The sequence below is a fragment of the Phoca vitulina genome, unplaced genomic scaffold (assembly GCF_004348235.1).
Source record: "Phoca vitulina isolate PV1807 unplaced genomic scaffold, GSC_HSeal_1.0 scaffold6, whole genome shotgun sequence".
Classification (NCBI taxonomy): Eukaryota; Metazoa; Chordata; class Mammalia; order Carnivora; family Phocidae; genus Phoca; species Phoca vitulina.
The window spans coordinates 52,949,264-53,021,352 of record NW_022589709.1 but is presented as its reverse complement, the minus strand read 5'-3'; the positions used below and the strand labels follow the sequence as shown (position 1 = coordinate 53,021,352).

General features: G+C 44.9%; 2 long non-coding RNA genes across 2 annotated transcripts; one reads left to right on the top strand and one right to left on the bottom strand.

Annotated features, from left to right (window-relative positions):
- Nucleotides 1-29,922: 29,922 nt before the first annotated feature.
- Nucleotides 29,923-71,785, bottom strand: LOC116632328. Its single transcript, XR_004299397.1, has 2 exons — nt 70,487-71,785; nt 29,923-30,882 (listed from the first exon to the last, which is right to left on the bottom strand). It is a non-coding gene; the product is annotated as an uncharacterized LOC116632328 (long non-coding RNA).
- Nucleotides 36,411-45,743, top strand: LOC116632327. Its single transcript, XR_004299396.1, has 3 exons — nt 36,411-37,127; nt 38,776-38,909; nt 43,138-45,743. It is a non-coding gene; the product is annotated as an uncharacterized LOC116632327 (long non-coding RNA).
- Nucleotides 71,786-72,089: the final 304 nt, after the last annotated feature.

Here is a 72,089-nt window from a genome sequence, read left to right as displayed (position 1 = left end):
AAAAAAAAATTCATGGAACTGTATACTGCAATACATGCAAGAGATAGTCTCACCAAGGGGTATGTGGGTGGCTCAGTCGGTTATGCACCTGCCTTCGGCACAGGTCATGATCTCAGTGGTCCTGGGATCGAGTCCCATGTCAGGCTCCCTGCTCAGCGGGGAGTCTGCTTCTCCCTCTCCTCTCCCTCTGTGCTCTCCCTCTCTCTCTCTATCAAATAAATAAAATCTTTAAAAAAAAAAGAGAGAGAGATAGTCTCACTTCATTCCAAATTTTCATCTCATCCTTCATCTTGCAGGGATATATGGTGATTTACCCATTTCTTGGTAGAAACAGTTTTAAAAGTTGTTTCGATTCATCAAAATGTCTTTTGTATCAATAAGCTGTGACACATTGGTTATATTGAAGTGGCTTGTTTCTTCCCAGCCCTGTCCAAGATAAGGCAGTGTCGTCTGATGCCAGACATCCAAATGCAGACTAAAAATTTCAGTCGATCCTCCAGATAGTTAGAACAACATAAGCGGTTGGGACCTGATATGTTGGCCACTTGAGCATTTGATCGAGTTTTTCATTTTTCATCTGGGTGCTCAGATGCAAAACAGACATGACAGTTCTGAGGTGGGTGAGTAGACATTGTGGAGGCCTGGGCATCTGGGAACATAGTAGGCAACTGCATGACCTAAAGATGTGAATTCAGGAGAGAACAATGCCGTGGACACATGAGAGAGACTGGTGCGAGGACTTCTGCTCGGGAGTTGAGGATGGTGACAGCAAAGCTGCTGATAGCAACAGCATGCGGCTTCTCTTGGTCCAGTGTCTCCTCAGTACCAGGCTCTGTGCTAGGCCATCGACTTGCACTATTTCATTTACTCACCACGGTCCCATGAGTCGGTGCTGTCGATGGTCCCATTTCATTAAGACAAAGAGAGAAGCTTAAAAAGTATGAGAGTCTGCCCCAACTTTGTACAGCTAGTAAATGGTGGACACAGGGCTTTTGAGAGAGACCCAGAGTGCAAGGAAACTTAGAGCCCCAAAGAAGCTTGCCACAAGCAGCTGATGAGAGAGAGGGGGTTGACATGCCAGGCCAGTGGTCAGGAGGAAGATGAGGAGAAGAGTACTATGAGAGAACCAAAGGAGTTCTAGAGCCATGCCCAAAAGACACTGCAGCTTTGACTAGTCTGTGATTAAGAGGCTGCATTTTAACTCACAAATGGTCTAAAGGGAAAATCAATCCAGTCTCCCCTTACCTTACTACAAACTTGAAAAGGATGGTTTTCTTCTTCTTAACTTCGGCCAAAACCTCTTCTCATCCTCGGGTGTCTTCCGCCCCTAAAAATGCAGATCTGTGGCAGGACGAAGTCCTCCATTGTCCCAGAGCTTCATGCAGAGAGTGGCGCCTCTGAGATATCAATGCTGTAAAATGACAATTCAATTTTAGAAACATGACCCGGAGGTTTGTATGGATCGAAACACTCTAATTAAATCCTGGTCAGTTGTTTCAAGTATTCAAAAGCCTGTGAAGTGCTGCATCCTGACAACCTAAAATACCCTTATTCTTTTATTAGAAGAATGGTTCTTGTAGCAAAGTGAGAGCTCATGTTCATGGAGCATTCATCATGTGCCACATACCCTGCCCAGCACTTCACGTGCCTCATCATGTTTGAGTCCCATGACAACCCTGTGAGATGGATGCTATTATGTTCCAGTATTACACACAGGGTAAAGAGAAGACAGAAGCCAGTGACTGTCTGACACCCTCACTCTTCACCTCTACTCCTTCCTGCCCTTCTCCTTGGAAGGTCTCCTTGGACCCTAGACTGGTGAGAGACCAAGGACTGAATGCCCAGGTGTCTGCCCTGCCTGTATTTATTTCCTTGTGGGTAGAAACCTGGACCACACAGAAGTTGGCTGTGCATCTGCTGATGGGGGACTTTGGGAAGCTCAGAAGCAAAAGTCCTCGGTTTGGGTGGTCATCATACATCAGCTCAGCCCACCGAGTCTCCTCCTCTCCTGTCAAGCATGGAGGATTCAATAACTCCAGCATGTTCTATGGAGTGCTGCAAAGCATCAGGAATATGTTCTTTACCATCAGGTAGGGCAGTCTTCTCCAAAGAGTTGCCTGGGAGGTAGTCACAAATAGAAAGGCAGCCACTAAGGTGAAACTCCACCATGGATTCAGGAAGAGATCATAGTGATGCTCTTCACCAATGCCTGTTGCTTGCTACCTGGTCACTTCCCACACTGCTGGGATTGTTGGCTTATTTTTTAGAGGAGGGGAGGGGAAGGGAACACTGCTGGTGACACATGCTGCCAGGAGTGAGGAGAGCAGTTACCCTGGGTGGGGAGTGACTGGGCAGAAGGCACGAGGACACTCCTGGGTGCAGGTGATGTGCTCCCTCCTGAGCTGCGTGCTAGTGACGCAGGTGTGTTCAGTTTGGAAATTCATCCACACTTTTCTTCATGTTTGTTATGCTTCCATAAAAGGTAAAAGAAAAGAGACATTGAAAATGAAAATGACCAATTAATAAATTTATCCTCTTTCTGGAGCACAAATGCTGGCAAGAAGTACAAATTAAAACTGACTTGTGACGCTGGCCCAGGTCTTGGCCACTCTGCGAAAAACTGCACAGTAACCACAGTCATGGGTTCCTGATGATGACCTCCTTGTGAGCGGATCTCTCTCTCTTTATGGCTTTGGGTACCTCCGATGGAGAAAGAGAAAAGGACGAGCAGAGGTCAATTAACTCTGACTCCTCCTTCCTACAGAGACCAGAGCTATTCGTTCCTGCCCATTTTCCACACTTCAGTTCTGATTTGAGTGACTGTCAGCATGAAGACGCCTGTCCCACATTCATGCCAGAGCTAATGGAGAAGGCTGGACGGCTGTCTGCCCTCAGCAGAGGGGCTCCCAAGAGGCAGCTCATACCACACACGTACAACATCTTAAGCTCAGGGACATCCTGAACTGAAGCTGGGGAAGGCCCCAGAATAGGATATGTCAACCAATTTATTTTGCTGTAGTTATAAATAAGTAGTCTAAAAATTCCAAAGGGAGATAATGGTTTTTTTCTTCCTCAAATCTCACCTTCATCATTTTCACCCCAAATTTATGTTAAACAACATGCTCTGTGCTAGAAAGAAAAGGGTTGACCCTCAGTGGGATCTAAGAGAAGGCAGCCAGCACACTCCCCCATCCAAGAAAATAAACGGCCAGGGGAATAGAAGTGGTGGGGCAAGTGAAACAAGATTGCCCAGATACGATAATTGTTGAGACCGGATGGTAAGTATTATTTCAAACCTCTCCTCTGTGCAGATGACTCCTGAAGCTCCAGCCAAAACTTGGCTGGCCATCAACACAGTGAGGTGCTGGACATTGTACTTGGTCACTGGGGCCTTCACCTAAGCCTCCACGTCTAGGCCTAAGTTTCTCCCCTGAGCCCGGAATGGTATTCTCTTCAGATTCCTCCATTATTTCAATCTCTTAGGACTGAAATCTTAATTGTATGTATCCTCCCTCCTCTACAGAAAGTATCTAGTTAGTGACCACATCTTGCTTTTATTTCACAATACTGAAACAGTCAGTTCTACCACCAACACACTAAATTGGACCCTTTGACCTTTCCTACTATTATTGAAAATCTTCCCTTCCTGGTCTCCTCAGCTCTGGTTTCTGTTAACCTCCATTTTATCCCCCACCTCTATGTCAAATTATTTGTCCCCAAAACAGTTTGGTCGGACCAGTGACACTGTCACTCAGAAGCCTTCCGTGACTCCTCATTGCTTGCTGGATTACACCTCAAACCTACAGCTAGGCCTCCACAATTGGTCCCAATATATTTTTACAACCTCCCCTCCATTCTGCTCCTCTACACAAAACATCAACCCTAGACACGTTTATTCGCTCATTCTCTTCCAAATATAGTTTGCCCCTTCCATTTGTCTTGCTTTTTCATAGGTTGCTTTCCCCACCAGGACTGTCTTCCTAACCCGATTCTGATTCCGGAGACTAAGGTCAGTTCCCTCTTCCTTAATGAGGTTCCTCATTCTCTAGCTTGAACTAGTCACTCCATCCTAAAAATTTCCCATAATTATTCATATAATTCCTTTGGTAATTAATCACTCACTGCCAACGACATGTCTTCAATTACTGTTTATTTTTAAATGTTTTATTGTTATTTAAGATTTCATATTTGTAAATTTTATGTCTTCAATTTTACTTGCCTCTTCTTTGGAAAGAGACAAGCTTATCCTCTTTATAGCTCACCAAGCCTTTAAGAATAACTTGCACATGGTAACAGCTCAGTAAATGTTTGTTGATTTGATTTGTTGTCTAGATGAGTTAAAAAGTGCTTACCTTTAACATTTAAGACATGTTTAAAGTCATCACTTCATATTCTTTCAGTTAACATGCTTTCATAGTTGTCCTCAGAGCTTTGAGAAAGCCTGCCCCTCCAGAGTGTTTATGCATCCAGTCATGAGTTCGTACAGTGTATCCAGTGTATTCTTCCTGGCTTCATGTATCACTCTATCGCAGATTTAGCCTTTTACTCACCCATTAAACTAACTGAATGTGATTTCTAAATATTGAGAGTAGAGAGCTAGATGAATTCTGCTGTAGTTATGTGAAATGAGAACTTCCCCCCCACACACACGCATACACAGATGTCACTCAACGAAACTGTAAAAAAAAAAAAAAAGGCTTAGTTATACACTGTTATTTTCATATAGTATTATTTATTTTTTTATTTTTTTTTAAAGATTTTGTTTATTTGACAGACAGAGACACAGCGAGAGAGGGAACACAAGCAGGGGGAGTGGGAGAGAGAGAAGCAGGCTTCCCGCTGAGCAGGGAGCCCGATGTGGGGCTCGATCCCAGGACCCTGAGATCATGACCTGAGCCGAAGGCAGACGCTTAACGACTGAGCCACCCAGGCGCCCCGCATGTAGTATTATTTAAAATGCTTTAAAAAGGAATGAGTATGATTTGAAGGAAGCTAGATATCTGCTAACCTTGAAATACAGTCAAGTTGCTATTACCCTCACACAGCTTTAGGGTTTTCCAGACAACTAGCAACTGGTGATCAATTGCTGACCGGCTGTATTCTACTGCCGCTGCCACCCAGCCCGCTTTACCCAACCACACTGAAAGTGAACGTTCATTTGGTCCAAGTCACTGAATATCAATCTAAGGTTGCAAATAAATATCTTCTCAGGTGCCAGCGTCTGCTGATTTGTAACGGCTGCCTGGAGCTCAGTGAGCAAGGAATTCTAAAACCACATCCAGGCTCGACAGGAAGGCCCATTAGTGATGTCTGCCATGGGCACAAGAGGCAGAAGTGTTGGCACCTGAACCATGAATTTGCTATTTCTGGCCTAAACAAAATTTAAGGTGCCGTGTTCCTCAGTGGCAAAGATTCTGCTTTCTTCACCTTGACATCTCTCCGCCTCTTCTTTCCCTTTCACGCAGACTTAGTCCAGCGTCTGCCGTGAAGTTGGCCCCACTTGAGCATGGCTACTTAGACGTACCTGCACCTACAGTGGACCTCTGTGTTCTTCATCACACTGGGTTTTCACTTTTCCTTCGTGTGGAAACAGTCCCCATTGCCATTTGGAAACCTACTCATCTCCTACCTTCAGTCCATGGGGCTCTGGGGGAGGTGATTCTATCCCAAGCTCGTTGTGACATGTGATGTAGGCCATCCAGATGGGCCATTGCATTTCTCAGTAATTGGCTTAGGAAGAGCACATGATCCTAAGGGTCCATGAGATATCTTGAGATTTTTGCTGAGGTGTTTGTCAGAGGGACTGTCATTCTTCTTGCTTGCTGGATTTGAACCTAACTCCATGCAGTCACATGGAATGGAGAGTTTTAAGCTAACAAAAAGAAAAGACTAAGTCAAAACATGATGATGACAATAGCAGTCATGATTACCTCAGAGTCTGTCATTCCTGTTCAGGAATCTGACTACATCTCATCCATAAATTCTCTTCCCTGCTTAAGCCTTTTTGAGCTTTTTATTACTTGTAACTGACATAGTGCCCCTGAGATAAACCTTTTTAAGGGCCTTCTTTGACTTTGCCATCTGCAAAAATGGTAATAATATCTAGCAAAAACTATGAGAAAGGGCTGCTTGGGCAGGATTTATGCTGATGTTAAGAAAGATCATACCCTGCCAGTTGAAAACAATTCAAAAGCAAAAGTTTTGGAATTTGACTGGTTGGGCGTGTCTTTTTTTTATGGCACTGCTTTCTTCTGTGGGTGTTGATCATTGAGAATGGGCTATTTACTTTACAGATGCTTTAACAGCAGTTCAAATGGGCCAGGAAGGGAAGATTGGTTGCTGAGTCACTGTCAGAGCCCTGTCGGGGGGCACTCTCCAAAGCAAGAAGAGAGGCCTTCTCTATAAGCAGGAGGACTGGGCCAGGCCACTGTGGGAAAAGCTGACAGCCGTAGGAGTCCCAAGGCTTGGAGCAGAGCCTCCCAGGCTCACACACCTTTAACACTTTCCACAGGGGATGGGGAGGTAGCAGGATGGGGCTGTGGCCTACTACTTCAAGAAGGTAGTTCTCCAAAGGAAGGTTCTTCATAGAAGTGTCTACCCTCGCTGGAATTTGCCGGCTTTGTTACATTACTTGAGTACCTAATCATGTCCGAAAATTGCCCAGAGGGCTATGCCCATTGTGTAACGAGTATCTTTTTAACCTTGAGTAACCTGAAGAAACAGTAGAATCTTGGCCATGACCCGATTCTCTTCATCTTATGTTGATATTTTTCCCAGCTAAAAATAGTAGCTTCCTGCTTCCCTGAGATCAGGCTCCAAGGGAGCCTTGAACATCAATGTTGAAATGCTTATTTCAGCTGCAGGAAAATGAGCCTGTTGTGTTTCAACAGAATTGCTGTCTGAGGCAAAACTATCTTTGGCTGCAACGCCCCCACCAAAGCCTTCAGGAAAGGGTCACAAAAGCATCCACAAAGAGAAAAATCAACAAAAATTTCCTTTCTTCTCTCTTTTTTTCTCCCTTTTAGCTCTGAACTATGAACATGCTTAAAAGTCCAAGTGGTGAGGCCAATTCTGAATGGTCCTTCTTCTTCAGGGCAAGTTCAAAGATACTGAAAGTCAGTCTCTGGGGCTGACTGGGAAATGATGCTTTATACTTAGCCGCCAAAAGACTTTAAAGTCTGAGGCTTCATAGAAATTCAAAGGTGAGAACTGAGAGGGAAGTTGAAGACCGTTCCCTGACGTTGGAAGATAGGGCTTTTTTTTTTTTTTTTTTTCCCCTGCAGGCAAATCAAACTCACACAGCTGTGCCTTTAGAACAATTAGACACACGTAGATCAGACTGGGATGCCAAGAAAATGTCCCCAGGAGAGAAACAGTAAACATTCTGACATCGTATGCACTGATTGACTTTTTAAATTCTGAGGTCTTTTCACATAGATTTTGCTCAGATAAAAATGCAAGCGTCTGAACCATATGCCTAAGTGTTTTCTCCCTGCTGCCGGCCTGAGCAGATAGCAGAACATGATCCAGAACAGGTGAACCATCCTGACAAAAGCATTTCAGGGGGATCTGCGGGACAGGGTCTGGAAGATGTCTGCATTTTAAAAAGGTACTAATTGCTCAAAGGATGAAACAATTCCTCTGAAATCTAACCCAATACCTTAATAGAACCCAGAATGACACCGAGAGAGTCTCTGAGGGAAAACCTGCTTGCTTTCTAACTCCTTCAGATGAGGAAGAAAAGCGTCCCCGCTAAGCACAGGGTGACGTGGAAGAAGGCACTGACTGGAGCTTTGCAGGCACTGAGGAGCCCTTCAAGAGCTTTAACAAAAACCTGACTTGAGCAATCGAGCAAGAAACAAAGGAGCAAAAACCTATTACCAAGGAATGGCTGGAGAGGAGGTTATTGGTTCCTGTGCAAACTTCGATATCTGTCAGTTCGGTCCTTCCAACGGCTGATGCAGCGGGAAGGGACTTGTGCCCACCCTGCACGAATGGTTGGCCCATCTACATACGAAGTACCTCTGACCCTCCAGGGAGAACATGAACCTCACAGGTGGGGCCTGGGCTACCCCTTTGGCACAGGCAATATGGATTCCATATCAGCAATCAACAGCTGTCTAATATGAATTTATAAAACATATAAACTCCTACATTACTGGGCAGTGAAACCAAGTAAGGATTTAAATGGCCAGATGCCATCTGGACCAGTCAGGGCCTGGGGACTTGGGTGCCCACTGCCATGTTTTATATGGCCACAGTGTCTCCACATCAGGTGATCTCAAAGGTTTCAGGCTCTCCAATGATCATTTCTCATCCCTATTTTTTATCTGAAAAAGTTAAAACTTAAAGATGAGTAAACATTTCAAAGTCTCACCCACAAAAATCTGTTCAGGTAGGATCCTCAGCTCTCGGTCCCCATTGTCAATGGCATTTGTGACAAGAACAAATGAACCAAATCAAATAAAGAATGATCGTTTCAGGGAAAAAAAAAAAAAAAAAGAATGATAGTTTCAGGATAGCTATTCTATGCCCCTGGTAACAATTACTATAGTACTGCTGCCTGCAAAAATATGATCTAAGCAAATAACAACATAAAAAATTCCCAAGCTTATTCAGCATGCACACATCAGTCTCTGGTGATGTCACCAGGAATTAATTGAGTATAAAATATTGTGCAGAAATGGAGGTATTCTCATGGTAATGAAGACTAACAATTTTACAAAATACAGCAGCGAGCCCAGTGTCCCATCACCCTCCCCTCCGTGCCCTTCTTCTCCGCCTCTTCCTTCCGCTGAGGCAGCAGTGCACAACCGAGGGAGTTGCCGAGATTACTAAACAGAAGACGAATCGTGGCCCTGTGGCCTATAGCTCTGCCTGAGCTCGGAAGAGTCACAGATGGTAATGGCCTCATTAGTGATGATACAGAGGCATCAGCCTGTCTTCTCTAAAAGGGAAACTGGTATTAGCCAACGTCATAGGGTAAGTTAAATTCCTTTGGGCTTATTTACCAGCTTGAAGATGGACATATTCTTTGTGAGCAGAAGCTTTAGAGTGAGATGACGCTCGTGCCTGATCCTCGTGTCTCGTTGGTACAGCACAAGAGGGGTGACCAGTCACATGGTGCCTGTGTAGATGATGCTCTCTCTGGTCTTCAGAATATGCTGGAATCCAAACTTCTGCGCGGCTGCATTTCTGAGTTGTGGGGGGTTTTGTATGCTCGTTTGGAGAGGGAGAAAATAATGTTACCACCTTTGCAGCTACCTACTACGGAGGTCTTAGTGCTTCTCATTCACCTACTATGTGCCAGGCTCCGTGCTTAGTCCATAACACGCACATGATCTCATTTAAATACAATCATTGTCACTTGAAGTAGATATCATAGCTTACCATTATACAAAACTGATACTCCAAGAAATGAAGTTTCTTGCTCAAAGTCAAAAGCAGTAGTAAATGATTGAAAAATTGGAAGCTCGATATGTGTCCTTTCTCTGTCTGAGAGCTACTTCCCCGGGACTGTAGCTCGGCCCAGTGCATAAGGACTGGGAAGAGGCTGCCACTGCGCATTTGATGTGTAGCTGCAGAAACCTGTCTGCGGCATCCACCTGTACGAAAAATAAGGATGTGTCCACATTGGCCCAGCTTGTCAAGTGCCTGCCACTCCTCCCAGCCGATGAGAACTGAAGGACAGCAGGGGCATTCTTTTCTTCCTCTGCAGGTGAGAATCTACAACTATACCTCGATGTATAACTGGCTGATATGGGTGGCCAGAAGAAGTATCTAGAGCTTATTAAAATAAGAAACATTCAAGGGATATGTGAACCACCCAGTGTTACCAGCTCCCTGGGTACCCAGTGCAAACCTTCCTGCTTGGACTCTTGAGAAAAAGATAAAGATCAAAGTAATCAATTTTACCATATGCTAGACAGTTCTCGGTGTTGTATGGTTGCATGCAGGCACAAAATAATCATAAACTGACACATTTTTGGAATATAAATTTTTTTCACATTTGTGAATTTATATGCTCCGCTTAGTGGGGAAAATTTAAATCTGGAGAGAACCATGTTGAAGAACACTGGTTCTCAGCGTACAGGCAAGCTGACCTCATCACCATTTCTGGGCCATCTGTCCTTCTTTTATTACATCAAAGCAACACTGACCACCATAGGGGGAATAACTATGATTACATAACCATGTATCAGAAATTTTATCAGATTAGAATCTCATCAGCATTTTCTCCAAATCCCTGTCTCCCAGTTTTGCTGGGCATGGGGTCCACAAGAAATCATTGCTCTTCCAAGAATAGCCATAGAGACAGTCAAGGTCAACAGTCACCAAATCACAAAAACACTTCTCACACTTCCACCCAAATCTCCCAAAGACAAAGTCAGCCCATCACCTTGCGGTTAGTCCAAGGCTAATATCTTATATTACTTATATATTTAGAACTAAAGCTTCAAAAAGATGCATCCTATGTGTCCGGTATTTCAAGTGCCACCTTGCATTCTGAGGGTACAAATACAAATCTAATGTCCTTGGTTCTTTAAAATCAGGGCAGAATTAAATTTATTGTATAGTGGTAACAAGAACAAACCCCAGCACACCCTCTTTTACACAAGATGGTGCAAATGTGCATGAGCTGTGTGTCCCAGTTGGGCTGGCAACACCACCACCACTACACAGAAGGGAACAATTGTCCTATCACTACTGAAGGGCTTATTTCCCAGGCAGGGCTCCCGGTTTGCAACCAGAAAGCGACTCACCAGAATGCTTCTGCACTGACCCAGCCTGGAAATCCCCAGAGAACCCTCCTGGTACCTCATTCCTTTCTCAGCAGGAAGCTGGGGGGGGGGGGGGGGCAAGGGGGGGGGGTGGTGAGTGTCCCGCTGTTGTGTTGTCAGGGACCATGTCTCAACTGCCCCAAGCTCAACCAAACAGGTCTTCTTCCGGATTCAGGTTCCCATGTAGAATGGGCACCAGGGTGTGCAAGGTATGGCCTCCATCTGGTGAGGTCCGGTCACGGCAGCGCAGGCTGTTGTCACCAGGCCTTATCTGGCCATCTGGGTCTATTTGTGAGGACGGTTACCAGGCACCAGGCCTGTGGGCGGTGACTGAGGTAGTGCCAGCGAGTAGGGCTCCTCGCAGGACTGATATTCGTGTGGGGCACATAGAGTGGTGGGACTTCCAAGAAGTCCTGGGAGGTGCTGAGAGGGAAGTCAGAGCCTGAAGGACCCCGGAAGCTGGGGAAAGGGAGGCAGTGCAAGGAGGAGCAGAGAATGTTCTGGAGGTTCTGGAAGGTTATATCGGAGGTAGTGCCATTCCCTAAAGCCCCCTTCAGAAAGAGTCATCAGTCTCCTTCTCTTGCCAGACCTTCTTGGGCCGCCATGGTTGCCTTTGGCTCTCAGACTGGGCCAACTCTATATAAGGATGTGTGCGTCTCTGCGTAGTGCCCTAATTATAAAGCAGCCACTTTTTCCTCTCCTTTCCTAGAGACAAAAACAACAACAAGAAAACAAAACAAAACCACCAAAACAAAACAAAAAAAACCCAGCAGATTTAACAAAAATAAAGCTAAATTAATTTCTCCAGTTTTCAAGTAAAGGAAAGCATACATACTAGAATTAAACTTCTGTTTCCTCCAGACCCCTGGGACATAGAGGGGTGAGGAAGGTTGTAACATCTTCTGGTGTGAAGATAAATCAAAAAAAGAAGGGAGAGGAAAAGAAAAGTGGAAAATAAATAAAAAGGAAAGAGGAGAATAACTCAAGAGTAGGTAAAGTCCATTTCATAGTCAGGCCGTCAGTATTTTGAGGGCTTGAAGAGCAAATAAACCTTCACACTTCACCTCGATGGAATACGAAGAGATTAAAAATGTGAATTACGTAGAGCTCACAGGGCTGGATTTTGTACTTTCCCCTGTACAAGCTGAGCAAGAGGAAGTGGAACGGAGGGCCCAGGAGGGCAATAGCTAATGCTTACATGGCACATACTATATGCAGATGCTCTTGTGAGTGCTTCTCATGATTCAGTGCTCACAGCAACCCTGGGGGTAGGGAGGAAAGGGGCAGGGACAGTATCACTGTCCTTCTTTTATAGATGTGAAGCCTGTGGCCCAGAGGGTTCACATGGTTTGCCCAAGGTCACACAGCTTGTTAGTGGGACACCCAGGATTTGAGCACAGGTGGTCTGACCCAGAACCCACCCTCCTAACCACTACCCACTTCTCCAGGATAGTAGTTCTTGAGTGTGTGTTCACTGTTACTCTCAGGAAGCATTTCCTAAAAGCAAAGTTACACATTTAAAAAGAGAAAAAATGGGTAGAGAGAAATGTCAGGCAGGTCTTGGAAAATAATCTGAACAAAGAGCTGAGTGTGGGAGGGCCAGTGAGTCCGCCTCTCCTAGGAAACCCGTCTGCATAGTTGGATGGTTAGCGATGCTCCACGCACAGTAGCGTGGGACAGGCTGAGCACAGAATCCTGGACTTCCCTCTGTTCTTTAGCTGGTTCTGAGTATTGGGTAAGTAGAGGAAGGGTTTCCCAGGAGTATCATTATCTCACAGCCCTATCTCCTGCCTTAAAATGCTCAGCCTTGAGTTTCCAGTATCCTTGAGTCTTTGTTGAAAAGTCAAACTACAGCTGAAGACAAAAATAAAAAACAAACAAAAAAAATGTGTTCTGCCTTAGTTACCTAAGGGCTCGTTGACTGTAGATAAAGCAGTCAGGTAGAGCAATATTGGAAATCATTCAGAGACAGAATACACTGGAGTATTCTTGTTGGCCTTTCTGGCATCATCCTACCTACATACTTTGTCTTCTTCCCCTTGGCCTTGAGGACAAATTGCTGGGAGAAAGTTGTCACCAGATGCCCCGGCCAAACGCCTGTCTTTTTGCTATTCCATTTTTTTTTCTTTTTGCTGCATCTAGCATTTGGCATCCTCAGCTTTTCATGGTCTTTGCAGGGCCTGAAGAGCCACTGTGCATTTGGAATACTATTTAAGTGGTCTACAGCACTCTTCAGATGTAAATCCCTTGCTGAAAAAAAAGCTCATAAATTTCCATTCAACTAAACAAAGGCTGTCTGAGTAAATAAAACCTCAGAAAAAATTTAAAACTCTTTTTTATCATTATAACTTTTCCTCTCTGGATGCGACTGCATGACCAAGTTGGACAGATAGAAATCACTCTCAAAAATATAATCACTAAATATTGACATGAGAGGAGTGATAGATGCTCTGGCTTGGGTTCCAAACCTTGGACTTCAGAGTTTCTGTAGGTGAAGAGGGACATTGTTTCTAATAAGCGTCTCTGATTAAACCACTCGGGAGGAAATAAAATCTTGTTACATCATGGGCTTCCTGTTGTCCTTTTGCTTTTACCCTCCCTTTTTGTAGCATCCATCTAGGGGAGAATGTGTTGTTTTCATTGGGTGTGTGACAAGAATCCATTGTGAATTAAAAACTCAGTTCAGTGAGGAGTGACTCTCAATGGTGATGCCCTGACTGACTGCTCCATCTCAATAACTCATGAGGAATATCATAAATAAGTTGTTACTTATAAGAGAATCCCCAAGTGCGGGAATGAGTTCCTTTACAAAAGACAAATTAGAGCCGACTCAATGTTCTCAGCCATTCGAAGTCACTCAAAAGCCCACGTATTCTACTGCGCCTTCGTAAATGGCAAAGAAAGACAATTACAGCTCGTGAGAGAAGTTGCACCTGCTCAGTATACAGCCAGGGGCCACTCATGCTCATTAGGATGGCTAGCACAAACAAACAGAAAAGAAGTGTTGACAAGGAGGTACAGAAATTGGAAGCTTTGTGCCCTGTTGGTGGGAATTTAATGCTACAGCTGCTATGGAAAACAGTATGGAGGTTCCTCAAAACTTGACAATGAGATTACCACATGATCCAACAATTCTCCTTCTGGGTATAGATCCAAAAGGATTGAAAGCAGGGTCTTGAAGAGGTATTCATACACCATGTCCATAGCAGCATTATTCACAAGAGCAAAAAAGGAGAAGTAACCCAAGTTCCCGTCAGTGGGTGAATGGATAAACAAAATATGGCATATACATACAACGGAATATTATATTCAGCCTAAAAAGGAAGGGAATTCTGATACACACTACAACATGGATGAACCTTGAGGATGTTATGCTAAGCGAAATACACCAGTCACAAAACAAACACTGTATGAAAACGGTCAAATTCATAGAGACAGAAGGTAGAAAGCTGGTGTCCAGGGACTGGTGAGGGAGGAAAATGGGGAGTTGCTGTTTAGTGGCTCGAGAGTTTCCGTTTTGCAAAATGAAAAGAGTTCTGGAGATCAGGTACTCCACCGTGTGAATGAACTTTACTGAACTGTACGCTCAAAGACAGTTAAGATGGTAAATTTTATGTTATGTGTATTTTCCCACAATTTTTTAAAGATTTTTTTTTTTTTTTAAATATGACTATGGGTCTATGAGTTGCACATGAACTGTCACCCAGCAGGTACATAAGGTGGGAAAACCACTTTGGAAGATAAGTGCTCAGGGGCTACAGGGTGCCGCTGAGGACAGTGTTGGCTCCTTATCCTCCTCCTTTTTCTTCATAATTGTCCTCATCGACTCTATGCATTGGTCATCAAGCCTATTATTTGCAAAATCTTGCTGATTCGCCCTTTCTTTTCTGCCTTTGTAGTCTCCAGCCCCTCCTGCAATCTGCATTCTAAGCCATCTCCCTGACTCTGGCTTACTCCCTTCCTCTGATCCTTTCAGTAGGACACTTCCATTCAAGTATTTCTAAAAGACCTCTTTGCCCATGTCACTGGCCTGCCCAGCAAAATGTACTAATCTCCCCTAATCACTGCCTCGTGTCGAACCTCAATACCCTTTAGCAGTAGCTACCACCCTTCCCAGCAAACTTCTAGCCAGATTAGACTCTCCATCAGTCTCCCCTCTGTGCCACATGAAAATCTCCCCATCTTGAAATACAGTAGTCCTGGTTTCATCTATTCAGGAGCAACCTGGAAGGCCCACGGTCTGTACTTCTCTGTCATCTATTTGAGCCCTGTACCGTGAGATGGAGATGTGAGTCACTCAGCTGGGAGGGAGCCTGCCATCATCTGCATCTCAACATGGCCTCTGCTTATCATTACAGAGGCAAAGCCTCTGTGTTTCACTCTTCACTGTGGTTTATGGGAGAAATGAAGTACCACTGTGGTGTTGATGAAACTGGAAGCTCACAAAATTAAAGGGCCTGTTAGAACTTTCTCTTTTTAATTCAAGCCTCTCCCCTTCAAGAAGTCTTCCCTGGTTATTCCAAAGGTTTGTGTTCTCTGCCTTTTCTTTGTTTTGATGGCAAGAGAACCTCTGACCCATAAACACTTAGCACTGGTTTATATACTGTCTGATGTTTTCCCATAATTCATTTGTCTGAACCTTACCTCTCTAGCCAGACTGTAGAGATTTTTAAAGATTAGGAACTATGTTTTCCGTCTCTTGTTTTCACCATATCACCAAATACAAAGCAGACACATTACAGATGCTCAATAAATACCATGATGGATTATTGATCTAGAAGCAGAACCCTCAAAAGACCATGATGGCCATGGAGAGATGATGCCCTGTGTTGATCCTCCTAGAGAGAAGGTGTCTCCACTGTGATGTGGCCCATTTCAATGAACCACCTCATTTCTACTTTACTGCCATATATTTCCCTAGGATTTCTCTTTTCAACCTTGAGAAATGACTGACGTAGGCTGGGATCATCAACCGTTCTGGAATTCTATATCAAAACCAAATCATGAATGGGGAAATGCCAAGAGATTTAGTTCCTTTTTTCATATCACATTTTCCTCATTTCAAAGTGGTACTAATGGAGGTTCCCTACCAGTCTAGGGCTCTGTAAAGATTAACTCTCCTATAAAATTCCATCACTTTGCAAACACAAAATATGACATTATTGCCGAGTTACTCTGACTTACGGGATGAAAGGGGACTGTTGTGAAAGTCAAATCTCCTGGTGGTCTTCACACTCCATGGACCTTGTAGTAACATTTAGGTACCTCGACCAAGGAAAGAACATCTCAGAAATAGACAACAGGTTTTCTAACACCCTAAGAAAACCTTAATAAATGTTGTCCTTAATTCCTGACAGAAGCAGATGACTAGTCAAAAACCTGTCCAGGGAAGCCCACACCCTGGCAGGGCTTACTTGATGGCTCCCAATCGCTCGGAGGCCTTCCTGAACATTCGGGGCTGGCTTCTATTGAAAACACCGAGCAGGATGACAAACAATCAAAAAACACTCCTTCCAGCCCTAGCACAATAGCCCTTTGTTTTGTATATTTTCTATGCAAGAACATGGCAATTATTTTCTGAGCCAACTTGTTTGAGCAATAAAGTGTTACAGGGTGAAATGTAGAGATATAATTAGAATATAAAGACTAATGAAACAAATAGTTTCAAATTAAGCCCATATACAACTGTGGCAACACAAAACTGCCTTCTCTTCTTTGTTGTCTAGATGTGTCAGGAAAAATTAGTTGTCTATTCTAGGAGTTAAAATGGAAAAATGCCTGGCAGACAGAATATACTTCACAATTTTTAAGTGAGCAGAACAAAGTTTTCATTGCCAGGGTGATCTTTCACCAGTTGGACCCTCATCCCTGAGGTGCAGAGTGAAATCTTGCTGGCACCCTACAGACAAGGAATATCAAGGTCCCCTTTGCTACTCATTCTTTGCCTCTTTCAACCACGCTCTCTCTCCCCTTTGTAACACCTGCATTGCTAGGGAAACCATGGTAACATCGGTGCTTCTGCTGAGCATAGTAACAGCTCAAAAGAGAAGAGTGGGTTCAGCTTATTATTTGAAATCAGAAGCATGATTTGAAGAAATACTCTGAGATATTCCATGATTGAAAGAAATTGCCAGGTGGCTAAAATAATATGCTCAAGGGTTACTGACTGCAGTCAGTGTTGGCTTGATAAAATTCTCACCAAGTCTCTTAAATTCAGGAGCGATATGGGGTCTGGTTGGTGGGTTAAATTCCAGGTGAGAAGAATTGGTCTGTAAGAGTTGGCAGCACCTTTGAATTTGCCAAGTAATCTGACTGGCTCTGGTAGCAGTGCCTAGTGAAGTCCCAGGGATCTTTTCTAACAACTTTTATCGCCTACCATTTTGTACTCATGTTGAACCACCACGCACAGGCTGTTGAGTTCAGCTGTCTGTGGAAAAATTATACCAACCACATGCTTAGGCAGAAGGAATACAATATATTGCTTATTTTGTATCTACAAAGCGAAGCAATGTGGAAAACACCAAGCCTGCTCTGTCACCTTCCATGAGGACAAATGAAAATGCATCACAGTAATCTTATACCAAACACACATCAATCTATTATCAGATGACATTTGAGATAATAAGAGACATTAACTAGAATCTTTGGAGTTGAATGCTACTGAACATGTCATCTTAGTTTTTAATGAGAAGGGAGTTGTTCATTGGAATGGCTTGGGTTTGCCAATCTGAAGTCTTGGTATCACTGACTAGTTTTCTTTCTGAAATTTAGTTGCTTTATTTGTAAAAGCAGACCCCTTCTTTGTAAAGATAAATGCTTTAATAGGGATATCTCCACTTCTCCTTCCCCTTCCCCACTACAGAGTAGTGTACAACTCCAGAATTTGACTGATCTTCCACTACTGTCTACTTCCTGCTCCACATCCCTCTACTCCCTCTGAGAACAGAACTTTCCCAACCTATCTCCTCCTCCTCCTTCTTCTCTTTCCTCTTCTTCTTCTCCTTCTTCTTCTTCTTTGTATTCTTCTGCTATACATAACACAAACACCTGCCCATAGTTGGCACCCAGGAAATATTTTCTGAAGGAACAAATGGATGAATGAAGGACAACTTAGGATGTATCACAAGGCTGCTGAAAGAATGATATAAAATCACTTTGAAAAAGTTAATAGACAATAAACACAAGAAATTTTATTCATGTTATTATTTTATTAATGTCCGAGAGAAATAAATGTGTCCAAAGAACATTTATTTGGTGAACACAATCAAATAACCAGAAATTCAATTGTGGTATCACCTTCCTAGGTATTTAACTGAAGTGCCTGGGTAGTTTAGTTGATCCAGTTGGCCCTTTTGTGGTCAGTGTCCCATTGTGCTTAGTGGTGACCCAGCATTCCTGTCAGGAACTGGAAAGAAAGGAAATGGAAGGCAGGGCTGCAGCAGTGACATGGTGTGGTCAAGAGAATATTGGCTGAGAGCTAGTAGACTTGGTTTCTACAAGATCATAATTAACATCTCCTCTAGAAACAAAGCTCCTTTTTACCAAGCTGGCCTTGGCATGAGACAGGTTGGGAAAGTTCTGTTCTCCTCAGAGGGAGTAGAGGGATGTGGAGCAGGAAGTAGACAGTAGTGGAAGATCAGTCAAATTCTGGAGTTGTACACTACTCTGTGGATGGGTCCCCTCCTCAGCCCTGGGAAGGGGCTTCCTGGCCATTTCTCTGTGATGCTCCATTCCTAGTTGTTGGTCCTCCTTCTCAGGACCATTGGCTGACCAATGTCTCTCAGACTAGCCCGCAGAGGACTATTGGCTGGACTGTTGTCTGCTGTCCCAGACCCCTACCTGTTCTTCCACGCTCTCCTCTCTGTGGCAGGAGACTGGGAGCCAGTCCCCTTGCTACAGGGGAAGCTAGAAGGTATGGGGAAGAAGAGGCTTTTTTGTCTGCTCCTGGTGGTGCCACTAACAGCAATAGTAATGGGACCAGCAACAATGGGGTGCAGAAGCTTCCCATGAATCTGAGCTCTGGCAGGTCAGCCCTGGTCTCACCAGCATCAAAATGTGGCATCCTGGGTGCCTGTTCAGGGGGAACAGCACAGATCCAACAGCAGTATTGGCAGCAACAGCAGCTCAGCAGAGAGTGCGGGCCTATAGGCTCCAACCCCAGTCAAAACCAGCATCCTGATCTCTGGGGAACCTCTCCCTCCTTTTAGTGTTCCCCCCAGCCCTTCCAGTTTCTTTATAGACTTTTTTCTCCATTCATCCCCCTCCATGTAAAGCGTCCAGAGCAGTTTCTGACTTTCTGTCCAGATACTGAGTGATACACCTCCCACAGCCTGCCTCCCTCCCAGAAGAGGCCCCAGGGCAGGGAGCCACAGCCTGCCTCATCGCTACGGTAGATGAGGAAAGGCGAACTGAACAGAGCACCATAACTCATAAAGCTAAACTCCATTTTGAAAATCACAAAATACGACAAGCCATCCTTCAGCCAACTAACCTATTATGACATGCATTCATGGTGGATGCTGTGATGTGCCACCCAGATCCTACATCACAGCACAGCTTGACTTCTCCCTCTTCCCAGTCTGCTTCTTTCTCTTCTCTTCTACTTGAATTTGTCCCAAAAGTACTCCCTTACAAACTCCCTTCATGCCAACCCCTTCCTCAGAGTCTGCTGTCCAAGGGACCTGTATTAGTTTGCTAGGGCTACTGTAACTAAGTACCACAGACTGAATGGCTTAGAAAACAGAAGTGTATTGTCTCACAGTTCTGGAAGCCAGAAGCCCAAGATCAAGGTGTCAACAGGGTCAGTTCCTTCTGAGGGTTGTAGGAAAGGATCCGTTCCAGACCTCTCTCCTTGACTTGTACGTGACTATTTTATGTTCACATGGCATTCTCCCTGTGTGTGAGCATCCCCAAATATCCCCTTTTATAAGATACCAGTCATACTGGATGTGGGCCTACCCTAATGATCCCATTTTAATTTGATTATTTCTGCAAAGAGCCCATCTCCGAAAAAGGTGACATTCCGAGGTGGTGGGGTGAGGACTTAGACATATGAATTTGGAGGTTGGGGACAACTCAACTCACAACAGAACCCAGCCTTCAACCACATTCAAGTATGTCTTCAACCAGGTCAATGGACACGGACCCGACAGCCCTCTCTCAGATGCAAGCCCCATCATATCAAGTTGCCCTTATTAAAGGGTCTGCCCTCTTAGCAAGTTAAGAGACAGAAAGAGCCTCAGCAGGGTTACACATGGGTTCTCCAACACAGGCTGGCAAGATTTAAATCAGGAAGGACAGAGTCTGGTTCCCAGGCTAGAGGGAAACCTGAAATGGGGAGTCTATTGGGAAATCGGCATTTACAAGGAAGCTATTTATTACACATAGCCGGGTGATGAGAAATGTGGCTGATATATTAACCTCTGGAAGGGTGTCTGGGAATTTCACATAATTAGCTTTTTATGTCCTTTGTTCTCAAAATTAATAACAGTATGACGATGAGTTAGAGGTGGGAGGAGAAAGATGCAGGCAGATAGATGATGGATTTTTCACTAGAGAATGATGGATTTTTTTTTTCTTAATTTACTGGTAGAGTTGTAATGGCATCACTGAGGTTTTTCTCCACATGCATATTGCATTAGTTTCAAGCTGGAAATGCAAAGACACATTGTGGTGGAAAGCACTGTTGCAGTAAAACCCCTTAAGCGTCAACATTTTGTTAGTGGGGGCAGGGCAGCAGGAAATGTGAGTTAGAGAGAAATTTATACACAAATGCCTAAAAGCAACTCAAAGCCAGCCCGTACTTGGGAACTCAGGGATATTCTTATTCAAGTTGGTGTTACAGCCCGTATCTGGAGCCATCAAAACCATGTTTGGATGGGGCATTTGAAGGGGCACAAACAGGCAGGGTTACAATCTGGCCTCGGGCCCTAATTCCCAAGAACACTCGCCTCAAAAACATCAGAAAGCAGTGGAGGTCTGAGAATCAAGTGCAAATGTGCTCATGTGCCAAGAAAACCTAAGACGGCTATTTTCACAGCATATTGGGGCTTGGCCAGGTTCCAGAAACCATCAGCAAAGTAGCCTGCCCTGATACTTCAAAGGAAGAACTCTCACTGATAAATCCTGCCCCACACTTTCCACAGCACACACTTAATCTTGAGGCATATAATACCACAACAGTGAGTCACTGCGCTGAGCCTTAGGGCCTGTCCACAGGATAGAGAGAAAGAAAAGAGTCCCACATCTGTTGTGTAGGGCAATTCCCCTCACTCCGCAAAACTGCACCGAAACAGAGCAATAAAAACTGTCATGAGGCAAGTGAGTTACGGCCTGGTTACCTGCACAGAGCCCCTCACTGAATGATAACGAATTCAGCCCACCATTTTTCATTACTCTGTTTTATCACATTTTGATAAAACCCACCAGACGGAGGTAACCAATCTGCTTTCTTCCTCGGGTTGAGCCCAGAGATCCCAGGAGGCCTTTTGGTGATGAGACAGGCAGAGAGCTTTTCTTTCTCACTCACACACACACACACACACACCTTTCTCAGGAGGTCTGAAATTTGGAAAGCCTCAGTCTTCTGAATTGCATTCAATGTAAATTAAAATTCAGCAAATATTCACTGGAATACCTAAGATAAAGAAAATCAAGCCTAAGTGTCATGGAAGAGAAGACAGCAACAAGGGAATGCAAGGGTCAGGAGAGGAGGCCTCCATTTCTTCATGGGGGAAAAAAGAATAATAAGAATAATTCCTTTGCTGTGAATTCCGCACCGTCTGGAATAGTCATGGGCTGCTGGCGGTCAGGCCATAGACTTTTTCCCATCTGGTCACTTAGCAGTGGTCTGTGGAAGGAGTGGAAATAGTCTAAATCTTTTCTTGAGTCATACAAGCGAGCCAACAAACTCAGTGATTACATAATAAGCTGGAAGCTACGTCTTAGGAGCCCCATTTGTTTCAGGTATTTGCGTGCGGCCATGCATGCGTTTGGATGGATTTCTGGGCACATGGACACTTCTCCACCTCATCCCACCCCTATTCTCTTAAGGCTATTAAGATGCATACGTAGCTCCTAAGGGTACACACTTTCCAGATGACCTACACAGAAGTCCTGTTCCAGACTCTTCCTGGTTTCTCTGAATCCTAATTTTCCTTTCACTTAAGTTTTCACTCATCTCTCCTGTGGTACCAAATGCAGTCAAATTAGCCTCCGGCAGGCATCTGAGGACAAGCTCCACTGCCACATCTGTCCGTGAAGAAGAAAACAAAGAGCTGCCAATTGGCCTATTTACAGGTGCCAATAAAATCCTGCCCGCGCCATTCCTTGGACTTTCCAGAACTTAAGTCCACAGGACTGTTTCGGAAGGGGTGGCCAATAGGGTGGCCTTTCCCCAGGAAGGGCCACCTTTTTCATCACCTAAGAAAAACCTGCCAAGTTTTATGTGGGGCCCTCGATAAATCTTATTAACTCCGTGCACATTAGCTACCCTAAGAAGAAATTGAAACTTGGTGAGCATTATGTTGATTTTCTGAGGCGAGGAGCCTAGCTTCTATGGCAAGAAGTGCTTGAGGCCCCTTAGGGAATGGCAGACAGTCTCAACCATAGGCAGAGGTGGAGGAGGAGTACAGTTCTCCTCAAACACCTCCAGAGTCTAGGATCCTTCCCCCTGTCAGGGCAGAGAGGTGGTGAGATTTCAGGAAGCCTTCAAGATGCCCAGTAAAAAGGGGCCTTGAGATAAGGACTGCAGTGGGGTTCCTGAATCCTGGGTGTGGAGACTCAGATCCAGGTTCCCCCTGTTCAGCCCTGTTTGGGAAGAAGATAAAAGCAAGAAGATATTTTCCAGCTCTGGGACCTTCTCCAGAACATCTTCCCAACTATAGGGCTTGTGGGTAGTAGCTCTGATGGAGCAAAAAGGCCACCTAACTGAAGTCAAAAAATTAGTTCCCTATTCTTCTGACTCACTTAGTACCTTCTAGAAATTAAGCAAATTACTTCACTTCATAGGAGCTTCATTCTTCATAAAGTTCTTAAGATGACTAAATAAAATGTTATATAATATTAATAGTTGATGTTTATTAAGCACTTGCTATAAGCCAGGCACAGTGCAAAGAAAATAAATACTCCAGTGTTCAAATGAGAAATGAAGTACAAAGACTAAGTAACTTGCCCAAGGCCATACAGTTAAAACAGCAGATACCTAACACAGATTTTGGTTATTTTGTTTATGACTTTAGAATAAAGAGAATCTTGGCTACCGCCATAATACATGAAATTTTTAAAAAATCCAGTGGCAATATTTTTTTGTTTTTTTGTTGGCGGAACACCAAACTTATAAAAAGGCTCACCCAGGATAGCCCTTGTTTGTGTGATTAAATTTGAGAGTTTGATTAAGCTGCCGGGGCATTTTGCTGGTGTTGTTTGGTTTGTTTTTGCCGATATTGGCCACAGCCTTCACAGGCACCCAGAAATCAAGATGGCTTCTTCTAGACATTTGGGAGCAACTTTGAGGCTGAGTAAATTGGAGGCAAGAATGGGACATACAGAAATGGCATGTAAACACTTGAGGGCTGAAGAAAAATCTTAGAAAATACACCACCCTCTTACAGAAAAAGCAGATTTCTATTTTATATAAGCAATACTGACAAGAATTCCAGGCCAGCTGCCCCAAATGGCAGGGGTAACTTTTCAAGCCAATCATGTTTTCATCACCACAATTGCCCCAGTAGAATCCAGCTGACCAGAGTTAGCAGTTCGAGGACAGAGAATCACTCAGCTGAAATCACTCCTTTGCTCCACAGTCCCAGAGCAGAGGCATCCTCCCCTTGCTCAAGCCACTCAGCCTTGGAGACCCGCATTTCCGTTTCTCTATGATGAGGGGGTTAGACCATGCAAAATGAAGAAGGGGGTTACCTCGAGCTTTCTGTTTCAAAATTCTGGGATTCTTAATCATGTTGAAGAAGCTACTTTGACTCTACTTTAGGTAAAATGACCAGAATCCAAAATAATGCTGATTGGGCCAAGTATACTATTCCTGACACTTCAGAGCATGCACTTCCTATCTCTTTTCAGAGTGGCTTTCAGAGAAAGGCTTTCACACAAGATATCTCAAAATCCTCACACTGTTCCTCTTTCTCTTTTCCTCCTCCTCCTCCTTCTTCATCTTCTCTACCATCATCATCATATTTTTGTATGGGGGATGGGGATGGTTAATTTGTTTGTCCTAACAGGAAGTTCCTTACACTGCTCCTACTGACTTAGTATTGGGAAGTAAACCGCCAGGCTCCAAGCATCCTCACATATGTCCTGAAGCTGTAGAAGACATGCCCACCAACAGACCCCTGCCTCACACCTCGCCAAGAGGGTCCCAACTAACAGCCCCAAGCTAAGGGGTTCTTGAAGCATAAATTGCTATGTTCATACCATGTGACCCTACCTCCCAGACCACAGGTAACTGGTCCAGGTATAGAAGCCTGACCTAAGAGCAGTCAGTCTGAGTTGGCCTGACAGAAAAGTCACATCCAGCAGACAACGGGGATAAATGGAACTTCTGAGATTCTCTCTCCTGAAGAGTCTAAATGTGAATTAAAGAGAGAGATTCATGAGTTGGAAGGTGGGAAAGAAACAGAAGCTGAGAGACCATCAGCAGGAACCTAGACCAGCAGAAGCCACAGGCAAGAGAAACCATGGGTAGGCAGGAGCTGAGGTCAGTCTAGATGGAGCACTAGAAAGCAGAAACCAAGTGACATACCGAGGAGAAGATGAGCTACTTGGTTGTGTAGGGACATGAACAGTGGAAAATTAGAAAACCCCTGTCGCTCTAGGGCAACAAGATAATCCAGTTCCTACAGTTGCTTTTCATCCTACATAACCCAGTTCCTGCTATGCATTCCATTCTCCATGAGACTTGGCTCTTTGCAATTTCCCATGAGGTGTGGTACAAATCTCTATCTACATGTATCCATCAAGGAATCTCCATTTCTTCCTTGTAACCTGAGTCAGTCTCTCTTTCTTATAACCAAAAATGCCTATTAAATATAAAACACCACATGGACTCAGCTGAACGATGACTTCTAACCTGTTCACAGCTCCACTGACATTGATGCTTCTGTTCTGGAAAATTCCAGGGCTCATCTCCCATTTGAAAAAATGCTCTGAACTTTTTATTTCCACAATGCTCTTATACCCTCTTTCACATACTTCTCGCAGGACCTCTAGCCACCCATAACTAAAAGCCTTGATACTATTACTTCAACTACCACCTTACACTTGTACTCTTCCAGATTTTTCCAACTGATTTCAAGTACATGATCTCTTTGGAACCTTGCAATAACCTTACGAGGTAATAATAATAATAATACCTAATATTGTACGGTGCTATATAATTTACAGATGACTTTTATATACATAATCTCATTTGATTAGATCCACCTAAGGGTACCGCGAAGTATTTTTCTCATTTTACAGAGGAGCAACCTGAAATTCAGTGACAGCAAAGAACCCATCCAAGTTCACACAACAAAGAATGGTTTCTCCTGGGATTTTCGGCCTCCGTGTCAGTGTGAAAATGTTTTGTGGTCATTTTTTTTACCACAGGCAAACAGGAGCTCCTCTTAAATGTCTCATGTGGCATTGGAAGCGTCGAGTTTCTTGTCTCTCTGTATTAAGTCGGAGATCCGTTAGGTTGACTGTGCACCATCTCACGTGACTGTGGTCTGCCCACCCATCTGCCTCCCACTGCTGAGGCAACACTCAGAATATGGCCATTTCATGAGGAAACTCATCTTTGTCTTCCACACGTGCACCCATAACCCATTGATAATATGAGTTTAGCACATAAACCTGTTTCTTGCTGGTCACAGACTCTGATGCACACACATTCCATACCCAGGTTACCTGAGGTGAAGCCTTGCTCTAATTCAGAGGGCTTATTTTTAATACCACACAACTGACACTGTTAGAGTCATGAATCAAACCAGCCTGCTGTAAATACTGGACCATTTCAGCTTGTGGGACAGAATGTTGTGATCATTTTGGCTGAAGAGAGAGAGACTCAAAACCTAAGTTACTGTTCATTTTCATCTATGACAACTGTGGTGGTTCTAACAACAGCACCTGAAGCTCAAAGCTCCTTGTCTTACCACTCCTCAAGTCAGACCTTGCCCTTCAGTATCTCCTGGCTCTATCATCTGAAAACTAAGGGGAGTTAAATTTTGTTGGCCCCAGCAGCTGTGCTTCCCAGGCACACAGAAGGTTTATGCCGTCATTTATAGTGGCAACTGTGGTGATGAGAGCAGCACTGTACATGTAAGAACGCAATCAATATACGGACCAGCATGAGCTGGACTGTGGCGGGCCCCTGCAGAGGGCCCCAGCGGCTGAGAGAGAGCCATTTGGGTACAAGTCAGCAACTCCGTGACACAGGAGCTCCACGCTGTCAGTCAAGGCTTTCTGGCCTCAGGTTCTTCAAAACGTAGTCCTCTTGGCACCTACTTGCCAGCTCAGACCTGACTACAAGATGAACGTCATCTGCCATTTAAAATGTGATGATCCCTAGCATACAAGGCTGTCCAGAATTGATCTCAGCCCCACAACAATTGGGTCCAACTACATGGTTCCACTCTAATTAGACTGCATGTCCAGCACGGTGAAGGTGATGACTCAAAATGTGTCTGTTACCCTATATTATAAATGTGCACTGGAACATAGCCCTGTTCATATCGGGAACTCACACCCCGATAATACAGGATTGTGGTTCCCCCAATATACCACGTGGTTGCACTCTTCTCTGCTTTTATACACCCTATTCCCTGTGCCCGGAATGTCCTTTTTCTTATAGGTAACTTATAAACTCCTCCTGATCTTTTCAAGATTTCCAGATTAATTATCATCAAGACTAGATAAAACCCCTAGAGAAACCAGTGCACCAGGAGACAAACACAAATGTTCGTAGCAGAAAATAGCCAGTGGGAGTGGGTAAATTGTGGTATATTCATACAGTGGGATACTACATGACAGTGGAAACAAATAAACTAGGGGTATACTTAACATTAATGAAGCTTATAATCAATGTGGAGTGAAAGAGGCCAAGACACAAAATAATATACCCTCTGGGATTTTCTTTGTAAAATTCAGAGCAGGCAAAACTAAACTATAGTATTTAAGGATATATAGAGGGTCACACTGTAAAGAAAAGGACAGCTGTGGTCACCCTAAAAGCCAGAACAGAGAAGCCTCCACAGAGAGATGAGAGGGCTGGGGGAAAAGTAACGTGAGGGCTTCTGGGTTGTGATGATGAGCCATTCCTCGCAATGGATCGAGGTGACTTCATCTTCATTCTTTGTTAGGCTGTACATTTAATATTTTATGCACTTTTCTATAAGTATGCTATATTTAATAATTTTTTAAAGAGGTAAAGGGAAAAAAATGAGCACAGAAATTCCTGGTTAAGAAATGTCATAAAAAAAATGCAGACATCATCTTCCTGATGGAAGGAAGATGTCCATTTCAAAGGACAGAAGGGCCCCTCACGAAGTCATTTATTAGTAGGGAAGCCCCCTGCATCAATACAAAACTTGCTGCTTTAGTAGAATGGCAACAAAAATACCCTTCCTCTGGTATACCATTTTATACTGTCGCATAAAATATATGTTTACGGAAAATAAGTTGCTCCAGTGTTTTTTTTGAAAATGCTAAATTCCTGCTTTGTCTTGTCTGCCTGGAGCAGGGCCTTCAGGAATGTGGTTCACAGGGGCTGTCTTCTCCTTCCTGGGGTCATCCCTTCTCCAGAGGCAGATTTTAAAGCTGTTTCTGTAATCCAGGTTTGCCTGGCATTAGGACCATATACGATTTTTTTATTTTTTTAAATCAGGAGGACTTCATAAACTTCCTTGATGTTGGGGAGGCAGAGAGGTACATCAAAGGTAATTACACCCTGCCTTCTTCAGTCCCCCCTGTGGCGGCAGTTGGATGTGGTCCCCTTCTTCATTTCCTGTCCTAAAGTGGTGGGCACCGCTGCTCTGGGTACTCAACAGCAGCCGGGGCCCTCCACAGGCAGCTGCTTCGTGAGGCTGTGTGAAATGAGTCTAGTAGCCCTGGCACCCCAGCACATCAGTTCTAGGGTCTATGAAACATTCCAGAGTACAGGTAGAAATGATATGCTCAGAGCTGGAGATGTGCTTTGGGCCACTTCTTTTGTAAGCACCAGAGATCAGCAGCACTTGACGGGGAAGCTCAGGTTGGGTGGGGCGGGGACTGATATAATCAGCTGAGTGGCTTGAAATTTTGCCCATGAACCTAAAAGCTTGAACCAAAGGAGGGAGCAAGGGAGATGTAAGTCAGTACCAGGACTTCTCTGAAATCTTGATGAAAAATCTAACCACAGAGCAAGTGCATTACTCTGGCTAGAGTTGGCAGGATGCCTAAAATAAGGGGCAGGGTGCTGAGAGCAGGGGCAGTGGGGTGAGGTTTGGCTTGGTTTGGTTTTCATTTCTGGAAGATTTTACTTAAGTCATTAGATGTTGTAATGTTATATTGAGGAAGAAGGATTTTGTAAAAAGAGAAAGGAATCTGCTAGAAAAACAAAGAGAGGGGTATACGGAGAATGAGAATCCAAGAGATCCAGAACCAGAGGAAAAGAGATGGAGAGAGGTGCTGGAAGCAGAGATAGACTGAGAGGGAGACAGCAGGAGGCAGGGGACAGGAACTTTCCTTGCCTTTGTTCATTTTTTTAACATTTGGGATGTCAAAATGGAACTCTTTGTGCCTCTCCAGATTAGTGCTGTACTTAAACCCATCTAATTACTACGATGGATTGCATACTTGCCACCGAAAGCCTTGTTCTCACTCGCCCTAACTACTAATGGGCTGTAAGCATGGCCTTTAAAAAAGGAAGGTTTGATGTGGATTTGTGTTCACCTATGTTAATGGCAGGCAGGAGGTAGACCAGCTGCTGCATGCCAGTGACTCAGTGCATTGCCCTGGCCTGGCCCAGTTCAGCTGGACAGAGGGCACTCACCCGACTGCGTGCAAATCCAGGCTTTTCTCATCCAAAGAAACATCTCCAGGAAAAGGGAACATTTATAGCAGGGGCAGAAAGAGCTCCGGTTATTGTTTCATGCGCAGTTGAGTCCTAGGGGACTCTTTCAGGCGATGAGCAGCTTCAGCTGCAAATAACTAAACAGCTGTAAAGGGAAGGAGCTGAGGAGGTAGGGAATGAATGAGCTCTGAGCAGTAAGAGTTACAGCATAATTAACTCCCAGACGGTCTCATCGATGGTACAGCAGGGCTGTACAACCCAACCCAGAGCTTCCACCCCAGATAGAATTAAAGTTTAATTCAGTGTCAAAGGGGCATTAGGAAAAAAGCCCAGCACAGGACAAGAGGGAGCAATCAAGGAATTTCACAGAGAAAGGGTCATGCAGTGGCCACGCCCTCCTGCATAGATTGCCCAGTGGGCGGGTTTGAAGGTGAGACTGTTCGAGTGTCTGAAATAGACCAAAGGAAGTCTGAGTCTGGGCCTTTTGGGAAAGAAAATGATGGAAATATCCGCCTGATGCCTGGAGAAGCTATTTGTTTTGACTACTGCTATTGCTATTTTCCTTAAGGTTAGAGCCCACAGGACTGAAAAACCAGTGCCCTGAACCAAGAAAAAGTTTTCTCTTCCAGCAGCTGGGAAGCCCTGTGGTTTTGGCCCCCACTTGCCACCTTGGTGTTCCGCACTCAGGACAGGGAGACCGGGATCACTGGCTTATCTTGTGTATTTAATGCCCCAGGCAGATCATTGTTAACATCTCCCATCTACTCAACAAAATCATTTTCATCAAAATCTTGAAATAAAATTAAAAATAGCATGGCCAGAAAAGCCAGTGAAAATTTCAGAGGCACTGAAAATGTTCCTTTACACTTTGTATGTATAATTTGCCAGTAAAAAAAAAAAAAAAAAAAAATACTGTATGTGCATAAAAGGAAAAAAGCACCTTTTATTCAAGAATTTTATCTCCAACTTAGTCTGAACTTTGATCCTTTCTTTACAAGACACTATAATATTATTTTCTGTAAAGAATCATCCAGTAACTTCTAAGTAAATTTTAATAAAATCAAAATGTCTGCAAAAAGTACAAGTCAGATAACTATGAAATGATATCATTGTGGTGACATTTTATTTACTGGATTCATTCTTTCATTTAAAAACAATCATAATGTAAAAGAAGAGCACACATTCAGTAAGATATTTCACATATGAACTAAAATTTACACTTAACAACAACATGCTACCCCAGGTCTACTAATGTCATTGTTTCACATTTCAAACAGATAAATACTCAAAATGCTCACAGAGAATGACAGAAAGGATGTAACCCAAATTCCATTTCTTTACCTTTTGCAGTGATCATTTACCTCAAATCTAGTGTTTAAATGCAGGAATGTGCCGTACAATGGCGTCAGGGAAACAGTCCCTGTGTGATGTAAGCTTAAATGATTCCAAACCTTTACAAACTTATTCGTGAAATAAAAGCGTGTAGCTTATTCCCACAAAACTAGGAATTCTCTGAATTCACTTTCATATAAAATATAATGTGTATTGAAGGAAACATAATAAAAATGTGCTGATTTGAAGCTTACACATAGCATTAAAACCCAACAATAACCACAGCTATTGCTTCAAATTTAGATCATTAAAAACTGTTTTCAGGGAAGATATGTTATCGTGACATTATTTAGAAACAGGAGCACATGGTGGTAATGAAAAGCAAATCCCATTTTAGCTGGTTTTATAATTGTTTTTAAATTCTTCAGGCATTTACACCCCCTGTTGCTGGCATCGGGGTGGACCTCTTGCACGGCCCCACCCTTATATGCCTCTGCCATGACCCCATGACCCCATGACCCATGACCCCAGCCTCGGGGATCATCTCAGTTGGGGCAGCTCCAGGCATCTGCAATAATACATGACCAGAGTAAGGAGGAAAGGTAGTGGGCAGGAGTCACATTATGGAGGCGATGCTCTGTGTGAAGCCCTCCACCAGGCATTTCCACTCACAATGGCTCCTTCCTGCTTCCCAACAACTGTTCACATGAGGGGTTCTGATCCCAGTATCTGGAAATGAGGAAAAACAGATGACATGAAGCTCAGTGGCTTGCTCATGGCACAAATGGCAGAAAATGGATTAGAACCCAGATGAGGCTAGGGACAAGGCTCAGGTTACCTCCTGAAGGTGAGCACCATAGATTCTGTGGCACCCCTAAGGACATGACTTAGAATTCCCTGACCATGCACAGATGCAGAGAAGACATGCTGAGGGTCCCACTGCTCTAGTTAGAACAAACTCACCTCTCCTGCACTCTCTCCCGAATTCAAGGAAGTCACCCTTTGAACATCATTGAACCACTAAACCTATGCCAACAAAGGGCTTCCATTTGATTCAAGGAGGTAGAGAAAATTTATCCAAATTTCTGGACCTCCTTTTTTCTTTTCTTCTTGTCTCTTCTCTTTTCTTTCCTTCTTCCTTTCTTTCTTCCTCACTGTTTCTCTCTCTCTCCCTCTGCCTATCTTTCTCTCTTTCCTTCTTTTTTCTTACTTTTTAAATGTGCTTCCTCACCAAGCTCTGTATCTTGGGTAAAACTGCTGGAGCTATCACATTAAGTTCCAGAGAACTTCTCACTGGGGACCTTGCATGTTACACATAGCTCCAAAGAGCTGATGGACTCAGTGTTGACTTGGCATCTAGCAGTCTCTGCTACAAGCCAGGTGCTGGCTCCCAACCTAATAGCTTTATTACTAACACTTAGGGGAACATCTTACATCTCTCTTTCTTCTTCCTCCTACATTAAAAAATGATAATCTAGCTCTCCATAAGTCCTGAGTATGGCTGAGGTCTTGCCTATTGGTTAGTACTGATTAGTATTCCTTTATAGCTGGCATAATATTCTCCCTAGAGGGTGCATATTTCAATTTCCAGAATCAGGTCACAGAAAGCTTTGGATCACAGAAGTGTAAGAGTTGACAAAAATGAACCTGTAATCATAGTCTCTCTTCTCCTTTCCACTTCCAGGGAGAGCTATTTTGTCTCCTATTGTCTTACTCTTGGTTCTGACCAGGAGCAACAAATAAAACACTGGCCACCTCAGACTCCTGGGAGAAGGGCTCCTCCCCACTCACTAACAGGACAAGGATGGTCTAGTGGGAGAGTACACGGGGCCTGGCACAGGGCAGAGCCTTCCCTGAGCTTTGTCTCCTCTGGAGGCACACCCTTGAGAGATTTCATAGCAAAGAGACAGGTGAGTGAGGAATGGGGAGAGTAATGGAGGGCTTCCTCTCCATCCATATACCAGAAGGATGGGTGTTGTACCATTATTTTCCTCTTTACTAGCTTACCTATCCAAAACGCATCGGGGTCGCCTGGGTGGCTCAGATGGTTAAGCATCTACCTTCAGCTCAGGTCATGATCCCAGGGTCCTGGGATCGAGCCATGCATCAGGCTCCCTGCTTGGCGGGGAGCCTGCTTCTCCCTTTCCCTCTACTATTCCCCCTGCTTGTGCTCTCTCTGTCAAATAAATAAATAAAATCTTTAAAACAAAACCAAAATGCATTGGAGGGAAGCAAACATCTTCAGAATAACGAAAGCAATATCAGGTCGGATTAGGTTCAGCTGCATATAGCAGAAGCCCAAATAAGTGACATCAATATACACGTTTATTTTCCGCATGTAAAAGAGGTCCTGAAGTGGGCAGCCCAAGGCTGTAATGGCAGCTCCACAGTCATCAAGGACCCTGACACTTTCTACCTTTCTTCTCCATCAGACTTAGCACATGCCTTGCATCTTCAAGGTGACCTCATGATTCAAGATGGCTGTCGGAATGCCAGCCACCATCTTTACTTTCTGAGACAGAAAAGGGAGGTTAGAAAAAGGGCAAAAGGAAACCACTCCCAGCTGAGGCAGCATTCTTAAACATTTCTAGAAGCCCAATCAACAACTCCTACTCACAGGAGACTAGGAAATATATCTCTTTATCTAGGCACATCACACCCAGAAAAAATTCAAAGCTCTACTGGTGAGGAAAAGGGGAGACTCAGTGTTGAGTTGGCATCTAGCAGTCTCTGCTACAAGCCAGGTGCTGGCTCCCAACCTAATAGCTTTGTATACATTACCCTGCTTCTTCCTCAAAACACCTCTACTAGACTTATGCCAGCAGAGTCAGGGAGGTCTTAGGAATTATCAAGCCAACAACCCAATTTTATTTTAATGAACATGGGAATAGAGCTTTGGCATTTATAGAACTTCCCACAAATATCATTTATTTCTCAAAAACAATCCCCCCCCCCCCCCCCCGCCGAGGTAAAAAGTATTAACTTGATTTTTCAGAGGAGGAAACGAAGATCTTGAAAGATTTAAGTGATTGGCTCAAAATCATGTAGCTAGTTAGAGGAAAACTGGTACTAGCACTCAGATCTCTGACACCTGGCCCCATATTTTTCCATGTCTTTTTAAACAGAAATTTAAAGTACAGAAAAGTTCAGAGAATATTACAAATGTTTAGCCACAACTCAGAATTAACAAATGTTGAATTTTTGTCATTTTGCTTGAGAATTTTTTTCTTTTAGATTAAAAAAAAAATTAGTTGAAATCCATTTTGTACCCCGAGGGCTCCCCAGAGATAATCAATATCAATTTGGTGGGTATCCTCCTGGTCCATACCTTTCCATTTTAACTTCTGATATGCATCCATAAATAAGTTGTTTTTGCAGGTTTTTTTTCACCCAGCATGTTTTTTGAGCTCCATTAGGTTAATGCATGAAGTTCAGTCATTTTAATTGCTATGTGATATCCTGTTATATAAACATACAGTGCATTCTATTTATTCATTTCCGTTTTCCTACTATATATATTTAGTGCTTACTCAATAAGCATATGGGGAAGTGTTCTAGGAGTTTTTATGTATTAGCTTCCTTAATCTTCATAACAAATCCATGTGGAAGGGTTGTTATAAGCCCTGCTGGACACAATGACGAAACTAAAGGAACAGACAAGGAATTTGCCCAAGGTTTCACAGCCAATAAGCAACAGATCCAGAATTCAACCCCAGAGGAGTTGAATCCAGAGCCCCTACCCTTGACTTCTAGTCTACATTACTTGAGCCTACTGCTCAGGCATCTTTACCGTACAGCCATCCCTGTTGTACAAATACTGTCCCCAGAGCCTGCCATCCCCTGGTAGGACTCTGCTTGAGTCTATGGCCAGCATGTGTTCTGACTGATTGGTGCCTAGACCTACTTTATGGCTAAGTATTTTGAAAAGCATGCCCATTCTTAACTGGCTAGACACTTGGTTGTTTTCAATTCTTCACCCCTACAAACAAGAGAACCTAGAAATAGACATGCTGAGTAGATTATATGCATCGAAGGTTTTACTAAAAACTACTGATTGCTCTTGATCATTGGTTATACTAATGAACTAATAAACTATATTAATACGCTAATGTAATTTGTGTATTTTTCATGAATATTATATACCATCAGTCTTCTTAATTTTGCCAGATTGTTGCATGTGAAGTGGTATCTCCTTGTCTTTATTTGCATTTTGCTGATTACTTGTAAGGTAGAGAAGGTTTTTTTAATAAGTTTATTAGCCATTTAGATTTGGTCTGATTTGAATTACCTTTCTCTTCTCTTTGCTCATTTTTAAAGTAGCTTCTATTTTCTTCTAAGTATTTTCTTTTTTAAAATATGGTTTAGACATTCATCTTCTGGCCATTATATCTGGTACAAATTCTCCACACCACTTCTTACCTCTGGCCCCATCTCTGTCTTCTGTCGTATAGGAGTTTTTAGTTCAATATAGTCAAATCTATACATCTTTTTCTTTATAAGATATGCTTTTGCCACTTTAAAGAAACCCTTCTTCCTTTTGAGGTAGTGAAGAAATTCTCTGTTTTCTTCTAATTGTTTTATAACTGTGTTTCTTGAATTTATTTTTCTGTATGGTATGAGGAAGGAATCTAGTTGAACTTTTTTCTACTTGGAAATCATTCCAACACCATTAATTTATTAAGTTACCTTTTCCCCACTGACTTTTTAGTACCACTTCTAGCATAAATGACCAATGTCTGTATATACACAATCTGTTTCTCAGTTTTCTATACTTTTTCACTGATCTATTGCTCTATTCTCAACTTTCTTTCAGTTTAATTCTCTGGCTTAAAAATAATGCATGTCTGAGCCTAATACATTCTATCTACTCTTGTAATTTTTATGGTCCTGATGCTGAACACAAGCCTAAAAATTTGGAAAGTGCCTTACAGTTCTTTAGGAAGGTAGGCTAGAAGGCATATGGTCTCTTTGGTTTCCATGTTGGAGATTCCACTTGCACTTCTGAAGGATCTAGGTATTTGGAGTACAGAAGAAGGAAAAATAAATTCTAAGGGTAGTGAGTAAAAAGGAATGAGTCTTGATTTCTGCATCCTCAGAGATACCCCACTGTTGATACCATCCTCTAACATCTTCCAAGTAAATCTCAGTGACCACACATCATTCATAATCATCATTCCCATTAATTTAGGTTGACCAGATATCCCAGTTTTTGAAATGACAAATATATAAAGAAGACTGGGAAAAAAGTCATTTCCAGAGCTTAGGGAACAAATTTTTAAATTGCACTGCTTTTTGTAAATGACTATCCAAATTATATAATGATCTGTAGTTTATTTTCCAGGGCTCGGCTGTCTGTATATATTTATAGTATATAATCTGACTTGGGAAAAATTCCCCTCTAGCACAGTTACAAACACTATAGACAGAATGTGAGGATGGATCAATGTCCTGCACACAACACTGAAGTAAAAACAGTAGAAAAGAAATAGATCCTTCATGGCAATCCCAAGATTGGCTATAGTAGTATCTCTCCTCTGCCTGAGAAACCCGACTCAGGCCTGGGGTGGGGAGTGGAGGTGGGAGTGGGAAGGAACTGGCATCGCATGGAGCCCAGCTTTCGACCATCACCTCAACCCAACCATAATGGTTAAAAACACGAACATATTCTTAGTTAATGTTAAGATCAGAGGGAGGCCTGGTAAAAGTTTTTAAACTCAAACCACCAGCTTTATTTTTCATATTCTATAAACCACAAAGTACCTGATCTGTAGAATTTTAAAGCTCCTGCAAAAGACTCTTGCATGGTAGCTTCAAGAATAAGCCATAGTCCAACCAGAATATTGTTTTCAATACTAGAATGTATTTTTCCAGACAATTTGACTTTCATGGGCCAGTGGAGGTTGTGGGGGGTAGTGGGGAGAAGCAATTTCTAAAGACATGCTAACTTTCTGGTTCTGCTGATGAAGTTGCATAAGAAATGGCAGGATAGTAATTGCATGAGCCAACATTTGAAATTCATTCTATATTTTCTGATTATACCTCCCCCTCCACCCTCCCCCCTTCCCTTTCCCACCTGTCTTTTCTCATATAAAATTCTGTCAAAGTAAAGAAAGATCATTTTTAATGATTTAAGGAAATTCGAGGATATTTCTGATTTGTAGCCTCTTATTTCTACAATTAAAATTATGTATTTCTCAGTTTAAATTTAAATTAAAAAACAAAACAAAACAAAACATTGTATACCCAAGGATATTTACCTTAAAAATTCTTTTTCTCCTGTATTAGAGCTGACATGCCTCTTTTCATCTTTACCAAACAAAACAATTATTTTTAAAAAGGAGAATAATCCAGGCTACTCATTTGTTCAAAGCAAGAAGCTGAACAGAGAATGAAATGAGAACTCTGTCCCTGTCTTACAACTATATTGGAGACTCCCTGAGACATTGTTCTCTGGATCCCTGTCTGGGACCATGTTTTAGGTAAAGCTGTGTTTTAAAAAGATTCTCCTGCTTCATCCAGTAATAAACCATGATGGACAGGGTCCAACACTAAAATGCCATGCATTGAATTATGCATAATAGTGGGTCATGTTTATGCAGGGCCCTACTGCAACTGTTCATAAATTTTTACTTCTTTTTATTCTGTTTCTTTACATGCAGACTTGACTGGCATGCTTACATCAATTACTCTGTTTTTCTTGCTTTGTTGTGGTTATATGTTTTAATGAAAACCCTTCCTCCTGAAAGAAATCCAGCTCCCTGCCAAACCTATGGAATCTATAGATTTTCTTCCTGGTACAGAAAATAAGAGCTCTGATTCAATTGGCCAACCAATACATTTGCTAAATGAGACTTTCCTCAAATGTCACTCTTTCATTCAACAGGTATTTCCTGAGCACCTCGGGCTCCAGGCACTGTGCTTGTCTATGAACATCACAGCAGATGAAACGGATGTACAGAGTCCCTGACCATGTGGTGGGTACGATCCCATGGGGGAGATGGTGACAAGCAAATATCTAATCGCCCATGGTGTTAAGTCAGGGAAAGGAAAAAGCAGGATACTCTGAGGTAGAATAATGCATTGGAGAGGACTGTTCCTTTGCCAGAATAGCTGAAGTAGACCTCTTGGAAGCGGGACATTTAAACCAAGTCCTAAAAGATGAGGAGGACCCACCATTCCCAAGGGAAAAGGGGGCGGGGAAACCTGTTGGGAGAAGAACAGCAGATGAGAGGGTCCTGCAGAGTGCTTAGCCCGTCTCTTCTGCCATCTCAGCTCCTCTACCCCCTGGCCAGCCTTGCAGGGCCAGTCCAGTCCTTCTGTCCCCAAGAAGGCTTCCTGCCCAGCCAGCACGCATGGTACTGTCTCCTCTTCGGCCTCCTCCAGCACTTCATCTGTTTCCCATGACTTCCCACTTAACCATATGCTGGGTTGTATTGTCCTCAGATGGTTCCTGTGGTTAAACTTGTCTCCTCAACAAGTTTTGTAAACCCACTGAGGACAGAGGGGGTGCGTCCCTTTGTACCCCACACCACGCCCGCCGCAGCACTGGAGCGGAACTGACGTGGGCTGCATTGAAATGAACTGGAGATGTCTGGCCTGGCGGGGCAGGTGAACAGCCGTGGCTAAGCTGCTTTTCTATCTGCATCTGCTCACATTAGACAAAATGCAAATAGATAGGCCCCATCTCTCTCTGTTCTATTTAGCATTTATATGACACCTTTCAGCACAGAGAAATGAATAAGTGGAACCAGAAGTGGCTATTGCATGTGCTCATCCCCCAGCCGGGCTGCAGCCAGGCATCTGGTCCCCAGCTGCCCAGCACACACGCCCCTCCTCCCCAAAGGGGCAGGCTGCAGGCACCAGCGCTCTGCTTTCAGCAGCGCTCTTCCCACTGAGCCACACACTGTTGAAAGAATGCATTGTCTGGGCTAAAGGGAGAACGCGGGTAGCACATTACAAATCTGAGCTGTTAAGTGATAAATGAGCAATGAAAAACGTCCTGACATCATTAAGGTGTTCCCGAACACGCTCTCTGCTCAGCCTCGCCCCCATGCAACCGCATGAAGACAGAGTGGCTTGTAGGGTGACCAGAGCCCAGCTTAGGAGTCACCAAATTGGGTCATTCCGACCCCATGGGGTTTTTCTACATTCCGCCAGTTGGAAACATAGGCACTTTATAGAAACTGCTAGACTCGCAACCTTTTTGGAGGCACGGCTCTCCTCAACCGTATAAAAATGAACTTGCCTTTCCCCTGCTCATAGTATTCCCAGAGCTTGAAGCAGTCCTTCAGCACTACCTCCCACCTCCACACTCAGGAAGCCCTGGCCCAAGGCCCCAGGGCATGCACATCTGGACTGGCCACTCTGTAGAAGCCCCACCACATCCTCCTGCCCAGCCCCCCAGCCCCCCCACCCCCGCCCAGGACCCAGCACGGACAGGCCAACGGGACAGACTGCCTGCTGGGTGACAAAACAGCTGATCTGACATTTTTGAAATTTGCCAGGGCCAGAAAGGGCATCCCTTTAAAATCCTTTAAAGGGCCATCTTAACCCCTGCAATGCCTCCTGGGGGACTAAAAGCAACCACTGTACTCTGACTCACTAATGCTGTAGAATTCTAAGTTTCTAGAGAAGAACTCGATACTGGTTCGCAAAAGCAGTGTGGAGGAGGAGAGCGTCGATTTCATTTCTTCACGGCTCCACCACCCCTGATTTGCTTGCAGAGATTCCTGCAAGGGCCATTGGAATAGAAAAAGGTACATAATTCTACAATAACGTATTGTTGACAATATGGGGAAAAAATGCTGGTTCCATCGCTTACTAGCTATGTGACTTTAGGCAACTCACTTGAGCATCTTGCTTTCCCTATCTGTAAACCAGGGGGAAATGGCACCCGTCACATAAAATATGAGTAAAGAAGGATCAAACAATGCCAAAAGTTACATGTGGAGCACAGGGTCTGGCACATAGAAGGGGAATAGTAAATATTTACTGCGCATTGAGACCTACTCAACATATCTTGCACGGGATTATGCACTTTATTTGGTCCTCTAATTTCTTGGTACAACTCTCAAAGGTAAGGCCTGTATTTATAATCACTGTGCTATCTTTCTCACCTTGTTTCCCTATGAGAAATATTTTCATGTCAGTGGCTATTCCTGTCTGCAATTTTCCCTTGAAAAATTGCTCCAGGATGGGTACTTCCTAAGGGGAAGCTTTCTCCATTAGCTAGACAGCAGGGGAAGTGTAAGGGCAAGCCTTGACCCACCATTACCAAGAAATCAACTGTGGAAATGAGTCATCTTTCTCTCGCCACTGGGCTGGACTTGGTGGTGATTAATGGGAGACATTTAAGATAATGCACTTCCTTGTTCAAGTTTTGGAAATTAAACCTCTTAGAAATGTGAGCCCGGAGAATGAAGAAAAAAGAACGAAGTTGAACAATATTCTCTTTCTAGTTGCTTGCTTTTAAAAAACTCAATGCCCTTCTGCCAAAATTTACAGAATCGCCTGTCCCTTGTCTATGTCACATTGCTTTCCTTCTTTCCCCCCTCAGCTCCGAAAGGACATTAGTTCCAGCCCAAATGGTTATCAGAGATCCCCAGCACAGTTTCCAAGTTACCCAAGCAGACAGAGGAACAATTGATTGTACTGGCACCGGCCGACAGTGGGAGATAAGGGAGCAACACGTGGGCCCAAACAGCTATTGTTGCTGCACTTTGGGTTGTTTTTTTGTTCTTTTTTTTCCCCCCAAAGCATGAATGCACAGGCTGTGCTGGCCTGAGCCCTTCAGATTCTTGGAAAAGGAAAGATACCTCAGCTGGAGTCTCCCCAAGGCCAGGCTCCTCCAGGCTCAGTCCATCCTTGCCACTCCGCAGGGCTAACCCACCGTATGAGAAGGGCGCCACCAAGAGCACCCTTTGGCCTCAAATGTCACCACCAGAGTGAGGCCACCAGAGTGATTATGAATGACATTGATTGAGCACTTTCCCCGGGGTTAAAAGGGCTTCTGAGCCTTTCATTTAAATATCAAAAGAGAGACCTTTAAAAGGGGACTTGAAATTTCTCCCTTATAAGGACGGGGAAGCAGAGACACTGCGAGCCTCACCTTCAACGGTACAGCTGGTCAGTGGCCGAGCCAGAAACGGAGCCCAGGCCTTTGTCTCAGACCCTAACCATGTGGCTTGAGAATGAGGAGAGAGTAAAGGGAGGCCCAGGAAGTGAGGAAACGGAAGGAGAGCAAGACCTGCCCTGAAGATGCCATACTCCGCGCCGCCTTGACGTCGGCTCCAGCACGGAGGCCGTCCACGGTGAGCCGCACGCCGTCCCCCGACCTCTCCGAGCGCAAGCCCTCTGGCCAGACGGCCCTCCTTACCCGCGCGCTCTGGCGCCGAGCCCTCGGAAGCGGCCCCAGCCCTTACGTGACACAGACGCCGGAGGGTGTCAAGCCAACAGGAATCAACAACCAGGCGGTGAAGCTGGAGCGCGGGCCGCGGCGTAGCCCGTGAACGCCCGTGCGAACGTTCACTCACCCAGCGGCGCTGGCGGCGCGGCCGTCCCACCAACAGCGCTCGGCGAGCTCCCTCCTGGCTGCCGCCGGCCTGCCGCACCGGGACGCGCCCATTGCCCTGCTTTTGCGGGGGAGGAAAGTGAAGCAGAGACAGGGTCACCAGTTCGCTGGCGGCTCAGAAACCCACCGTGTAGCTGGTCTGGGGTAAGGCCTGGGGCGGCCGTCTACGTTCAAAGCACCGCCGGCGCGGTCCGGTGCGCTGCCGCGATCAAGAGCTACGTGCCTGGGCGCCTGGGGGGCTCAGTGGGCTAAGCGTCTGCCTTCGGCTCGGGTCACGATCCCGGCTTTGTGGGATCGAGCCCCGCATCGGACTCCCTGCTCTGCCGGGAGTCTGCTTCTCCCTCTCCCTCTGCCCTGCTAGTGCTCTCTCTCTCTCCCAAATAAATAAATAAAATCTTAAAAAAACAAAAACAAAAAAAAAACTGCACGACCGAGCCAGCACAATGATCTTGTGAGCCTGTCAACACGTAAGGCCTTGTGTCCTGAGCTGTTCCCACAAAAGTTTTAAGTCTCTAATCAGAGCATGATTCCAGGAGTGATAAGGTCGAACAGGAACAAGATCTTGTAATAACTGAGATTCTGTTCCTTCAGTACTAGCCCCACGGGATGTACACAGAGTCGAGCCGCAGTACACGTGAGGGCTTCTGACTTGGATTGTGCACAGCGATGGCACACTTCCATGTGCAAGGCAGGCTTTACGTCAGTTCTTCCATTTATTCTATGAAGTCAGTATTACTATTCTTACTTCCATTTTATGGATGAGGAAACCCAGGCAGAGAAGAGGCTAGGGACACTCAGCTAGTCAATGGCAGAGCTTTGAACACAGCCTGACTCCAGAGCATGGTCTCATTTACTGTGATATCATGGGGGGGGGGGGGGGGGGGGGGGAGGGAGAAACCATAAACAGGGAGATGGAGAAAAACAGAGAATTCCAAGATATAGTAGTTTTCTAGGACTGCTCTATCCAAGTACCATAGATTGGGTAGCTTAAACCACAGAAATTTATGTCTCACAGATCTGGAGACCAGAGGCCCAAGATCAAGGTCCTTTGACCTTGCAGGGTCAAAGTTGGCAGAGTCCTTTCTTCACAGGCTGTGAGGAAGAATCTCTTCCAGGCCTCTCACCCACTCTGGCAGTGTGCTGGAAATCTTGGGCGTTCCTTGGCATGTGGAAACATCACCCTGATCTCTGCCTTTATCTTCCATATAGATGCCTTCCTGTGTGTGGGTCTGCCTCCAAACTTTCCCTTTTTATAAGGATACCAGTCATACTGGATTAGGGCCCACCCTTAAGAGCTTATTTTAACTGGATTACCTCTATAAAGACCCCATAGAGGAGCAAAATTTGCCACCCCCAACTGTGTGTTTTTGTCATGTGGACTATTTTATGCTGGTTATTTTTAAGAAACAAAAGGCTCAGAAAGAAACTTGGACTTTCCTCCCAACTGCTTGAAAGAATTTCTATGGAGGAGCTGCTCAGGAAGGGAGCTCTCACCAGAGATATAAGTACAGTATCATATGAACAGGAGACAGGGAGGAACTGAGCAAAGTCTGAAAATTCCTCTCTAGGTCCCATTGTTTCTGGATGGCCCAGCAAACATTTGGTCACCAAACATTTACTCTTTTTCATCTTCCTGCGGATTGTCTTCCTTCCCGAACCCCTACACCTCTCTCTCCCTAGCTCTGAATGGCATACCAGCCTCTGCCGGACTGCCTCTGGGCCTTATGTTCTAATGGAGACCCTGTACATACATAATGAAATTTTATTTTTCTCCTGTTAATCTGTTTGATGTCCATTGCATTCTCTGACCTGCCAGGGAAACCCTGAAGGACAGAGACAGTTTTTTTCCTTTCCAACAACCCTATCTCCAAATAAAGACACATCCTGAGGTACTGGCGGTTAGGACTTCAACATGTGAATGTGGGCAGGGGGGGCACAGTTCAACCCATGACACAAGCTAAGGGCCACGTGGCATGTAGGCTAATAAGCCAGAACTCCACAGGAGTGGGGAGGGAGCAAATCCCTGAGGGATGAGACTCAGCTCCCTGGAGAACAGCTTAGTGTCTCCAGATGAGAGCGGGTCAAACTTCAGCAGAGGCCAGGGCAGGAAAGGGCAGGTTGAGGTTTTCTCTGGCACCAAGAAAGAGTGCTCTCGGATCGGTCACCAGCTTTTCCCGACAGTGCCTCAGGCCCTCCTTGCACAACCTTCTCATCAATGAAAGCCAATAAAGTTTAAAAAAAAAAAAAAAAACCCTAAACAACAACAAGAAACCACATACAAAAAAAAGAGTAACTTTAGGTTGTCTGTGAAAAGCCTCAAAAAATGTCAACAAGTGCTGAGTCAGGAAATTCTCCCCTAATAGCTTTTGTTGGAAACGTTTAACATTTCAGCTTTATCTCTTCTTTTCTTTCAGACAGCTCCTCAGAGGTATTCAAATGCAACAATACCCTCATTCAGGACTTCTGGCTCCCGGAGGACTGGGTCTGAGCCACCACACACCCTTAGGGAATCAGACCAGTGTAGACCCTCGGGGAGCTGCTTTCCTTCAGCCCTTCTGAGCTGGGGAAGAGGAGGACCACACGTTGTTGCCATGGGGCCACCGCAGAGAGCGTCCCCTCTGTAGGACTGCTTAGCAGATGCACACCAAAAGCTGAGGTATCATCTGTGGCAGTGGGCAAGGAATACCAGGGAACCTCCTCCATGGGCCTTTGGATGCCCCCCCAAGACTCACGGTCACCCTCACATCACAGGACAAGAGTTCAGCTAAGGAAGGACCTCAAGACTTATTTCAGCTTTCCTCACCCCTCAGTCTCCGTGTGGGGTCCCAGGCCACTCTGCTGTCACTGCCTCCCTGTGCCGGTTGCCACCCCGTGATAGTGAGCTCCCTGAGTGCCTCCACGGTCTTCACTATCGTGTCTCCCCTGAGTGGGAACCAAACAAGCCAACGGGGGCAGAAGCAGAAGTGGTGAGTAAAGGCCGGGAGAGAATATCCAGAGGGAATGGAAGTACGGCAATTTCATGTGGCCTAAGCCGGTTGCTGGCCTAATTAACAAGCTGGCCCTTCCTGAATGACACACCATCTTTCTCGTCAAAGAAGTGAAGGGGCATTTTTTAATGCAGAGCCATAAATAGCAAGGAAAATAGAGGCACATCGCCCTCCCACTACACTCAGGCCCAAAGGTACAGTCTGCTCCTGACAGCAGATTCACAAACTTCCAGGTTGGCACCCAGTGGGCCTTAGATGGAAAGTTCATCCTTCCCAATAACTTGGATGGAATCAATGAGCCCACTGTTCTCAAGCGTGAGCTGAGAAATACTATGTACAGAACAAAAGAGGAGTCAGTACCAAAGGTAATCTTTGGCCACACAATCATCCTGCCAGAATAAATACTACATCATCATACACTGATTAGGGTATTAATTACCCAAATACTGTGAGGTCATTATCCCCACATGTGAGATTTGAAGGAAGAAGCTGAGCCAGCCACCTTTGCCCCTTTCAGCGTGAGCATAAAACGTCGCTGAAGACACAGCAGTGAGGGCCAGGCTCACCATCCAGACACAGACCTGAGAGCACAGCCCAGCAGCCACTGAAGGAGCCACTCCAGGAAAGGCTGGGGAGACTGAGTCACAGGCATCACCCATGCAAAACTGAGAACTTTCACATTTCTCAGCCTGCGCCATGTTTTTACATTCGTTGCCTGGTAGAGGATGGACAGGGAAATAAGTGTGTGCTGGGCACGTGCTCATGTGCATTTCCTCACTCCAGGAGCAGGTACCATCATTCTCATCTTACAGGTGACATTAAGAGAAGTGACTCATACTCAAAGACCAGTTATCAAGTGAACATCCATTTTCCTTGCAAAAGGATGTTCAAGTCGGATTCAAGGCCAAGGCAAAGGGTAAGGAGTTTGGTGTTAGGGGATTGTGAGCACAGAATCTCTGGCACATAGCCAGCCCAGTGAACTTGTTGGGATACAGAAGGAAACCAGTTTATCCGTACCCCAACTCAAGCTCTCTGAGATCCCCTCCTCACCCCCATACAGCATCCTGGGTTCACCTTAGAGCTTTCTGGGCTGCCTCCACCTATAGGAACAAGTCGCACTGTGGTACTTGAAAGCTTTTCAGATATTAAAAAAAAAAGTCTTGTCTAAGTCAAAACTTCTCTCTCCCTCCAGATTGAAGCTTTTCTCTTCCTGTAGCTGAGGGCTGACTCCCCGTGGGTCAGAAATGACAAGGGACATGGGAATGTCCTTCCCCTTTTTTAACCACATCATTCTTCCTCCCCACTTCTGGGTCTTTCTGGGTCAGAGTAGAATGGGGGTGGGAGGGGCTACAAGGGGCTCAGGCATTTTTGCTCGGTGGTACTGTGAGCAGTGATTTCTTGACTGAATGTTCTCCGTGCCACAGGCTTTCACATGCTATTTATGAGAACCCATACAGAAGACCTCCTCCCTACACACTTCTGGGCTCTGACTAAAGAACACTCTGGCCAAACTTTGAGGAACACCCCAGCTCCTTCCTGGCCCCCAGCTTCCCATTTTTGTCCCTTACCCTCACAGGAAGACCTCTGGCTCAGGGTCCCCTGAAGGCACAGATGTATCCATATGGCCCGAAGGAAGCTCACACATGCTGGCCACACCAAGTGGTGGGGGAGCAGGCTGCCCACAGCCATCTTGTCTCCTTACTGTGCTTGCTTGCTGTGCTGCGTTATTTCAGCTAGCCTCCTGACTTCAGAGTACCCCAAGCAAGCTCCAGGCTTTCGGTTCACATCTCCCCCCGCCCCAAACTTTCATGGGGAAGTACAAACCTCTCCCAGGGTGTTGGGTGAACCTCTGCTTTTCTGTAGCTCAAAGGCAGATAGCCAGAGGGCAAGGGTCCATCCTCTCTTCCTGCAGGCCCCCTGATCTCCTTGAGGCAGGCCCACCCCTAACACTGGAGGGCCCAAGGCAGGAGTCCAGATGGGGGCCCACATGCCAAATATCCAAATATTCAAAAGTTAGAAATCTAGCTAACAGTACTAGCCTCCTACCTTGACAAATACACCTTCCTGATGGCCTGCAAGATCAGTTTGAATTTAGAATTCTCAGTCTCCTTAGAATTTATTTATTTATTTATTTATTTATTTTTAAGATTATTTATTTATTTGACAGAGAGAGAAAGTACAAGCAGGAAGAGTGGCAGGCAGAGGGAGAGGGAGAAGCAGACTCCCTGCTAAGCAAGGAGCCTGACGCAGGGCTCAATCCCAGGACGCTGGGATCGTGTCCTGGGCTGAAGGCAGATGCTTAACCGACTGAGTCACCCAGGTGCCCCTCAGTCTCCTTAGAATTTAAATCTATGAGACATGTTCCTCCCATCCTCAGACCCTGCCCCTGGCCAACAGCCTGCTCTGCTTCTCTTCCTACCCTCACCTCCATCCTTCACCAGAACAGTCTCAAGCACATGCATGCGGCCACTCAGGCTGCACATCCAGGATCAGCCCCCATCTGCCCCCCCAAAAAAATGCTGCCCTGTGGCCATGCTCAGGCTCGGGGCTGAGCACAGTCCACCTTGGGTCAGTGGACCCCAACAGGCCCTGAAAGGCATTCTGGGAGAAGTGGATACCTGGAATGTGGTGGGGAGGGGCTCTAGGAGGACATGTCTTCTAATGAAGCAGATTGCCTGCTCCGTGAGGAGTATGCCGGAGGAATTCCTGAGATACTCTCTCTAAAACAGAGAGGTCAGGGCAGGGACCCCACGTTAGGGTGGTTCCAACGAGCTTTTCTCAGCCTTCCCTCACCAGACTGGAGGGCACACCATGGGAAGGGGAGGGCAAAGACCACAGCCCTATCCCCCAAGGCCCTCAGCCCACTCCCCAAGAACTCCCCTTTCTATGAACCTGCTCATAGGGACTGCATGGGATGGTGCAGGCGAAGGGCAAAAGGCCCCTCTGGCCACCTCTGATAAGAGCCTGGAGGGAGCTGTTCTGCAGCCACTTGGCTGCTTTCATCAGACGATGGAGACCACTTTTTGCCTCCTGTTCTCAGCGTTGGGGCTTTAGCCACAGTCCTGAGGCAGCCAGCTCCATCAGGTTACCAAATCGACAGGCACATAGTACTAATGGGACATGGATTTTCAGTTAAGCAAGAGTGTTTTACACGCCCACATTTTAACACTGTGTGAGGTGGGGAGAAAAAGAAAGCATGGTTCACAGATGGGCAGCTTGAAAACCAGACTCTATTCTGTGACAGAAATAGATTTATGGAAATGTGTCTACAGTGAAGAAGGAGACATCAAGTCCCTGCTAAAGGAAACTCCACAAAGACTTTGGGAGAGAAATCTACTGTTTCCTTCAACTCGAAGAGCCTGGTGATGTCCCGAGGATCCCAGCTGGAAGATCACTGCCCTCACATCGCAACACTCCTTAGAACTACCGTCCCCCACCCTGGAATGTCCTCACTTCCTCCTAGTGAGGTCACTTCCGCCCAGTCCCCAGCCTCCCTGGCCTCTTCTTCCCATAGCTGGGACCACCTGGCCTGACTCAATCCCACTCTGGTCTCTGGTCAAGAGGGAGTTAAGGACATTAGCCTAGTACCTCAGCGCACAGGAGGGCACAGAGAAAATAGAACTTACCAGGAATTGGAGCACCTGGATTTCAGTTCTGATCCGGCTACTTATTATTGTAAGCTTTTTAGATGTCAGTGAATTTTTGACGCTTCATCTGGAAATTGGGGCTATGAAGAATATCTGCTTGCCTACTTCAGTGGAAGTTGGGCGAAATAATAGTATCACTTGGAAACTCTAAGTTCCGAATTATTAGTGGTATAAGATAGGGCTTTGGGTAGGAGTATGGTGGCCTTTGTCTCTTTGACCCATGGCTCTGCCTAAACTGGCAGACCAAATAATGACAAGAATCTCATGGGGAAGGAGAAATCTGTAATCCTACTGACGGCCTGCTACTCCCGGCCCCTCCCAGCTGAACCGTGTTCCTGATGATTGCCACACTGACCACGACACAGTGTCGTCCTGATCTACACCTGGCAGACACTCCTGAGAGAGCCCCCTGCCACTGCCCTCATGCCTCCTGCAACATCCATTCCGGTCTAACCTGACATCGAGTTCTGTCCAAGGCCTCTGAGTGGGCACTGCTGGCATTGCTCCCTCCCAGGGGGGCAGGTCCTTTTAGCCAATTCCTTCCTGAGCACTCCAGCCTTGCGCTGGCCTTGGCTCTCTGACCCCTTCCAAGTCAGCATGGAACTGTTTGTTTTACCCATTTCTGTCACTCCATTTATGACACCCACCCACCAAAGTATCTGGGCTCACCTCTAGACCGCTCAGTACCATGACATTTAAATAGGATACTCCAGGGCATGGCCAAGAGAGGACTCAGCTGTGTAATTTGCTAGCAGTGTGAACTCCGGGCATCCCTCAACCCTCTGGATTCCTGTGATATTAAGAGAATTTGCTCTGCTTGCTGCACGGGCTTATCCTCAGGTTCAAATAGGTGTACGTGAAAATGAGTTGATAGCTGATAGTATGTAACATGTAATAATAATACTGGTGACAGCTCCTCACACTGCTTCTGTATTCTCTTCCCCTGCCTGCAGAGACTGTGGACCTTTCAGCCCAAATACACCCAGCCCCTCTCGGCCACCCCACTCAAAGCACAAGAAGTCATGGGTTCTCCCCCATGAGATGGTGCGGTGGACCCCATGCTGCCCCCACTCTCACGGGTAGGACGCGGGCAGTCTCAGCCTCTTTGTGACACCCTACCAAGGCCAGCCGAGAATGGGGTGATCTCAGGGGTGGGCCCTGGTGACTGGTCCCACACACCTGGTCGCACCCCAGCCACCCTACTTGTGAGCAGTCGGACCCATGGCAGGGCCTCCCACCAGCTGGGCAGCGCGCCTCCTCCACCTCGCGTCCACCCCCATTCTGCCTCCTGGGGGGCAGGTGGGAAACAAGTCCCTGAGGACAGGCCGAGCGCCCCCAGAGCAACAGGTACTGTGTATAGATGAGGGAGCAGAGCCTAGACAGGCCCTTCATTCCTCTCCCATAGGCTCTAACGGGCCATGCCTAGGGGAAATTCCCAAGGACACTGCCGTTTCTGTGTGGACAACCCCTGGCAGAAAGGAAACTTTGGAAGGTTCCAACTTGACGCTTCTGGACTCTGGGCTGTTTTTCCTTATCCTCATCTTTCCCACACAAGAAAAGGGGATGCTGGGCCAGCTCTGAAGATTTGGCCTGATTGCGGTGTAAAAGGGTTTATTCCCAACTGCGGGAACGCCAATGGTGCTGGAGGGGCTGAGGAAAAAGAGGATGGAACTGTTTATGGTTCGGGAAAACCCAGAGGGCAGCAACAATCAAGATTAGACTGCGCAGCTGTGCTGCAGAGACGGGCGGGCAGGAGGGGGACCTGCCTTGCCAGCCACCATGATCCAGGGGTTTAAAATTTTTACAGACATTTGTCTTTATTCCACAAAGTAGCTTCAGGGAGAGGAAGAGTGAGAGTTTAGTAGGTCTATCCTTGCCAATCTTTATTTCCTCCTCGCAAACCACCCCCGCTGCTGCCCATCATGCCGAGAAGAGCCGCCCGGTGTCGGCTGGGGCCAAGCGATGGTTCATGAGAAGCAGCTGGAGCGCTGGCCCCAGCTGACGCTCGCTTCACGTAAAGAACCTTGGGAGGTATTTAAAGGGGGAGCCAATGGGCCGAGTACCGGGCCAACGGCGGGGTGGGCTGGGCGTGCTGTGGTGGGAGGAGCGGCTGGAGGGAGGGGAGCGCAAGTCAGGCAGAGCTCTGAAAACAAGCAAATTCGGCCTGGAAGAGTGGTGAAGGAAAGGGCCAAAGCACACAAGCGAGAGAAAGTGAAGAGCCTGCCCTCAGAGGAGGGACGAAGTGGGGGGGGGGGGGAGGAGGAAGAGCAGGTGATGGGGAGAGGAAGATAAGGGCTAGAAACGAGCAAGAGAAAAAACAGATAAAGGCTTGGGAGGAGAGGAATTACAAAGGTGACCAGAGGAACACGTGAGGAAGGGAGAAATCCCCAAATGATAAATGGCTGAGCCCTATGAAAGGCTTTTCTCGTGCAAGTTAAAACTAAAACTCCCTGTCTAAAACGTGGAATCCCACGTTGACTAAGTTCCTACTGCGACCCCCAAAACAGGGCCGGTCTGCACCACCCTGAAAGCGAGCACTGCCTTAAGCTGTGCCCCTAGAGGCCTTGAGTGCCTCACTTCGTTCCTGGCCTGGGCCCCAAAACCTCAGGGCCCTGCACCCTGTCTGCGTTAGAATTTCCAGGGAAACTTGTTAAGAGCACCCATGCCCGGGCTCCTGCTTGGGGCCGTTTAATCCGACTCGGGGAACGGCCGCAGGCAGGGTTTAAAAGCGCCCCCAGGTGATTCTAATGTGTGGGTCGTCGCAGTCTAAAATGAGGAAGAGCACTTGGAACGGTTAGCTCTAGGAAGGTACAGGGGGCTTCCTGGCCTTCACAGATAATCTTGTTCGAAGGGAAAATGCGCTGAGCTCTTAGCTCCAGCTGTCAAGCCCCCAGCAGCCCCCACCCACACGCTACAAAGCTTAGTGGGGGGGGAACCCCACTAGCAGGCCATTCAGTCCCGTGGGGGAAACCTTTCATAACTTGTTCACAAGTTAGGGGCTTTCATTCGAGTTGGGCTCAAGCTGAGCAGAAAGGGGAGAAGAAAACGTCAACAGTAACAGAGGGAAGGAGCCCGATAAGAAATGGCAGGGTCTTCTAGTTAAGACACATGCCTGGAAACGAAGCTGAAATGTGGCTTAACAATTCCATACTCGGAAACCTGCCGAACCAAAATGTCAGGAAAGCTCGTTCTTGAAGCTGCGTTAACATGTGTCAGAGCCGCCAGACAGACGGAGATCATCCCAACCAAGCAAATCCCACCATTTCTCCCGGGGAAGCAGGCAGGGGCCCGAGCGTGCGCGCTAAGTTCGGCAACCTGGGTGTACCGCCCCCGCCGGGGGATTTCTCGGGAACCTTCTGGGGCCCGCGGGCCCCCTAGTGCAGGGGTAGGTCCCCATCCTACTTCTTTACGGACCTCTCGGAGATAGGTGCCTGGGAAGCAGGATGCTGCTTGTGAAAAACACCCGGGGAGACCGTTGGCAGCAACACAAAGCTTCGTGCAATCCTTAAAGCCAACAAGACAGAACAGGCCAGAGGGTACAGCCAAAAACCTGTTGTTTTTTCACCTCTTCTAGCGTCGCACAACAAGTCAATCAAATAATGGAGTTCCACAAGCAACAGCTGAGGGAGGATTCGGTCCGTGGAGCCAGCGTTTGGGGAGTGAGGGGGGAAGGAGGAAGGGAGGAGCGAAGCGGGTGTCTTGAATTCCCTTCCAACGAGACTCTCAGTCGGTAGACGGGGGCCCTGGGGTCCTGGTGCCCGGGCTGATGAGCCACTGGGACTGCACAAAACACTCCGGCGTCCTCGGAGCGGTTTTTCCCACTGAGAGTGGCTAGTCGATAACGGGCAACTGGTGTGGAGGCTTGCGCATGGGTCTCCCTCCCTCTTACTCCATTAGGAACAGAATAGCACTCTGATGCCTAAATTCCTTTGTGAGCCAGGCTCTGCAGTTACCAGGATTGGAGACCTTAGTAAGGCAGCCCAATACGGGGGGTGGTTTAATAGAGGGATGTGGGGGAGCAGGGAAGGTGGTACTCAGCCAGGGTACAATTGGGACACGGCTCAGGACACAGGGTAGCTCCAGGGATCTGGTCGTCTTGTCCCTCTCAGTACAGGCTGCTGTTCCCATCACGGTCACTCCACCACGCCCTGTTCTGCTTCTATAGCTTCTGCAGTGACCTCAGCCATTGACCTCATGCCTTGCACCTACTCACGGATTCTGTTCCTTGTGGCATCTGCTTGTCCCCTCTGTGCCCCTTGGTTTCTGTATAACTCTAGAATCTTGCATTCAAGGAGTCACGCTAAGATAGAGGGGCTGATAGGTCGGTTATGACTACCCCGTATGGAGGTTTCGTACCCGGCAGAAATCTCACTGGCCTCTTGCTTGGCTGCCTTTGGGTCAGGCGCCGTCCTCTGGTCCATACTGCTGAAGCCAGGGTAGAAGGGGGTATTGGGCAAAGCATAGCAACCTACCTACGCATGAGGAGTTCCCTGCAGCTTTGTCAGAAGGGGGCTCTGGGTAAGCAAAAATACCTTGTCCAGGATAATCTCTGCCTACTCTACTACTCAACATTTTTCTCATAAAAGTATGCTATGAATGCTCCTGCACAATACACCAAAACTAGTGCGAGCAAAGCACACAGAAAAGTAAGGCAGAACTATAAAAAGTCCAATAACTTCCTGATACCAAATACCAATGACTCTGGATTCACATACTACATATGGTTGAAAATCACTGGTGAGGCTGACTCAGGTGCAAAGGAAAGAAAAATAGGCTCTTAGTCACAGCTAACAGTTACCAAGTGCTGGCCCTGGGTCCACCTCTGTACTAAGAGCTCCGCTAGAATTCACTACGATACTCTCGGGACCTCCTGCCAGCTCTATGGGGCAGTATCACACCTGTTTGCTGGCTGACCCCATAGCCCTCCCAACCCCTTCTTTAACCACTGCCACAGAAGCTGAAAAAGACTTTGCCAACTTCTCTCACAGATGAGGGGCTTTGTGGCCCTGTCCTGGCCAATGAAATATAAGGAGAAATCATTTGGGAACTTTTGGGGAAGTTTTTATTCCTTTTGGAGAAAAGGAGGAAGCAGTCCTGAAACATGGACCTTTCCTCCACGAATACAATTTTTTTCCCTAAATCCTGCCACCACCCTCCACTTGTACCCCCACCCCTGCTTCCTATTATGAATGAAACCGCTATCTGGAGAGACCTCTGCTGTCTTGCAGAGGCAATAAACATGAAGGGAAAATTAAGGATGGCGAAGTTGTTAGGAAAAGCCAGGGTCCCTGAGAAGTCTGAGATCCTGAATCAATACCAGCTGCATATCCAAACTGATACAGGAGGTTATTACTATTCCCATCTTGCAGATAAAGAAACTGAGGCACAGAGTAAGTAACAGTCTAAGATCTTAGCTGTAAAATGGCTGTCAGGATTCAAAACCAAGCCTGCTGATTCCGGATTCCTAGTCCTAATGACAGAGGACTCTCCAGCCAGAAGAAATCTTAAAATTGAGAAGACCATGTTTGGAAGAACCCTTAAGGACTCTATTGTTCAATTCCCTTTAATTTTTTTAAAGACTTATTTGAGCAAGGGGAGGGCGGGAGGGGGCGGGGCGGTGAGAGTCTTAAGCAGACTCTGCTGAGTGTGGAGCCTGACATGGGGCCCCATCTCACGACCCTGAGATGAGACCTGAGCCAAAACCAAGAGTTGGGTGCTTAACCGACTGCACCACCCAGGAGCCCCCCTTTTAATAAAAGTCCATAGTGGTTAAATGCTGGGCCCAAGTCCCGTTGGCTTCCCCGTCCTGCAGTATTAGGACTGAATCCTGACTCACCATACAGGGTTCTTGACATTAACTTAGGCTTTGCAGTGCCCCATGCTTTCTCTCCTGAGAAAAACCATAGACTACACATCCTGTATGGAACCATGGTGGTTTCTACGTTGCCTTAGCTAAGGATTTAGCCTCTTGACTCCATGTGGACCTTTGACACTACAGAAACCAGGACAGCCGTAAAGAGGATAGCCTTACATGTCAGAACACGACCATGTTGACCACATTACACTTCAGTGTATTTAGATTATATTAATCCAAGATATTTTATACCAGAAAGGTACCTGAGAAGGACCATTATTAGTGGCTTTTGCAATATTCACTCTGAAAGTCTGTGGCACAGTCCCTCAGGGAGAACAGTATTGCCTGGAAAAGCAATGACAGACCCCCCTGCCCGAGGCAGTTTCTATTAAGTTGCTTAAAAAAAAACAAAACTCCAATTTCCTCAGGATCTCAAGAAAATGAAGAGTTCTGTTTACACGTAGATTTCCCATCTTTCCAAGGGGTGTTGGGCATGATGGAGACGTGGGTTTTGAAAACCAACTCCAAGAATCATTTTCTGCACTCTGGCTTCTTTTCAAACATCTAACTTTCCCAGAAAACTGCCATCATCCTGTGATGCATTTCTGGAGATTTGGCTGAACTTGTCTGTTCACATTATCCAGCTGTTCAGTGCCTGTGGTTTTCACCAATGGTCGTTACATTTGATCATTCCCTCCTTGCCCCTAAACCTTCTGGCGGTGCTCAAGAAAAATGTAAAATGCAACTGGTACTGAGAGCCTTGCAAACTTAGCAAAGTTTAGGAGAAGAAAATGTCTTTGTTTGAAATAATATGGAAAGGTAGGAAATCCGAAGAACCATGTGTTCATTTATTCCAATATTCAGTGAGCATTCACTGTTGAGCTCTGTGCTTAAAACTCTGATGCATTATCCTATTTCACAAGGTCTCAAATGTATGCGTTAAGCACTAATATTCCACTCATTGATCAGGAAACTAAGGCTTAGCTAGATTAACCTATAATCTAAAGAGCAGATAGTACACACACATGCACATATAAACTCCAACAATGCAGGATTATATTTTATGATCCAGATGTCTGGGCTCAGAGAAAAGACTGCATTTTAATGAGGGGCTAGAAGATGTCTAGAAGATGGATAAAATTGCAGCTAAACAAATCTAAGAAGCAATGATATAGGAGGTCAAGGCAGAAAAATACAGAACACATTTGGAAATCGTGAGCCATCCAGGTTAATAAGAGCAAAAGGCACAGGAGTAAAGGTGTTGGGGTTGGTCAAATAGATTGAGCACAGGTCATGGAGAACCTAGAATGTCAAGCTACATCTGGAAAGAGGAGCCACTTTGCCGCTTTGGGAAGCCAAGAAACTCCCAGTCTGACCTCAAGTAAAGTGTACTTAATAGTAATTTGAAGGCTGGGAAAGGGGAGAGACTGGGGGCTGGGAGCCCAGGAACCACAGAACACTATGGCAAATAGTGAAGATCCAAACCACCCATGGTGGAGACGGTGGGGATGGAATGATGACCCTGCTGGCAAGAAAAATGGTAAATGCTAAGCCGGCGGGGATGAGTCTGGAATGATTGTGCTGCAGAGTGCTGCCAACACACTTGCGGTGTGTCTAGGAGGCAATATTGAGCAAAAAATTGCGATGTGAAGAATTTCCAGGTTAAAAGGATCCCTGGCTAGCAGTCCCTGCCTTGACCTCTTCCCGACATCCTGCTCAACAGACCTAGGACTACACCTGTTGAATGAAACTCAAAAAGCACCCCAAAATGAAAAACGAATTGCCAAAATGTGCAAAGAATCTCCAGGCCCCAGTGTGGCTGAGGGTAGATGAGAAACGAGGAGTGGCCAGGCTGTGGTTGCTCCCCTCAAGCGGAGAAGCTCACACACGGCCAGGAAAGTGAGGTGGGCCCTGGTCCTTTCCTCCTGTCTGCCCTTTCTCATAGGCCCAGGTCCATGCCAAAAGGACAACTGGGTGACCGTCCCCCCTCCTGTGCAGGTGGCTCATTCTAAGGTGCCCAAGTGAAACACCAATCGTCCCCTCCCCATCTTGTCCTCATTCCCTAATTCCATCCCGCCCAAATTTCGATCCCATCTGTGGACTGAGAACAATGAGCGGGGAGTTGACGATCTATCCTGCTGCTTTGTATCCCAGGGGATGGAGCCCTGACACGGAAGTTAGATTTTGCCCAGTCTTTCTTGCTAATGGAACAGCACTGCAGGCTGAAGTTGTACATTTCACAAAGCCCCTTAGTTTCAGAGTGTTGGAGAAACCGAGCAGCACCGTGAGAAGATCCCATTTCTGTACAGCAGGGCCACAAAAATCTATTGGCAAACCCTAAATCCAGAGGGAACTTATCTAAGGATTAGTAAACAATAACCTCAACAGGAGGCCTAGGAAAAACGGGCCAAAGCTCAAGAGAACAGTACCCTAAAGATGCAGAAGATGAACATGCCTTTGAAAATGATTCACTACTAACAAAATATGAAATGCTTTATATCTCTAGTAGGATCTGAGAATGCCTGGCCTCCTAGAAACCGGAGCAGAAAGCCCAACAGCTCAACTGTGAGAGCATGAGGGGATGAAAAGGCAACTGGAAGGGGCGTAGAGAGGCCACAGACCCAGAGGCAGGGAGCCAGGAGAGCTGGAGGCTGCGATTAAAATGGGACACCCAAAGTCCTCACTGAAGCCCATGAACTAGACCCTGGGAAATAGAACTGATAACATGTAGAAAGAACTTGGAAAGCTCTCCCAGAAAACGGGGGGAAAAGGCATGGGTGGAAGGGGGAGGCAAGTGTTCGTATTTTGAGGCCAAAAAATGGGTATGTTAAGACAAGAGATGGGATGTGCAGAGGGTGAAGAATTCGATCCACAAATAAGAGGCCGCCGCCCGCACCGCAGCATGGAAGCCGGGAGCACACGTCCAACTTGGAGGCTGCAAATGCAAACCTCTCCTGTAGGTAATCTCCATTTCTGTGTGTCGGGCTTGTGGTCTCTACAATGGGGGTTGAAAACCGTAAGGCAGAGTTTTTAGGAGTCAAAGGAGATTCTGCTTGTCTTGCCACCTGGCTTCAATGCCAGTACCTAATAAATGCTTAGTACCATTTACTAAGAATATTATTCTTATTCTCACTATAAATCGCTCCTGCAAATTGATAAGTGACCGAAGATCTGAAGAGTGAATCCATGAAAGAACTACAAATAGCATATAAGCATGCAAAAAATGTCCACCTTATTAGGAATCAAACCCAAATTAAAGCAAAATCTTCTCTAATCACATATTAGCTGTGGTTCTTTAACGATCCTGCTCTGCAATGCTCTGCATTGCTAAAGATGCCCTGAAAGCCCTCCCCTCCTTGCTGGTGGCACTCCAAATTGGTTCAACCTTACAGTTGATATTTACAGATCAAAAAGATGAGAAGGGTTTATATGCTTGGTATGGACTCAACTGTGTGTTCCCCCACCAAGGTTCACATGTTGAAGCCCCACCCCCCACCCCTCCGTGTGGCTGTATTTGGAGACCAGGCCTATGAGGAGTTGACGAAGGTATAAGGGTGGGGCCCTAATCCAATAGGATGGTGTCCTTATAAGAAGAGGAAGAGGTATGTCATGTGAGGACACATCGAAAACCCCACCATCTACAAGCAAGAGTGCTCCCACCAGAAACTGATTCAATCAGCACTTTGATCTGGGATTTCCTGCCTCCGGAAGTGAGAAAATACAGTTCTGTTGTTTAAACCTCCCAATCCAAGGTATTTTATCAGGGCAGCCCTCCTAGATTCCTTTAAGCAGAATTTCCATTTATAGGAGTCTATTGTAAGGAAATCAGTGAGGTTGACAATCTGTGGATGCGTCCTACAGCCTTACTGGAGTAGTTAAAAACAACCTAAATACCTAACAGAAGAATCTTTAGAAAAATGCAAAATATTTTGCAACTGTTAAGACCAGGATTTTAAGCCTATGTAATGATGTAGGAAAATCATTCATACACATATAAAAGCAGTAAAGAAAACAATACCTGTCTGATCTTTTGTCAAATTGTGTATTTTTCAAGTATATACTCACAGAAAAACCAGTGAGAGGATATACCCCAAAAAGATTAACAGTGATATTCTTTCTGAAGGTGGTATTAAAGTAGGTATGGAGTTTTCTAAATTTCCAACAATCTTGTATTTTTGCAATCAAAGAATTAAATTTAAAAAATGTGAATCTTCTGACATTAGCTTAGAATACCCTTTAAAGAAAGCCTTGTTTGTTCATGTTGTGCTTGTTTCCTGGAAATATCAGCCATTCACCTGCATTCAGAAAATAATAAAAATCTGGGGCGCCTGGGTGGCTCAGTTGTTAAGCGTCTGCCTTTGGCTCAGGTCATGATTCCAGGGTCCTGGGATCGAGCCCCACATGGGGCTCCCCTGCTTCTCCCTCTCACCCGTTTGTGTTCCTGTTTCTGCTGTCAAATACATAAAATCTTAAAGAAATTGTCACTACAGGATGCTGGCATTGTTGCTTTGTTAGTAACTCGTGAGTTTTCTTTCAGCCACCATCCCCAAACAAATGCGTGGTTTCCATCCAGGGGTTCTGTGATAGAACCTAACAATTCTGGCTTTTTGTCTTTAAGATGCATCAGTGCAAAATCATGCCAGACTCCTTAGAATTTCAAATGTTGAAAAAAGTAAACTTTAAAATATACCCAACATGAAAAATGTTTTGTGGAAGAAGAAACTTGCTCCGTACTGTTGAACAGTCAAACGGTGCAGGCTAGAAGGAAGACTTTCATATAGAACCAAGAATTCCTTAAAAATTAGCAGTTCTATGCAAAGTAGGGAGTCCTCCATCAATAGCAATGTGAACAGCAAACAGAAGACCACTTGTCTAGAAAAAGGAAATAGAAAAGTAATTACGTTAAATATGAACCAAACAAAGCTGGACTGGATAACATTTCGGGCAAAATAACCATCTAACCTGTGGTCTAAACTGAGCAAAAAGGGGCAATCCTAATAATGGCTCTTAGACAATGGGCATCTTAATGTACGGTCATTCTGCTCTTGGGTTTCTTCTAACTCTTAAGCACTAAGTGAAATTTTACATTAATAAACCTTAAGTCTTTAATCCATGTTTCAAGGGCTAACCTCTTCCAATGTCTACATTTTAATGGCTTAATGGCTTAATGTAATTGTCAGGCATTCTGGTGTGTAACAACCTTTCTCTGAAAGGCTGGGGGTGGGGATGGGAGGTAGAAAGGCTAAATTTCCCCAGTAATTGGCCCTGGGAGAAAAAGCAGAGTTAATTGGAAGCCTACATGGCACTGGCAACCCCAGAATTATTGAGTTGCAGTTAGCATACCTAGATGATTACTACTTGGATATCTCAGTGTTTCCTAAGCATAGCTGGAATGTGTGGCTCTGATTTGTTTTCCAGCTGGAAATGTTACAGAAACAGGAAAACTGCTTTGGTGTGTCTTGTTGTATCCTGCCTCTGTTTGGCAGGAGCTCTGGTCTGACAGTCCTGTACATCACTTCAACTGTGCTCTGGGCTCAACAAAGGTAATTTAGAATGAGTATCAGCAGCACCCCTAGAATCTCCCCAGCAACAGACAAGCCCGCTCACAAGCTGATGCCATGCGGTTTATTGTCTATCATGACTACAGGGTCTTTAGCTGGAAAGGTGTGAGAAGAGGCACAAGGTAGGCTGTTCTTAGATCCCCACTGATGTCCTGTGATTTTTAAGAGTTCCTGCCTCTTCTGAAGATCCCTGTTGGCCAACCAAAAGTACCATTGGGCTAAGTCCTCCTATTTCTATAATTTCCCCCATGGGAATGCAGAAGTGTTGTAGTCTAGAAGTAAGACAGGAATCTGAGTTATCAAAAACGTTTACATTTCTACTATCAGACTATAAATTTTCCCAGGGCAGAAATTCTTATCTTTTTGTGTGTCCTCAGGGCTTGGCAAAGAATAAGTGCTCGATACATGTTAGGGGGAAAATGGTGATGTGGTGGTAGTGATAGTAATAATTGTAATGGCTACTTAAGGGAGGTTATTGTTTGTCATTAACAGAAAGGGGAGGGCTTCCAAGAGGAGTCAGGTGAAATTTGAGGGGGGAGTAAGTCCAGCAATAACCCAGAGATGCTATCAAAAGCAGGCCAAGCTGGGACTGCACAGCAATACTAGTGAGCAGGTGGGAAGTCCTGTGCCCGTGGTGGGGAGGGGGAGAATCTAGAGAGTAGAGTAAGGCTCTGAAGTAGAGATTGAACAGAGCTGAAGACCAGTCCTACCTGTTTGCAAATTCTGCCTGAAGCTTGGGAAAATCAGAGGGAACAAAGGTGATCCCCTACCTGAGCCAAGAACTAGGTCAAATTTCTAAAAACCAGGAAGATGAGCTCTTTCCAGAAAGGCGTGTATGTCAATTAACCAGCTTTAATTGCAAGGAAAGAGTAAGTCCTTGGACATTCTTACTAAGTGCTGGCAATTGGGAAGCAGGGAAGAATAAAATATACAATCGGTCTAAAAACTAAGGCTGGTATCTTCTATCTTTGCACATTTTAAGAAAGCCAGCACATCCTCTGGGTGGTTGTGTCAATCCGGCCTCAAGCGCCTCATCCGTCAAAAGTAGAGAAACTACCCTGTTCTTACACATGAGCTAAAACTGAGATGTTCCACAGTCACCCTTGACCAGTTAAACCAGCCTTCTCTCTGAAGCTTTCAAAATGTCAGCAAGTAAGAAAGCAACACCAAAAGTTCCTGAATGAAGCCAAACGATCGGTGGAGGAGCAACATCCATCCCTGAACTCCCCCGCAAGAGCTGAGCTGAGGAGCAGCAGTATCCAGAGTGGAGCGTTAGGGTAGGTGCATGTGGCAAAGCCGAAGGTGCCCTTCCCAGGTTCCTGGAAGCACCGCTTCATGCAACTCAAAGTAGCCAGATACTTCTGGAACCTGAGTGCCACTGGCAAACTAGTACAAAGCTCCAGAAATAGGTCATGGATAGGCTCCTTTTTAGCAAATGCTGTGGATGATCCAGAAACCCCAAAAGACAAGGTAGGAATAGCCTGTCATGACATGCTGTTGCAAACAGATGCTGTTCTGACAAACTGAGGAACGAGCTACACATGAGTGTCTACTTAGGAAAGCTCTGTGTACCTCCTACATGGGCCACAGATGGAACCATCTTTATGAACAACAGGTAATGAGCACCATTTTAATACTTCTCCGGTAGAAAGCACTGTAGTGGGAGTCGGGAGATTTTTGGCTCTAGTACCTACCCACTTTGCCACCAACTTGCCGTATGACTCTGGTTACTTTTCTCTTAATTTACACGCCCACATCAATAAAATAATCACACCTTCCTTTCCAGTTCCAATTAAGTCTTCCACACAGGAGTAGTCAAGTATTGAATGAGCTAACACCTGTGAAAATTGTGGCCAAAGGAAAGAATTCAAATGGAAGGCATTGTTACAACTTATCTAAAGGCAGTTTTGTAGGATAAAAACTAAATAATGGTGTCATATGCTCAAAGAAGCAAAACAAAATCCTTTTTAATGTTTCTAGACAGAACTTCAAACTGTTTTAAACAATGCCTACTACCATGAAAAGAGCCTGCCAACTTGTCTTCAAAACAATCCTATTTACTTTCTCTGAATCTCAGGCAGCAAGGCTGGAACTGATGAGTCCCTTTACTCTGGGGTTCCCATCCCTACCTTCCCTCCCCAGTGCTGCAAACAGAAGTGGGTAAGCGTAACTGCTGGCAAATGAATGGACAGAAGAAGTGCCAGATTCTGGTAGGCAGCTCCATCCTCTCACCAAGCCCCACCCCCAAGCCCAGAATCCGACATTTCTGTAACTTGCTTTGTGAAGCAGTATCAAGACCTCAAACACCATTTTTAAATGCAGTACTGTCTTCCTGTGATCTTCAACATTTTTACTCATTTCTCATCCTCTTCCATAATTGAGTAGTAAGGAAAAAACGTATAAACATTCATGCCTCAATGGGTCTGAAAAAAATCCGTTCCACAAAGGTATGTAGGCAGCATGCATATAAGCACAACCAGAGAGTGGGGATACAAAGCTATAGGCATTAGAAGAACTTGAATGTGTGCGTTCTGCCTCTACAAAGACCAGCTGCTCCAAGCCATCCATTGGTTGGCATAACTTGCACTGACTCCCTGGCACAAACATTTTAGCTCTAAAAATTTCCCTTGGTTATATCTTTAGGCTTTATCACCTATTTAAAAGATCAGGAATCCAATCACCTGAAACTGAACTCTGCAAATTTGAAACTAACCAATATCGTTTTTTAAAAGCTCTCAGGAAAATAAAATGGATTAGGCAGGAAAATTTTGTAAATGGAAAATATTGCATATACAGAGTCTGAAGCAATCCAGGACATTTTAAACCAGAAAGCAGATGGAATAAGCAATAGAAATTAGTGTAACTGTATTTTGCCAAATACAAAATGACTCTAACTCCAAACAGAACTTTTTCTCCCCGACTTGTTGATTGCATATGTATTTGTTTTTAATCACCACTGGGCAGAATTCGGTGAGATGTTTGGAGTTAGTCATGGAATCTAAAGGTCTAGGGGACACCAAGTCTGGCCAAACCACCCATGGAATATCAAACTAAGAAAACAAAATACATGCAAAGTATTTGTGTTGGAAATAATACACATGCATATGTTTTATAAGTCAATTAAAAACTATGCATGTGGCAGTTTTTAGGAACTGCCTTGCAAAGACCAGGTATATTAACACTGAAAAGAAGGGAAAAACTTCATGAGCAGTGCTTCCTGGCCTTGGCCCTCTCAACATGACTTCCATCTTGGACATCTTGGCAGCTTCCCAATGGAAGAGTCTTAGCCTCTGGGTGTTAAATCAGAGCTGATCTTAATCCTGATTCGGTCCACTCTAGGCTGTCAAGCCAGGCTCAGGAACACTGGTCAAAATTACCCTGACTGGAGTAAATCAACTCCGTCACAGTAGAGCAAACTAACCAGGTAATTTATGAAGGAATGAGGGATTGACAAATTTTTCACTGCAATGCAGAGAATCTGATTACTTCTCAATGAATATGCCCCTTCTCCAAATTCCTGCCAAGGTGCCCAGGCCTGGAGCCATTTTTTTGAGCGTGGGCTAGGATTTGACCTGCAGCTATCATCAACCAGGGTAGCCTCAAGGGAATAGTGCTACAGTAAAGTTGCACAGATGACTCCCCAGGCCACCAACCAGCAAGGCTTCTATTTGGACAAGGAATCTTGCTCAATGTCCTGAACGATGACTGGCTCAGGTTGTCAAAACCCAAGTCTTTAATGACAAGCCACTTGAGAGTCTGGATGATAACAGAATGAAGATTTCCCCTGCACATGCAGTCTGTCTTCCCAACCACATAATACAGAGTAGCATAGAACTGTATATTCATGATAAAATGGACAAGCTCTACAAGGTGTTTGCTGCATTCTTATTTTTCTTTGACATCCAAGACCTCCATACTCTTATCTCTGCCACAAAGCCCTCTCCATACTCCCTGTCCAGTCTCTGATCTCCTGTCAGCTGCTGCTATCCGGTAGAAAACCTCAGGAAGCAATCAGCATCTGGAAATGTGTTAATTTTGCATGAAAGTAGGGGATGGGAGCAGAAATTAGAGGCTGCAAGCTGGAGACCCCTGCTCATTACAGCATTTAACATATAACATGATACAGCACAAGTGAGGGAGGAGGTGCAAAGATCCACTGGAGTGACCAGAGAAGGTGCTCTCCACCCCAGACTCAAAGACAGCAGGCACTATTGGAGGGAATTGGGAGAGACGAGCCAGGGAAATGAAACTAAATGAACTCAAATGCCGAAGGGCACGTGCCTTGATAGCACAGGGAAGATGAGAGGGATCAGAATCTCCAATCCCTGCAAGAGCAAAGCTTCAGTCCTCCTTCATCCCTGGACAGCTCTGGAAAAAGGATAGAAGGGCTATTCTTTGGGAATCCCAGGAAGGATATGTGGAAAGACAGCAATGCCAATACAATATCCGTGTGTGCAAGCCCTCAGTTCTGTGCCACGCGAATGCAAAGATGTGGACTCCCTTCCATTCATAAACCAAAATCTAGTGAACTGGAACCATTTCTGAATGTCACTGAGGATTCCTACTCAGCACAGTGGCCAGAGTTTGCCCTGTACCTCTGCCCATCGATGTTCCACCAGCTCCTTTGCAGCTGCTTCCAGAATCGGGGGGGGGGGGGTACAATCTGCCACCGGAAGCTTCCAGAAAGCCGGGCAGCTTTGACACTGCAGATGGCTTCTCTTTCCAGGATTATTCCCACCACAACAAACCTGTACACTTCCAGGAGGGGCAAGTGTAAGCACTATCCTAGAAATCAGCAGTAGCCTGACATAGGGACTAACCCTACCCCTGAAGATTTGTAAACCACATTTCCCGCGAAGTTTCTGAGGTGGGGAAAGAAAAGTGGGTGGGATTGCAGAGAGCCAAACAACAGCGTTCGCTTACCTCAGAGGACAGTTGAGAGAAATGGCTAATAAAAATTATTACAAATCACTACACACACACAAAGTGCTTTATAATCACTAATACTTTAATCCCATATTGCTTGTTTGGTAGGCTTGAAGCTTAAGTGCAAGTTGAACTGAAAGAGTGAGCGAAGCAAACTGCACTTTCTGTCATTTCCTAGTTTCCAGCAAAGACAAAAAAAAAAAAAAAAACCCAAGAAGTCCATTTTTAAATTGCTGCTTATGTAACAGGAGCCTGTGAACTGCACCAGAATTTAATTGAAAGAAAAGTAACTGTAGGGGAATTGCTTGGAGAGCTGCCAGAAGGGTTTTAACAGCTGGAAGTTGAAAAGTGATTAATTTTGACAGCAATAAAAGCCTCATGTTCATACATAATTATGCTTAGATTTGTGGACTGCTGGAATTTTTTTATACACTATTAACCTTTTGCTGTCCAAATTGCAATTTAGATACTCAGCTTAAAAATAGGGACTCATTTAAAGTAATACTTGATTTCCATGGCTTTGACTCATCTCAACACAAGGAAGACGGGGGAGAAAGTGTAGAATAACTGGGGTAGGTTCAAACACTCTTCCCAGTATTTTTAGAACTTAATGGAAACAAAGTCTTCCCATTTTACTGTATGCAGGAACAATCACAAAGGGTTCAAGAAAAAGGCATTCAGAGCAAAGAAAAAATGAGATTGAAGTGGTGGTCCGTTGTCAGCTCTATGATTCAGATACATTCCTGGCAATAGAGACGAATCTGTAAGCCGACACAATAATGCTACATTCAAAACTACTGCATAGATCAAGAAAGTAATGAATTAAACTGAGCTCTAGAACTGGCAGTGCTGGTAATTAGATCTAAAAGCCTAGACAAGTCCCTTCATTTTTCTCTAGCTTCTCTGTTCCCCACATAGGAAGAGAGGGATAGAGTAGATGCTCTAGAAGACCTAAAACCTAAAATCTAATTATTTTAAATCTCCAGCTTTAGGATTAGCCACCTTCTGAAGTTTTCCTTGTAGTCACCTTTTCTGTTCTTGTACCACCAGTTTGATTAGAGAAAGTGAAACTTTGGTAATATATTTTCCAATTAATTGGAAATAACTAGTATTTAATAGTAATTATAGTAGTTTCCAAGGCATGATTCTAAGGATTTCATAAAGTAGTATATCTTAATCCTCACAACCGCTCTATTAGGCAGGTCCTACAGTTCTAGTACTATTATCTCGTTTTACAGAAACTGACAATAAAGAGGTTACATGACTTCCCAAAGTCAATTGTTACCTAGTGGGAAAGCCAAGATTGGTGAGCTCTAATGTCCCGTTGTTCCCAAGCAAATACATATTATTGAGGATACAGTTAATTTGTGGTATTAATGGTGAAATGGAAAGAGCAATTAACCTGAACTCAAAAGAAATTAATTTGGTTTTATCTCCTTCATTTCTGCAGTTATTTTGGACACTCTACCAATTTCTGCATTCCAACCTCCTTCATTGTAAAGGGCAGGAGTTGTCTAAATCAGTGTTTCTCGAGGCGTGGTACAGGGGACCAGCAGGAGCAACCTCACCTGGGAACTTGTTAGCAATGCAAATTCCTGGGCCCCACCCCAGACTTAGCCTTCACCTTCGTTCTGACATGCCTTCCGAGTGATCCCAGTGGCCACTAAAGTTTGAGAACAATTGGCCAAAGGGATCATTAAATTACCTTCTGATTCTGACCTTCTATGACTCTATTTATGAATGTCCGATTTCAGGTCGTTGGATTTAAAACTGAGGTGGCTTTACTGTATTTAAATTCTTCTTCCCTGATTCATTAGACACTTGGGCCTCTGTTGCCAGGGGATGGGATACCTAATGTTGGCTCACTGGAAGGATTGTTTCCTGAGTCATCATGAGAGCATTATGAAATTAGAAGGCAGAAGGGAGTCATGAATCTAAATGGAATGTTATTGTGAATGTTTTGTTACTTCAAGCAAAAGTATAAGATTGAAGTCCACACTCAGAGCCTCAGCATAATCGGAGTTTTGAATCCAAAGGCAAGCACCACATGGGGGCTTCATGCACCCTTGTTGCTGCCTGAGGCAAATGACATCCAAGCTGTGATTAGCAGCTGGAGGAGTTGGCCTATGGTTGCTCCCATATTACCAACTGCCAAAACCCTGAACTACCTTTCTCCTTTGAGTTAGAAAGGCAGCAATTCCAGAGAAAATGTTGGATTTACCTCTTAATGCTCTTTTACCATAGGATGACTTAGCAGATAAGCACCACTCACTATGAGTCAGAAGCCTGGACACCCCATAAGAGACAATCCAAGTGTATTCATGAGCACCGAATTCAAATGGGTCTTTGCCTTGTTCTTTTCAAGTACCAACCTGCTCATCAGAAATGGCATGGAAAGACCTCTGAGTTTTGGTCAACCAAGATATGATTGTCCAATGCCTCATGCTTAATAAACCCACCTGTAAAAGCAGAACATCAGATCTCCTGTACTGATGTACAAGACTAAAAACAGGAGAGCAAAGACGGTCTCCCTGCTTCCTTTGCAATTCTCATGACATCTCATTAACATAAGTTGTTGATGAATCCTTTTAAAAGCTCTAACCAGAAGAAACAAGAGTGCAAAATCTTTCAGAATTAAATTTCTGGGGGAGAAAAAAACTTAGAAATGAATACCACATTGAGGAAAAAAAGGTGGCCACGTAAATATAAACTTGTTCAAAACTATAGCTATAAAACAGGCTCTGCTATTTAGAACAGATTAAGTCTAAGACTTGTGGAATAACTCTGCTTTTTTGTTTTATGAGAGTGGAAAATCCCCAACATTCATTCTAGACCATCCCAGAGAATAACGATTTTACATTTGGCCATAATAATTATGAGAAGAGCTGAAAAAAAAAAAATTACAAACCATTTCTCAAACACCTCTTTAAGTTTACTTAATGTGTTATCGGATTTTGCATTCTTTTATTAAAAATCTAGGCACAATTTTCTGACTCTGGACACCTATGTATTGATCCCACAAAGTCAAGCTGCTGTTTTGTTCTGGACTACACTGCACAATTTGAAGTAGGCACTATTCTATTTTACAAATAGAGAAACTGAGGTACAGAAGGTTTCACCCAGACAAAGTTACAAAACTAGCACATAGAGCTTGAATCCAGGCAATCTGGCTCCAGAGTTCATACTCCTGGATAATCAAGTCACTCTGGTTTTATTTATTCCATGTACCACTTAAGAATGCTTTTGGTGGTGTAACCAAAAACCAAACTTAGCATAGCCTTAAAACCTAGGAATTCATTTTTCTTAAGAGCAAGTATGGAGATAAGCAATTGTGAGAGGGGCTCATTTGCTCCCAATGCCCTCAGGGACCCAGGCACTGTTTTGTTGATCCATCATCTTAGCATCCTCATACTTACATTTCATGGTCCTCACTCTTTAAGGCATCACCTCCCCATCATGGGGAAGTAGAAGGGGTAGGAGAAAAACATCCTCTTAGGAGACTGTCTTTTCATTCGGAAAACTGAGCTTCAGTAGACTTCCCCTTACATCTTACTAGTCAAAACAGGATCACTCGCCACCCTTCAACCAAAGGCCAAGCAAAAGGAGATTATTGTGACTGGTTTTACTAATCATGATTTATATTTTGGGGCTGGGGAAGGGGCTGAACCAATGGGTCTCTAGCTAGCTCCTGTATAAACTGGCCTTCCTTCAGGGCAGAAGGAGTGATCCAGAAGGGGGATGAGTGCTGCATGACCACAAACCCTGCCGGCCATACTCTCCTACTTCGGAGTTGTGGTTGCTCCTCATTGTTTAATACTTATTTGGCCTGTGGGAAGGCACTCCTCCAAGAAATGGGGATAACAATAAAAGACATGAGATCTGTATAATTATCAGTTACTTAAAGCCTTCGCTTGAGAGAGCCAATCTCCTTGGATTTTAAATAGAAGTGAAAAAATTTAAATCCTATATAGCTGAGTTGGCAAATGGCTGCCAATAGAATCCAAGAGGGCTTAACCTCGCTATGAATACACAGCAGGTCGGAGAGAACAAGCCCCAAGGTACCATTCATAGACTATAAAACTACAGACAGGGCAAGGCGTGTGTATGTACTTAAAAACTGAGTACATATTCAGTATTTTTGATGTATTCAGCACACAGTCGGTTCACACCCACGTGTTTGTCTTTCCTGCCACCAGGTATAGATAGGATCAGGCAACCCTAATGACTCACACCTCCCTGGCCCCTGCCCATACCAGCCCCCGAAAATGCCCCTGTTCTGTGTGTGTGGTGGTGCCAGGGGGGTTCTCACACGTGCATACAGACAGGCTCCATTCCTTTGGGGGTGCCCCCTGCTCAGATCGCCAGCCCTGGGACCTCCACGGGGCTGCATCTCAGCCTGAAGCCAAGCAGCAGGGAAGCAGCTCTCTCTCTCTCCTCCTTCCTTGACCCCACTGTTGAAGGGTTTAGAAAAAGTACTGCTTGGAGCTTCTCTCCTGGAACCCAAACATATATCCAGAGGGCTGGGCTGGGCACAGACTCAAGTGATAGTGACTGTGATAAACTCACAATCTTTTCTCTTCCCCAAACATTATAGCTTGTTATTGCATCATATCATCTTGTCTGGCTCTTTCTTCCCTTAGGACAGCTGACTAATTATCTCTGTTCTACGAATTCATTCTTAGGAAATAACCAGACCCGTGGCCAAATATATGCGTAAGGAATCAATTACAGAGTTCTTTATAATGGTAAAGGAAAAAAATCTTAATTTATCAGTAGGAGACTGGTTAAATTATAGTGCATTCATTTTTAAGAATAATATGCATCCATTTAAAATGATGAGGTAGATCTACATTTATTAACATGGGAAGATGTCCATGATATATTGTTGAACTGGGAAAAAGTATGATCTCATTTTTGTAAAAATATAAATCAGCACATGCTTGTGAATGTATGTGCTTTCATGCATGCACACACTCACATGAAGAAAATACAAGTTATCTTTGGATGGCAAGATAAGGGTATTTTTACTGTCTTTACATCTTAACAGCATGAATGTTTTTACAAAAAGCATGAACTGCTTTCACAATCATAAAATCCATACTCATTTTGAAAAAATTTTTTTAATAAAACAGGCTTTAGTAATGTGTTCTTTAGAGTGAGATTGTAGACAGGGCGTAAAATCTCTACCTAGTGATAGTATTGAATAAAAGGAGGGTCTGATCACTTGAAATTCCTGGGTACTGTGGAAGAAAAAGAACCTTGACAAAAGATTAGTACTGTATGTCTCCCCAAAAACATGCCACACTGGCCAGCACTATGGTACCCCCAACATCGCTGCTCCTGGAAGCCTTAGAAATGGAGATTTCTGAAAGAAAAGAGCGCATGGGGCAAAGCAAACAAGGCTGGTGTGTTTTGTGGTTGCCTCTTTATAGCCTTGCCCTACTTTTTCAATTGGCTGTTTATCTTTTTCTAATCGATCTATAAAAGCTGGAAGTTTAACACCTGGCATTTATGTTACATTTTTTTCTCCATTTGTTTGCCTTTCAAGTTTTTCGTGTGTAATCTTATACCATACGGAACTTCTCATTGTGTGATCAACTGTAACAATCCTTTCTTTTATGATTCTTGGCTTTGATATCACGCTTGGAAATGCCTTTTCTACCCCAAAGACATCCAAAATATTCACCCATATTTTATTTCACCTATAAATTTTTTTTTTAAGAGGAGGGGAGGAGTAGAGGGAGAGGGGGAGAGAGAATCCCAAGCAGGCTCCAAGCCCAGCATGGAGCCCAATGTGGGGCTCAATCTCACAACCCGGAGACCATGACCTGAGCCAAAATCAAGAGTCTGGTGCTCAACCGACTGAGCCACCCAGGCACCCCAAAATTTTCATCTTTTAAATTTGAATTAATCAGAACTTATTTTTGTGTGAGACATGTATAAGGTGGTGATATAGTTTGCCCCAATGGGTTGGTCATTTTCCCCAATAGCATTTATAAACTATTCAGCCTTTCCCCAGTGATTAGAAATAAAATGTTTCTCCTATAATAAAACAAATGCACAAGGGCTTACACCTACTTATCCTTGGGTCTGTTCTGGACTTCTGTTCCATCATCTGCCTGCTTATTTGTAAACTACTGTTATATAATTACAATTATTATAGTTTTAAGATGTTTAATTTTCTAATAAGACAAAGCCTCCCTTTTTTGAAAGTATATTAACTTCTCCGAAGTGATGGTGGTTCTGAAAAATTTACAATTTTGTCAAAATCTGAATGTTTCCATTAAGATTTTTATTGAAATAAAATTTAACGGATTAAAGAAGAACTTAATATTTTCAGTGGGAAGGCTTCTTTTTAGTTTCCCATTATGATTTTATAGAAGATTCATATTGTTCCTGGATATTTCCTGGTAGGTTTTTGAAAAGTGGATTTTCTTTCCCTCCCCCCACGTCGGGTCACAGGCACCGTAATGGAATCTCCTTATCAGATTTACAGTTGTAAGACAGGTTTTCATATTTACAGCTCCCAGGCAAAGCTCCACTTCCCACAGACTTTACCTCGGTCTTCTTGAGGTGGCACCTTCCTCTGACCTCCACTATCTGATGACCCAATTAGTCACTCTAATTCCCAGCATGCTCTGCTCCCAGGTTTCTTTCTTCCCAAAAAATGCCTACTTCATACCCTGTAACTCTATTACTCCTCTTTCACTACGCAACAACCACAAACAGCAACTTAAAGCAACATTTGTTCACAGCTTCCACGGGTTGGGAGTCTGGGCCTGGCTTACCTGTGTCCTGTGCTCAGGGTCTCACGGGGCTGGAATCAGGCAGTCAGTGGGCTGCATTTCTTGATCTCGGGGCCCTCTTCCAAGCTCACAGCGTTGTGGGCTGCACTGGGCTCGGAGTAGCTGTGGGACGGAGGCCCGGCTTTCTCGCTGGTTGTCCGCTGGGGGCTGCTCTGCAGGTCCTTGCTGGTGGCCCCTCTCAGGCTTTCCCACAACATGGCGACTTCTTTTCAAGGCCGCAGGAGACCCTCCCTCTGTACTGTCATCACTGGGGTGACATCCATCACCTTCACCGTTCTCTGTTGGCTAGAAGTCAGTCAGGGGTACTGCTTACACTCAAGGGGACAGGATTGTTCAAGAGTGACTTTTTGGGGGTCACCGTAGAGTGTGTCTTCCACAGGTCTCGGACCATTGCCAACATGCCGTTATTTCCTGGGCACTTCATTTCTGAAATGTGGGATGTTGGCCTAAATTATAACAAGGTGGAAACCTAAGTGGGGAGAAGAAGCAGAGGGACAGGTGGTGGTGGGAGAAGGAGAGGGAGAAACAGAAAGAGGCCCTGTGCTTCCTTCCTGGCACTGGGAAGCCTTCTGTTTGGTAGAGGCCCTGGGGCTCCCCACCATGGAGGCAAAGTAGGCCTATGACCTAAGCGAAAAGTGGTACTGCTTATTCTTGGTCGTCTCTATCTGCCTGGTAATTATCTTCAGTTCCTTCAAAATTCTGGAATTTGGTGGTTCCAATGTTATCTTTTCAGTATTTTTTTTTTTTCATGTCCTTGTATATATGTTAGTACAAAGTTGGGGAAAACTGCCAGCTTCATGGCTGCTTTGAACCAGACCTCTCCGCCAAGCCAATTTCCAGGAGGCATCCACTTCTGTCGTCTTGAGACGGCATTGCTGCCTGGTTTCTGGCCCTTACAGAGCAGGTGCAAGGTTGAATGCAACCCACTTGATAGGAAGCTTCTTGGATCCACTGTGATGCCATAGGGAAACCAGAGAGGGAGCTAGTCTATGCCTCAGGACGTTGTGGCTATCAGAAGAATGTCGGCATTACTGGTGGCCATTTTGTCCTCACGATAACCTACTGAAGGTTTAATGGAAGAGGGAAGAGAGGCTTTGACTAGACCAATAACTTCCCACAATAACGGAGCGTGGATTCGAATTCCACTTTGCCTGACTCCAAAGCTGCTTCTGTCATGTCATGCTCTCTGGGTGGGGGAACATCTGAAATATTTAGAGGCATTTAATAACACATTTTCCCCATTCTTAATTCAGGGTAACCTCACAATCCTAATGTAGTAATCGACTGTAACTTTCTGCAATTGGTTTTTCATAATGAAAATGGATGAAGTTCTCATTTCTATAATTATACCCCAACACCTTTACCCTGCAAATTGTAAAGCCTCAAAAACAAAGCGAGTAAAGTCCATTAAGGAATTGGATAGTGGTTCTCACACTTGGGGTTTCTATTCAGCCACAACTTTAGGACCTTGTCTTGCATCTCCCTGAAACAAGCCCAGTCACAGGTAGACCACCCCCCTCCCTTGGCTCCCATCAGGAAACTCTTTAGGGGGTGGTGCAGCCGGATGGGGATGGACATGGATGCT